Source organism: Lycium barbarum, chromosome 6 (genome assembly GCF_019175385.1).
Source record: "Lycium barbarum isolate Lr01 chromosome 6, ASM1917538v2, whole genome shotgun sequence".
NCBI classification, from domain to species: Eukaryota; Viridiplantae; Streptophyta; class Magnoliopsida; order Solanales; family Solanaceae; genus Lycium; species Lycium barbarum.
Genome location: NC_083342.1, coordinates 85,525,274 through 85,597,362, shown reverse-complemented (window position 1 = coordinate 85,597,362; position 72,089 = coordinate 85,525,274). Strand labels below are relative to the sequence as shown.

General features: G+C 35.7%; 5 protein-coding genes and 1 pseudogene across 5 annotated transcripts; 3 read left to right on the top strand and 3 right to left on the bottom strand.

Moving 5' to 3' along the window:
* Positions 1–24,585: 24,585 nt before the first annotated feature.
* LOC132644142 (secreted RxLR effector protein 161-like) lies at positions 24,586–25,272 on the top strand. Its single transcript, XM_060360720.1, has one exon. The coding sequence runs from the start codon at positions 24,586–24,588 to the stop codon at positions 25,270–25,272; it is 687 nt and encodes a 228-aa protein (XP_060216703.1).
* Positions 25,273–26,186: 914 nt separating this feature from the next.
* LOC132599774 (protein LIM1) lies at positions 26,187–27,325 on the bottom strand. The gene is made up of 2 exons (XM_060312992.1): positions 26,947–27,325; positions 26,187–26,431 (listed from the first exon to the last, which is right to left on the bottom strand). Exons 1-2 carry the CDS (start codon positions 27,254–27,256, stop codon positions 26,415–26,417), a joined length of 327 nt encoding a protein of 108 aa, XP_060168975.1. The 5' UTR covers positions 27,257–27,325; the 3' UTR covers positions 26,187–26,414.
* A 10,573-nt stretch (positions 27,326–37,898) lies between these two features.
* LOC132644141 (uncharacterized) lies at positions 37,899–39,080 on the top strand. Its single transcript, XM_060360719.1, has 3 exons — positions 37,899–38,038; positions 38,356–38,906; positions 39,010–39,080. Exons 1-3 carry the CDS (start codon positions 37,899–37,901, stop codon positions 39,078–39,080), a joined length of 762 nt encoding a protein of 253 aa, XP_060216702.1.
* A 188-nt stretch (positions 39,081–39,268) lies between these two features.
* Positions 39,269–40,239, top strand: LOC132644140 (uncharacterized). Its single transcript, XM_060360717.1, has 2 exons — positions 39,269–39,619; positions 39,799–40,239. Exons 1-2 carry the CDS (start codon positions 39,269–39,271, stop codon positions 40,237–40,239), a joined length of 792 nt encoding a protein of 263 aa, XP_060216700.1.
* A 903-nt stretch (positions 40,240–41,142) lies between these two features.
* On the bottom strand, positions 41,143–55,298 carry LOC132644139 (uncharacterized). Its single transcript, XM_060360716.1, has 17 exons — positions 55,206–55,298; positions 47,056–47,154; positions 45,738–45,960; positions 45,286–45,695; positions 44,950–45,105; positions 44,636–44,785; positions 44,455–44,550; positions 44,197–44,322; positions 43,728–43,874; positions 43,201–43,386; positions 42,847–43,101; positions 42,611–42,759; positions 42,387–42,522; positions 42,274–42,296; positions 41,893–42,162; positions 41,543–41,773; positions 41,143–41,365 (listed from the first exon to the last, which is right to left on the bottom strand). The coding sequence occupies exons 1-17, from the start codon at positions 55,296–55,298 to the stop codon at positions 41,143–41,145; spliced, it is 2,973 nt and encodes a 990-aa protein (XP_060216699.1).
* LOC132644528 (putative disease resistance RPP13-like protein 1) lies at positions 54,812–64,809 on the bottom strand (annotated as a pseudogene).
* Positions 64,810–72,089: the final 7,280 nt, after the last annotated feature.

Below are 72,089 nucleotides of genomic sequence, written 5' to 3'. Positions count from 1 at the left end.
ATCTACGACGGCTTGCTAGCATTCTGTTTTTTTTTTTCTAGTCCTTTGTACGACAAGCTCTCAAGTTTCTGGACCTACTCGAGGCATGGTTATTGAGTACCTTGTTGGGATTTGAGCATTGAGATTTTTCAAGTCACGAACAAGACGTTCTGATTCGGCATGCCGATATGTCCATTCTCGGCGTAGCCGACAATAATATTCTCGTGGATCTGAATATTTCACGCTGCAAAAATCATCATTACGCTCTATAAGAAGGTGGGGTTTTAAATCGTCTAGTTTGAAATCATTGTTATCAAGAAAACTTGTTTCACTGAAATAGCTACTGTGATTTGAACTATCATCACCACTGCTATTCGAATCATTTGGAAGGAATAAAGACCAATCTACATTTCTACTACTCGACATTGAATATATTGCAGTCTAATAACAAATGAAAAACTACTTATATAGTTGCAAACCCTCAAGTACCCTCGGGAGGTGGTCATTATGACCCTACCTACTTACTTTATTATAAAAAAATATTAATCTTCATCAGACATCTCACAGTCTGAGTCCCACTTGGATCTAAATCTTACGTAATCATGTTGACCATATTCTACCTTTAGGCAACGTATTTTCATCTGATTGTTCTCTTCGCAAAAACAGTTAAGATTAAAATTCAACTCTTGTGGAGTGTCGCGAGGCATTGACATAACACGTTTTTTTGGTTGTTTAAGCCCTAATGACCTCAAGTTTTGTTCCAGTGCTGCAGCCTCCCTGACGCGCCTATCTCACTCCTCTCTCATTTTATTATTGTATTATCGATTGAATCTGTTGTTCAGGTTATTTGAGTATTTAAAATCATCATCTAGTTCCCATATTTTACCCATTGCTTCGAATATGTCTGCTGGGGTAAAACATGTAATAGAACCAATATCAGCAAATCGGGTATAGAATGACATGATAACTCGTTTTAATGTGAATACTAGTAGTTCGTCAATCATGTTATATACTACTCCTTGATTTGACAACACTAACTTATATTGCCCAACGTTTAAATGCGCAAAATATGAGTTTTTAGAATGGCATGCTTGATTTGACAACACCATGTTGGATTATTTGACCATTTTTTATGACACACCATGCTGCATTATTTGACCGCTGGCACACTATGCTTGATTTGACAACATAATGCTGCATAATTTCAGGGCTTTTTATGACACACTATGCTTGATTTGACAACACAATGCTGCATTATTTGACCGCTACTAACTTATATTGCGCAACATTTAAATGCGCAATATATGAGCCATACATGACATGCTTGATTTGACAACACAATGTTGCATAATGTGACCGCTTTTTATGACACACTATGCTTGATTTGACAACACAATGATGCATTATTTGACCGCTACTAACTTATATTGCGCAACATTTAAATGCGCAATATATGAGCCATAGATGACATGCTTGATTTGACAATACCATGCTGCACTATTTGACCGTTTTTTATGACACACTATGCTTGATTTGATAACATAATGCTGCATTATTTGACTGCTACTAACTTATATTGCGCAACATTTAAATGCGCAATATATGAGCCATAAATGACATGCTTGATTTGACAACACCATGCTGCAACACAATGCTGTGTAATTTCAAGAATCCTATCCTATTGCGCATTGTTTTCATGCGCAAAAGTATTGCGCAGTTTTTTCATGCGCAAAAGTATTGTGAAGTTTTTTCATGTGCAATAGGGGTTAATCCCATGTTTTTTAAATGTTCACTTTTGCGCTCAAGTTTTTTCTATTTAATATGAAAGTTGGATGAGGTAAAAACTCATCCATTTCATAAGTCTTTTAAGTTTTTGAAAAAACTCAAACTTCAAAGAAAACATGTCTTCTCCTCCTTCAACCGTTAAGGTTTCTCTATTTTGGGATGGAGATATACTTGATGACAATAATATCGTTCGTTATATTATCAAACCACAAGCCTATGTAAATTTTCCAACAACCTTGAATTACGAAACATTAGTCACTTACATACACAGAAAAATGAAAACTGATAACACTCAGTATGGATTATCTGTAATAGGCAGATATCCACATACCGTTTCACAATGTTTAGTGCTTTATGGTGTGTGGAATATCAATGATGATGATTCTTTGAGGGATTATTTCAGGGAGCCTAAAGAATATAAGGCTTTAGTCGCCATTTATGTTCTTGAAATATATATTGAAAAGATACCTCAAGAAGTCCCTCAAGTCCAGCCTACTCATGATAACACTTATGGGGACATTAGTTCTTATGGACACATTTTGAGTGGTCAAGTTCCGCTGGAAACTCTAAGCCAACAATTTAATCAAACTTACACTGAAAATTGGTAAATATCCATTTTTAAATTATTATTTTGTGTAGTAGCACGTGTTTATTTTACTTATTGGTAAATGTCCATTTTTGGTATCTTTGTAGGGGTTAGACGCCTGATATGAGTAATATTGGGAAAAACTCTCAGTTCGGTGGAGTTGAAAATTATTCACAAAACTCACCAATGGTACCAAATGTTGATTTTGGGCAATCCACTCAGTTGAGTGGAGTTGATCTTTCCCAAACCATGTCAATTTAGATCAATATCGGTAGGTTCACCACCTTGATATTAAATAATCCATATATATTTGATGTTGGTATTTAAAATATGTTACTTTTCATGTAGGAAGAGGCCTTTCTTAGATAGTGATGATTGTCCAAATTATTGTGAGACATCATCAAGTGATAGCGAACCGAATAATGCAGAAGTAACCGATGATGATGATGATGACGATGACGAAGAGGACGATGTTCAATCTGGTAGGCAGCAAGCAAATTTAATAGAAATGATGCAAAGTCCGATGCCGGAAAACCCAACTCCTGAAAGCCCAATGCAGTGGCATTCTGACAATTTTCCATATCTAGATAATCTTCAGGGTCGTGTTGATGCCTTTGTATTCACCAAAGAAGATGATCAAAGTCGTCAAAAAATGTGGAAATGTTACACCTCGAAAAAAATTTGTGTCGTCATATGATAGATAGACTAATGCAGGGTGAGACGAATACGGTGTTTCTATAAGTAAGAAAGGTTATTTAACGATCCTAGTTAAGATTTCAAAGATGTTGGAAGTAAGAGGAGAAAGTTCCTTAAGAAGGGCAAAGTATATGTGGTGTTTTGGAAAAGTTCCGTAAAGTACCGACCTAATGTTGACTTAATGATGTCTTAAAGAAGAGTTGTAACTCTCCTTATATTGGTAATGAAGTGTTAAACAAGTGTCAAGAAGGTTCTATATAGATTGGAGATCGAACGAAACGACGGAAACCATTTCAGGGAAGTGGAGTTATACGACCACTTATACGGTCCGTATAAGGGGTCCGTATAACCCCCATCAGGAAGATGATTTCCCTTATGGTGAACCACGACCACTTATACGGACCGTACAATGTTATACGGACCGTATAAGTGTCCGTATAACACCCGACGGGCTGAGTTATTCTCAAGTGTATAAATGTGATCCTACTTCATTACTTTCATTTTAACACTTCTCCACTTCTCTCCAAGTCTCTAGAACATTCCATACATTTCATATACAAGAATCCAAAGGAGATCCAAGGCTCATATCATTAATCTAAGGGAATCAAGTATAAGGAAGCTCTTAAGGGTTGCTAGAGTCAAGAAAACTTTATGGATTGAAGCTAGGGTTTTTCTTCAAGTGAAGTATTTCCATCCAAGGGTTATTCCTACTCAATCAAAGGTAAGTTTTATGATCAATTTATGTTATTCGGACTATGGAGAGGTTGATAGACTTGGGTAGAGGAAGAAAGTAGAAAATGAAGTCTAAATGTAGCTTTTATGATGTTTATGAGTAGTAATCTCTATGTAGTCATGATTCTTAGTATGATATGAATATAAGCATGTTATGGAAGGTAATAATGGTGATGAAGAATCATTATATGAAAATGTGCTAAAATGGGTATGAAGTCGCTAATATGAGTTGAACATGGTGGTGAATATTGAAGGCTTAATGTAATGCGATTACTTGAATTGGATATTATGAGTGTATTATGGATGTTATTGTGGTTGTTGGGAGTTGTTTTGTGATATGGTGGAAGTTGACGAAATAGGGGAAATGCTGGCCAATTTTCATTAGACTATGAATTATTCTAGTTTGAATTTAAGAGTGTCATTAAGGCCTAACCATGGCATGAATCCTTCTAAAATGTAGATTTTTCAAGCTTCAGTGGTGAACGTTAGATAGTTGAGAAGACAAAGAGGTATGTAAGGCTAATCTTTCTTTCAATAAGGCATGGTTCCTTGGCTATATATATATATATATATATATACCCTTTTTGAGTTCCATAATGTCCTCCAAATGATTCTATCTCCGAAGCTACTAAAACTCATGATTCTCGATACTTTTATGATTCCATTGCATCATTTATACGATAGTTGATCCTCCAAGGATAGACGTAACAAAAACGAAAATGGCAGTGATGTTGATGATACTTATGGACCCTTATGTATACGTGTTTAAGTATGCGTGACTATCACATGACACCGAGCTTATATAGTCGGGTATGATACCTAATGCGCGCACACCACTGCAGTTGGGTACGGATGCCACTGAGCCTTGGTAGGGCGAGGTATGTATGATCATCGAGCCTTGTCATGGCCAGGTATGCGAAACACCGAACCTTCATGGTCGGGTATGGTATGGATACGAATATGAATACGAACACGAATGTATATGTATGTATGTACACGAGCACGCTTTTGAAATGGAAGGTCCCTATGAAAAACAAGTAAGTAAGTAATGATGATGATGGCTTTACTATCTCCCAATTCTCCCATCTTATGTTGTTTCTTATGTTGTCTTTTATGCTCCTATTATGATGTTGATTATGCTTTACATACTCAGTACAATATTCGAACTGCCGTGCTTTTGTTTGTGGACGCTGCGTCATGCCCGCAGGTGGCTAGGGAGACAGGCTTGATCTATAGCTTTCTTATTCAGGGACTGCTTAGAGGAGCTCCATTTCATCTGGAGCTACAGCTTTTGGTATTATTCCTTTGTGTACATACATGGGCACGGCGGGGTCCTGTCCCGCCTATATGATGTTACCTACTCTTCTTAGAGGTTCGTAGACAGTTGTTGTAACACTCCGTGAATTCGAGTTAGGTGTGAATGTGTATAATGGGTGTAAATGTGATATTTTAACTATATGAATCCTTTTGGGATGAATTTGGGTGAAAGATAGTCGTTATAGAATCAAACCAAGTAGTGAAGTTCGTAAGAGTTTTTAAAATCGCCTAAGTTTTGTTGACCTGTCTTGTAGGCCAATTTCATGAAAATCCGTTGCAAATTTGGGAAAACTTCCTCTAATAGAAGTTGTATATCTTTGAAATATCTTTCCAAATGTATATAGTGGAGCTTAAACGAACTTGTGAGTAAAAAGTTATGCCGTTTTACTAACGTGCGTTTCGCGGGATCATCCTGCGGTTCAATCCTGCGAATCTCAGGATGAACACCAGAAATCACGCCCCTCTGGCCCGTCGTGCGGTAGGGCTGCGTTTCACGGGTCAAACGTGAGATTCGCACGATGCGTCACGCTCCTTGCTCGACTATAAAAACCCCAGAACGTGAAATTTTCTTAAACCTTCATTCTACTTCTTCTTTGGCCGACTTTTTGAGAAGAAATAACCCTAGGGCTTCCCCAAAACATATAAGGTAAGTTCTTGATCAATTCCTATCATTACATCATTCTTACGTCAATTCACTACTCTTAAACACTAGTTCATCTTTTCAAACCCTAGATTCTTGAAAGCTAAAGAAAGAGAAGAAAAAAGGAACGTTGGAGACTTTGAGATTCCTTCAAAAAGGTATGATCCTTGATTTTTCTGATGTTATTGAAAGGGTTTAAACTAGTGTAGGTTTTCCTAGGAGATTATAATCCATGAAGGATTCATGAAGCTTTCAAGAACACGTTCTAGACATGAAAACCCTAGTTTTTCTATAAAGGGGTATATGAGTAGAATTAGATTAAAGCTCTAATCTTTCTTATCTAAAACCATTGTAGTGTGATTGTTGAACCTTGGGAACTCCGTTTTGCTAGATTTTAGCGGGATTTGAGGTATGCCTCTTTTGAAAAACCTTCTTTTATGTATCTCTATCTTTCAAAAACCTTACTATGGATGTATGTCTCTTTTAAAAATCCTTTTTGGACTATGAAGGTAATTTGTATGTCTCTTCTAAAAATCCTTTTTTTGACTATGAAAGTAATTTGTATGTCTCTCTTTTAAAAACCTTATTATGGATGTATGTCTGCTTCTCAAAAGTTCTATATTGAATAAAAAGGTGAATCTTTCATACAAAACCCTAATTCATGTTTTGATTAATGGTTAATGTGTGTGAGGGAACAAGCCCACATTAAACCTTGATTGTATTATCCTCTATATACGTATATGAAATCATAATCGTTTTCTTCTATAAGAAATGATCTGTGATGATGGTTAATTGTTGGTATTGATGATTTTACAAAGAAACTATGACGGAGGAATCTTGTTTAAAGAAGTGGAAACGTTTTCAAGATTATTTATGAAATTATGGATTTTCATAATGGCATAATGAACTTTAATGCTATTTGAAGGAGTGACTACTTTGAGACAAATTGTGAATCGGCTTCTAAGCTATGAATTTTGTTGTTGTGTTTGACCTAGCTACTCGGGAGGAAGGGTAACTACTATGGATCCTAGTGTGGTAATTGCCTAGCCATTCGGGAGGAAGAGTGGCCACTACCGGGTTCGCTACCCGGAGTGTGGTTTATGCCTAGCTATTCGGGAGAAAGGATAGCCACCGAGAATTACATATTCCGGTGTGGTGCGCTGTGTTTAGGGAACCTTTACGGTCATCCTTTCGATGTGATTGATTCTTGGGCCTGTATTGGCATGTGTGATATTCTTATTCTCTCATGGAACTGTTGTTGACAATCATGATCAATTTGAAAGGCATAATTGAAGTTGTAACTTGACAAAAGACTTTATAATTGGTTTTGATAATTCTTATTGAGATACCCAAGCTGAATAACTATTTTTATATGGATTAATGGCTTTTTAAACTGTTTAACAAATGATATTAAGAATCATAAAGTGGAATGACTGTTTTTATACTATCTTTTCAGAACTGATTTCTTTATGTATTATCATATTTTAATTTTATATTACTTGTTGTCCCCGAGGCACTCACTGAGTACGAAACTACTCAGGCATACCATTGTTGTTTTTGATGGTTTGTTAGGTAACGGAGAAGATTAGGTTCGTGATACTCTCGACGCTTAGGAGAACTTGCTGCTGCTGTTGATTTGGTGAGCCCACACCCTTGTTCGTGGGAAACTTCCTGTTTCATTTAGTATTCTAGATTTCCGGGCTGCGTCCCGAAGTTAGATGATTGTTGTGTCTGTTAGAAGCTCCATAAATAGTTGTCAGAATTGTGGGTAGATTGTCAAAGTCTCGTATGACTTAATGGGTGTTTGCCACGTTTATGACTATTTACTTATATTAGACTTCCGCTGATTTTATTTCATAATTGTGATCCTCATATATGCAGTTACTTATAACTTTGTTTAATTTAATAAGGAAAGATTATTAAAAAGGAACTTGATGTTTAATTATTTTATAAGGTGCTTTCGGTGTTGTTTCTAGCATCGGATGCCTGTTACGTCCAAGGTGGGTTTTGGGGTGTGATAGTTGTAAATGGTTAGATGTCTTGAAGCCTTGTCGGCTTATATTTTGTTTATCATTTTGATGGCCTCGTCGGCTTATGTATATTGATGTGGCATAGTTGTCAATGATGGTATAAATGTGTTGGTGCCCAATGAGTTTAGCGTTGTTGATGTATAACATCCATGAATAAGCTATGTGGTCCACCTAGATGTGAATATGAATGTACGATAAGAGGTACCCAGGTGGGTTAGCACTGGGTGCCCGTCATGGCCCTCAAGTCGAGTCGTGACAAAAGTTGTATCAGAGCAGTTCTGTCCTAGGGTGTGTCTACGAGCCGTGTCTAGTAGAGTCTTGTTTATGGGTGTGTTGCGCGCCACACTTATAAACAGGAGGATGCGGGCATTTTAGGAATGAATGACCTTCTTTCTTCATAAGATCGTGCGATAGAGCTATGATATAAGGACTTTTCTTTCCTTAACTGTGTGTTATGTATTTCAGAAATGCCTGTAAAGAGAAAGGCTATGGCAGCCCAAAAGGGCAAGACAGTGGCAGAAAAGTGGGCTGAAAGAGCACCGCCAACGAATATTGAGGAGGGTGAGTCCCAGAATGTGGCTCGATCTCAGTCCTCCCATTCAGTGCCTATTTCTGAGGAGCATGAGGGAGCCTCAGCCCCAGCTCCAGCCCCTCCAGCTCCTCCACCGGATGCTTCGAGCCAAGATGTAAAAGAGGCCATTCATTTGCTTACTCAGTTGGTTGCCGCCCAAACTCAGCGGCAAGGTACAGGGCAAGGTTATAGGGTTGTTAGTGCGAGGTCCCGTGATTTTATTAGCTTGAACCCTTCGGAATATTTCGGGTTAAAGCCGGAAGAGGACCCTCAGGATTTTATTGATGGGATGTTAAGGACACTTCGGTTAATGCATACTTCAGACGTTGAATCGGTGGAGTTAGCATCCTATAGATTGAGGGATGTCGCGGTTCATTGGTATACAATTTGGATGGCTTCACGGGGAGCCAATGCACTTCCCCCCAGTATGGCAAGAATTTGTGGATGCCTTCCTCCGACATTACTTGCCTCCAAAGGTTCGGCGGGCTAGAGCCGATAAATTCCTGAATCTTAGGCAAGGGAGTATGAGTGCTTTAGAGTATAGTCTCCGCTTCAATTCTTTGGCTAGGTATGCTTCGGCCATGGTAGCGGATATGGGTGACCGAGTGCACCGATTTGTGAGAGGCCTAGGGCCACATTTGATAGATAGGTGCTTGACTGCGTCCCTTCAGGACAATATGGATATCTCACGCATTCAAGCCCATGCCCAGAACTTGAAAGAAAGCCAACAATAGCAAAGAAGTGAGCGTGAGCATGATAGAAGGTATAACAAGAGAGCTAGATCTTCGGGTCCGACGAGTGAGTTTAGAGGCGAGACGAGACAGCAGTTTTCTAGGCATTCAGGCCATGCTATGACTAGTGCGCCTCCATGGTTTACAGGCCAAAGATTTGATAGATCTACTTATTCCGGGCCGAGTCAGAGTTTCAGGGCTTCAAGTTCCCAGTTCAGGGGTGATTCGGGTCAGGCGAGGCCACCCGTTCCGCGATGTTCCCAGTGTGGGAAGTTATATTGGGGCCAGTGTCGACTAGGTTCAGTGGGTTGCTATGCATGCGGTCGGCCAGGCCATATTATGCCTGATTGCCCCTCGGTTGGTAGTAGGGGTAGGACCCAGCCTTCAGGATCGGTATCCAGATCTTCATCATCTATACGCCCTATGGGGCCAGGTTCACATATGACAGTTAGCCATGGTAGAGGTAGGGGGAGAGCCCCCAGTTCTAGCGGTCCTCAGCACCATATATATGCTTTAGCTGGACGCCAAGATCTTGAGTCTTTTCTTGATGTTGTCACAGGTATAATATCGGTATTTTCTCATGATGTATATGCTTTGATAGATCCGGGCTCCACATTTTCATATGCTACTCCTTATATTGCGGGACGGTTTGGGGTCAAACCGGAGTCAATCAAACCCTTTGAGGTATCTACCCCCGTTGGTGAGCCAGTAATAGCTAGTCGAGTATATAGAAATTGTGTTGTTGTGATTTGTGACCATCGTACTATGGTTGAATTACATGAGTTAAAAATGGTGGATTTTGATGTTATCATGGGCATGGATTGGCTGGCTCCTTGCTATGCCAATGTTGATTGTAGAGTGAAAATGGTTCACCTCCAATTTCCGGGAGAACCAGTTTTATAATGGAAAAGGAATACCGCGTCACCAGAAGGTAGGTTTATTTCTTACATTAAGGCAAGGAAAATGATCACAAAAGGTTGTATTTACCATCTAGTTCAGGTTCAAGATGTAGAAGCTGAACCGCAAGCTCTTCAGTCTGCCCCCGTGGTGAATGAATTTCCGGATGTATTCCCGGAAGAGCTTCCAGGCCTCCCTCCAGAGCAGGAGATTGATTTTGCTATCGATGTGCTACCAGATATAAAGCCCATATCTATCCCTCCTTATAGAATGGCTCCCGCAGAGTTGAAAGAGTTGAAGGAGCAATTGAAAGACTTGCTCGAGAAAGGATTTATTAGGCTTAGTTCATCCCCGTGGGGACCATCCGTGTTTTTTGTACGAAAGAAAGATGGCTCCTTGAGAATGTGTATTGACTATCGGCAACTGAATAAAGTGACGATCAAGAACAAATATTATCTTCCAAGGATTGACGACTTATTTGATCAATTACAAGGTGCCAAATGGTTTTCAAAGATAGATTTGAGATCCAGGTAGATTTGAGATCCGGGTATCATCAAGTGAGAGTTAGGGAGAAAGATATCCCTAAGACAACCTTCAGGACAAGATATGGCCACTTTGAGTTCCGAGTGATGTCATTTGGGCTAACTAATGCACCGACAATATTTATGGATTTGATGAACAACGTGTTCAGGCCCTTCCTAGATTTATTTGTGATTGTATTCATTGACGATATATTGGTGTATTCTAGGTCCGAGGCAGAACACGCGGATCATTTGCATATCGTTCTTAGAGTTCTTCAAACTCGAGAATTATTTGTCAAATTTTCTAAGTGTGAGTTTTGGTTGAACTCAGTGACCGTTTTGGGGCATATCATTTCAGTCGATGGTGTTCGGGTAGATACCCAGAAGATTGAGGCCGTGAAGACTTGACCAAGGCCCACAACTCCTACGGAGGTTCGTAGTTTTCTGGGCTTAGCAGTTTATTACAGGAAGTTCGTAGAAGGCTTTTCTTCTATTTCTACACCACTCACGAAGTTAACCCAGAAATCAGCCAAATTTCAATAGACAGATACTTGTGAGCGTGGTTTCCAAGAGCTAAAGGATAGATTAACTTCTGCCCCAGTCCTGACACGTCCAGAAGGATCGGAAGGTTATGTTGTGTATTGTGACGCTTCAGGCATTGGGCTAGGCTGTGTGTTGATGCAACATGGTAAGGTGATTGCGTATGCTTCCAGACAGTTACGGAAACATGAGAAGAATTATCTTACCCATGATCTTGAATTTGAATTGGCTGCAGTGATTCATGCATTAAAGATGTGGAGATATTATTTGTACGGTGTCCATATGGATATTTATACAGATCATAAGAGCCTTCAGTATATCTTCAAGCAGAAAGAGTTGAATTTGCGGAAACGGCGGTGGTTGGAATTATTGAAAGACTATGATGTTGACATCCTGTATCATCCTAGAAAAGAAAATGTTGTGGCTGATGCTCTTAGCCGTAGATCCATGGGAAGTTTATGCGATTCCGAGGCAGGTTATGTGTTCCTGATGTTGCAGGATTACACCACCAAATATTGAGAGAAGCTCATTATTCCCGTTATTCTGTCCACCCAGGAGCAACGAAAATGTATCATGATCTTAAATCTGTATATTGGTGGAATGGGATGAAGAAAGATATAGCCGAATTTGTAGCTCAATGTCCCAACTGTCAGCAAGTGAAAATCGAACACCAAAAGCCGGGCGGATTGTTGCAAGCTATAAAAATTCCAACTTGGAAATGGGAAGTAATTAACATGGACTTCATTACAGGCTTACCCCGTTCCCGACATAAGTATGATTCTATATGGGTGATTGTGGATAGACTTACGAAGTCAGCTCATTTCTTACCGGTCAGGACTACATATGTAGCACAAGATTATGCAAAGCTTTATGTTAAAGAGATAGTGCGGCTTCACGGTGTTCCACTATCTATTATCTCCGATAGAGGGACTCAATTTACAGCAAATTTTTGGAAATCTTTCCAACAGGGTTTGGGGACTCATGTGAGCCTTAGCACGACATTTCACCCACAGACGGATGGACAAGTCGAACGTACCATTCAGACCCTTGAGGATATGCTACGGGCATATGTATTGGATTTGGGAGGTAGTTGGGAGGATCATTTACCGCTTATTGAGTTTGCTTATAATAATAGTTATCATTCTAACATCCAAATGGCACCATATGAGGCTTTATGTGGGTGAAAGGGTAGATCCCCAATTGGGTGGTTGGAGGTAGGAGAGACTAAATTGATAGAGCCAGACTTGGTCCAACAAGCTATAGAGAAAGTTAAGCTCATACAGGATCGATTATTAACAGCTCAGAGTCGTCAAAAGTCCTATGCAGATAATCGACGCAGGGACTTAGAGTTCCAAGCGAAAGATTGGGTATTCTTAAAGGTGTCGCCGATGAAGGGCGTAATGAGATTTGGCAAAAAGGGGAAGCTTATCCCCCGATACATTGAGCCTTATGAGATTGTGCGCAAAGTAGGCAAAGTGGCTTACAAATTAGATCTACCTCCTGAGTTGGAGTCAGTTCACCCAGTCTTTCATGTATCAATGCTTCGTAAGTGCATTGGAGATTCTTGTAGAATAGTACCATTAGATGATGTTCAAGTTACAAAGCAATTGTCTTATGAAGAAGTCCCCATTGGCATTTTAGATAAGCAAGTACGAAAGCTCAGAACCAAAGAGGCAGCTTCAGTTAAAGTTTTATGGAATAATAATAATAATAGAGAGGAAATGACTTGGGAAGTCGAAGAAGACATGAAATTCCGGTACCCACATTTATTTTCACCCTCAGAGGAGACTCAGGCTTAGACGCCATTATCCTCAGGTATGTAATGCTTTTCTTGATGTTTTCTTGGTCGTGTGTGACCACGGTATTTGTCGTTGTTGTTGTAGACCTATGAGGCGATGTATTTTGGGTTGCTGTGCAGGATGGTAGTGCCATATTATAGGGGAAACTCTGGCGAATTTTTTTATTTTATAAAATCCCCGAGTACCTAACATTCGAGGACGAATGTTCTTAAGGGGGGAAGAATGTTACACCTCGGAAAAATTTCGTGTCGTCATATGATAGATAGACTAATGTAGGGTGAGATAAATACGGTGTTTCTATAAGTAAGAAAGGTTATTTAACGATCCTAGTTAAGTTTTGAAAGATGTTAGAAGTAAGAGGAGAAAGTTCCTTAAGAAGTGCAAAGTATATGTGGTGTTTTGGAAAAGTTCCGTAAAGTACCGAGCTAATGTTGACTTAATTATGTGTTAAAGAAGAGTTGTAACTCTCCTTAGATTGGTAATGAAGTGTTAAACAAGTGTCAAGAAGGTTCCATAAGGATTGGAGATCGAACGAAACGACGGAAACCATTTCAAGGAAGTGGAGTATACGACCGCTTATACGATCTGTATAAAGTTATACGTTCCGTATAAGGGGTTCGTATAACCCCCAACAGGAAGATGATTTCCCTGATGGTGAACCACGACCACTTATACGGATCGTACAATGTTATACGGACCGTATAAGTGTCGGTATAACACCCGACGAGCTGAGTTATTCTCAAGTGTATAAATGTGATCCTACTTCATTATTTTCATTTTAACACTTCTCCACTTCTCTCCAAGTCTCTAGAACATTCCATACATTTCATATACAAGAATCCAAAGGAGATCCAAGGCTCATATCATTAATCTAAGGGAATAAAGTATAAGGAAGCTCTTAAGGGTTGCTAGAGTCAAGAAAACTTTATGGATTGAAGCTAGGGTTTTTCTTCAAGTGAAGTATTTCCATCCAAGGGTTATTCCTACTCAATCAAAGGTAAGTTTTATGATCAATTTATGTTATTCGGACTATGGAGAGGTTGATAGACTTGGGTAGAGGAAGAAAGTAGAAAATGAAGTCTAAATGTAACTTTTATGATGTTTATGAGTAGTAATCTATATGTAGTCATGATTCTTAGTATGATATGAATATAACCATGTTATGGAAAGTAATAATGGTGATGCAGAAGCATTATATGAAAATGTGCTAAAATGGGCATGAAGTCGCTAATATGAGTTGAACATGGTGGTGAATATTGAAGGCTTAATGTAATGCGATTACTTGAATTGGATATTATGAGTGTATTATGGATGTTATTGTGGTTGTTGGGATTTGTTTTGTGATATAGTGGAAGTTGACGAAATAGGGGAAATGCTGGCCAATTTTCATTAGACTATGAATTATTCTAGTTTGAATTTAAGAGTGTCATTAAGGCCTAACCATGGCATGAATCCTTCTAAATGTAGATTTTTCAAGCTTCAGCGGTGAACGTTAGATAGTTGAGAAGACAAAGAGGTATGTAAGGCTAACGTTTCTTTCAATAAGGCATGGTTCCTTGGCTATATATATATACCCTTTTTGAGTTCCATAATGTCCTCCAAATGATTTTATCTCCAAAGCTACTAAAGCTCATGATTCTCGATACTTTCATGATTCCATTGCATACTTTATACGATAGTTGTTCCTCCAAGGATAGACGTAACAAAAATGATAATGGCAGTGACGTTGATGATACTTATGGACCCTTATGTATACGTGTTTAAGTATGCATGACTATCATGTGACACCGAGCTTATATAGTCGGGTATGATACCTAATGCGCGCGCACCACTGTAGTTGGGTATGGATGCCACTGAGCCTTGGTAGGGCCAGGTATGTATGATCACCGAGCCTTGTCATGGCCGGGTATGCGAAACACCGAACCTTCATGGTCGGGTATGGTATGGATACGAATATGAATACGAATACGAATGTAAATGTATGTATGTATACGAGCACGCTTTAGAAATGGAAGGTCTCTATGAAAGACAAGTAAGTAAGTAATGATGATGATGTCTTTACTATCTCCCGATTCTCCCATCTTATGTTGTTTCTTATGTTGTCTCTTATGCTCCTATTATGATGTTGAATATGCTTTACATACTCAGTACAATATTCGCCCTGACGTGCTTTTATTTGTGGACACTGCGTCATGCCCGCAGGTGGCCAGGGAGACAGGCCTGTCTTATAAACGATGATTGCTACCTTGAAAAAGGGATGATGTTCGAATAAAAAAAGGCATTGCAAAGGGCAGTAAAAATTTATAGTTATAAGGAAATGAGGGAGTATAGGGTTGATGATTCAACCAGAAAAATATGGAGACTAGTTTGTGGACGACAGTATCAAGGTTATCAATCGATGCTTCGGGGAACTGTTAAGCTCGATGGTATGTGGGTTATCACAAAATTCCACAAACATCATACTTGTGATATGGGAGAGAATCGAGCAGATCATTTTAATTTAGATATAAATATGATTTCTCAAGTGCTACTTAAAGACATTGCCGAAATCCCTAGGTAAACTATTCGACCTAGTTCATTATAATTCTTACATTCAATTAAATTATCATTGCTAAATGTTATTTGTTCAAACTTGTATAGGATCCCCATCAAAGATTGCATTAGAAATGTTAAGATAGTATATCATAAAACAATAAGCAAGAGAAAGGGATATCTTGGGTGTAGGCGTGCGTTTGAGATGATTTATGGAAATTGGTAGGGATCTTTCCAGACATTGCCAAGGTATATGATAGCTCTACAAAAATTCAATGCTGGTACTGTTGTAGAATGGAGGCTTCTGCCTGGTAATATTTTCAACTTTGTGTTGGACATTTAAACCATGTATTGATGGTTTTGCTCACTGCCGACCAGTCATATCAATAGATGGCACACATGTATATGGTGTATACTACATTAAGCTACTGATTGCAATAGGAATGGATGCCAATGGGTCGATATTCTCTCTTTCTTTTGCAATTGCAGCTAACGAAAGCAACGAGACATGGGGGATGTTTTTGACACATTTGAGGTGGTATATTATTAAGGATCGTATGGGCATATGCGTGCTATCTGATCGAAATCAAGGCATATTGCACAATATGTCTACTTTGGAGGGGTGACAACCTCTTTTTGCTTACCATCGTTATTTTTTAAGGCACATTAAGGCAAATTTTCAAATGAAGTTTGGAAACGACACACTCAACAAATTGATTTAGGCAGCTGCGATGGAGCATAAACAAAAAAAATGGTTTGTGAGGATGGAGACGATCAAGGAAGTGAGTCCAGAAGCATATAATTAGTTGAAGGTAATCGAAGTTGAAAAATGGACATTACATACTGATCAAGGAAGGAGATGGGGGATGCTTACAACAAATAGCTCAGAGTCATTCAATGGTTTGCTAAAATCTGCTCGGGGACTGGCCGTTACTGCAATGGTGAGAATGACTTTCATGCAAGTTGTGGAGCGGTTTGTGACAAGAACAAAGCATGCCAAAGCCATAGTAGCAGAGGGTGGGAGATGGATGCCAAAATCTTCAAAAATGATGGAGCATAACAAGAAAAAATGTGAGTTGCACAAGATGACCGAGTATAATTGTGCTGAACATATATATGAAGTCAAGACAGGTTATTACGAAGGTCGGGGAGGAAACTTACATACTGTTTATGTGGGCACGAGAACATGTAGTTGTGGTAAGTGGAAAACATACCACATGCCGTGTTCTCATGCCGTCAAGTGTTTTGAGGCAATTGGAAAAATGGTATCAAGTTATGTGGCATCGGAATACAACGTCAAAAGTTACGCTAAAGCATATGCCGGCCACTTCTACCCACTTGGTGATCAAGCTTATTGGCCAAACGAGCCATTTTCAATGGTTGCTAACAAGGAGTATATATGTAAAATTAGGGTTAACGTACGAACTCGGATTCACAATCAAATGGATGTCAATGATAGGACATACTCTCGCAGGTGCTCTACGTGTAAGGATTTGGCATGATAAGCGTTTGTGTAGCCTCTGAGGCCATGGTGGTGCAAGTATGTCTCGTAGTAGAAGAGCCTCTCATACTTGAAGTATTATTTTAAACATTTTGTTATTGTAAAGAATGATGTATTATTTTGTTATTGTAATGAATTATTTTTGAATTATTTTGAATCTCTCGTAGTGGATGAATTATTATTGAATATAATATTTTTATTTGTACATTCGAAATAAAGTAATGCCTTGACTAAAAAATAAAACACTTAAATCAAAACCTTATAAAATAAAAGACTTAAACCTAAAGATAACAAGATCCAAACAAACAAAACTTACTTCGGGGCACTTTACAACCCCTAAAACGACAATCCAAACGTTTAGGTAAACTTGATGTAATGAGCTGACATTATTGTCCGCAAAAAAAGATATCAAGTTCTATATAAAATATTGATATTTTGGAGTTTTGAAACATGACTAATTTTTGGTTAAAGTATGAAAAAACGTGAATTTGAGAGCTTTAAAATTGTGCCAAAAAAATATAACCCATATTGCGCACTAATTTAGTGCGTAAAGGGTAGTTTGGTTACATTTTTTTTTTACTGGATTATTTTGATATCCGAACTCACTCTTTGGGCCACTTAAGTTGCGGACTCTATATTTCATGGTTAGGAGAATAAAGTGTTGCGCCCATTCTTTTCTTTCATAGCTGGAGCAGCCACGGCCATGTCCAACATCTGGAACGTGTTAGTTGTAGCGAAATTAGGTTCTCACCCCCTGTAACATTTTATAAGTTTTGGCTGGCGAATTACCATTTTCTTAGACAACAAAAGAATATTAGGTCTAGTTAGTGTCATTCCCTGTTACCCTTTTGAAAATTTCTCCACATATGGACCAATGCAAGTATATCTTCAATAGTAATAAATCGTGAATCTCATTTAAATAATCATTTAGTAACACATTTCCTACCAGACTTGCCTTTATTTACACAATAATTCAAAGAAGAAGAAAAAGAACATTTACTGACATTCTTTGATTTTATTGGGTGGGTGAGGGAGGCAGCTTGAGAATATGGAAGGCTGTAATGCTAATCAAATGTTACACCAATAAAATTCAGGCACTCTTTGTACTAGTGAGCTACAACTCCATTCTAGATAACTTTGCGTTCAAATCTCCGTATATGGACATTGAAAAAATGGTTTAACGACCGGTTATACTTATACTTGTGCTACTTTCAAAATGCAGTGAAGTGATTGTGCCTTTGTTCCTCCAATCACCCTTAAAAAAAAAAATTAACAATAAATATGCCTCAATTTCAAACTGCTTAGTATCGTTTATATAATTTCTCAATGCTCATTCTTCAATCCAAACGGAGTTGAGGCCCGAAAACCTTTTTAGGAAAGAAGGCTAACACCTGCTTAAGTCAAAATCATTAAGAATTAAGCCATGAAGTGGCTAGACTCTAATTTCATATCTTCTTGAATAGCTTTTGGCAGTTTGGGGATCTGACAGTACTACATACAAGTCCATATGATGTTACTTTATTTTTTTTCCTTTAAAGAGAACAATCTTTGTATTTGTTCTAATCCAAAGCGCCTAAATTTGAATATATATTGACACCAAAATTAGACCTTGAGCTTTGCCAAAGCAGATGGGGGTCGCCAGAGGTCAATTTCGCTAGTCAGGCTTGAGCAGTCAATTTTCAGATTGCTAATTAATATTTCGTTACTGTTTCAAAGCTATTTAACATTTAGCCGCTTTTTAAACAAAAAAGAACAAACATTTGGATGTGAGAATACGGTAAAGTACATATATATATATATATATATATATATATATATATATATATATATATATATATATTAAGGAGAAATCTTTACAAAACGTGACGATAGTTTTCTATTTACAAAACATAACATTACAAATCCTATACAAAACATACTTTTTTTAAAAAAATTATTTTTTTCGCTCAACAATTTATGTATGAAAGTTGTATGAAATATGTATATCTCGCTCAAGGCTTAAAAAGTTCGCCCAAAATTTAGTGTATGAAAACGGTATGAAAAATGTATGAAATGTGTATATCTCATTCAAGGCTTAAAAATCCGCTCAAAATTGTGTGTATGAAAATGGTATGAAATTTGTATCTCGCTCTAGGCTTAGAATTTCGCTCACATTTTCGTGTATAAAGTTCATGTTAGATTTCTGTAAAATTAATACAATTACAACAACATTGTGTACAACTTTGATACAACATTCCAGACTTAAAATAATCGCTCAAATTTTTGTGTATGAAATGTGTATATCTTGCTCAAGGCTTAAAAAGTTCGCTCAAAATTTTGTATGAAAAACGTATGAAATGTGTATATCTCGATCAAGGCTTAAGAATTGCGCTCAAAATCTTATGTATGAGAATGGTATGAACTGTGTATATCTCGCTCAAGACTTAGAATTTCATTCCCATTTTTTGTATATAAAGTTCATATTACGTTTCTGAAAAATTAATACAACTACAACAACATTGTAACAACTTTCACACAATATTCAAGGCTTAAAGTTTTCGCTCACAATTTTGTGTATGAAAACTATATTAAAAATTTCGCTCACACATACACATTTCATACAGCTTTCATACAGAAAAAATTTAGGTAAATTTTTAAACCTTTGAGCAAAATAATTGTTTTTTAAAAAAAAATTAATTTTTTTTAAAAAAATTATTTTCTGGAAAAAACCAAAAATATATGAAAATCTGTCATGTTTAGTAAAGTATCGTTACGTTTTGTGAATAAAAAAAAGTATCTATATAATTTATAATAAAGAGTCTTAAGTAGGTATCTTATGTCATTTACGTCTCTTTTGAAAACATTTAATGTGACCGACATATTATGATAATAAATTATTTACCTTGTCTTCCAAGTAAATAATAAATATAGAAAACAATATTTTTAGTTATGCATATCCGAAAGTTTTCTGGATGGGAGGAAACATTTTATTAGAAGTCCCTAGGGTTAAAATTTTTGTCTAATAGTCCTAGCCTACCTATAAATACGTATGTAACCTATCAGTCCAGTATTCAAAAAATTATGATAGGCATAGGTTAGAAGACTCTAGGTTTTTTACTATTAGTCGGCGGCTAGATCAAAGGCGATTCTTCACGACACTTGAATAACTATAGCGGAAGGTAAGTTCCTATTTTAATATTCCCCTGCGTTTGGCTCTGTGTATGTGTTTAAAATACTACAATGGCTCTTGAGTACTTGATATAAAAGAAATTAAGTTATTTAATCGCATAAAGTTTAGTGATTAAAAAATTATAACGACACCCATTTCGTCCAGTTATTTCATTAAAATGGTAACCCGGCCCCACAGGGAGGTAACTACTTTGATGCGATTAATTGGAATGAGATAGTAAACCTTTAGTTTGAAAATTTTCCTATGCCCACAAGTACGAATTGTTTTCTAGTTTTATTTTGGTTTACTAGTCTAATAAACTTAAGGAAATTCTATGCATGATGTTGCAAGCTCTGCCCACAGGAAGGTTTAGAATTTGCTTAGAATTGGTATATATGCGATTCACTTGATGGTTTGTACTTCATAGCTTACGTGTACATCCTTGTTTTGCAGTTTATACAACTTTTCCTATTGCTATCTTTAACGAGAATGCTCGAATTCCGATGTCGTCTGATGACAACTTTATTGAATGGAAGGAGAAAGTCCTTCTCACTTTAGGGTGCTGAAAGAACCACCTAAACTAACATAATCAAGTACGCCAGAGGCTAAGGTTTATTATGAGTTGTGGGAACGACCCAATTGCTTGAGCTTGATGCTCATAAAGCTGGCTCATATAAGCCAAAGCATTAGGTGTTCCATCCCTGAAAGCAATAAGGTCAAAACTTACATGAAGGCAATTGAAGAACAATTTGTAAGCTCTGACAAGGTGTTGGTTAGCACCCTTATGAAGAGGCTCTCAAGTATGACCTTTGATATAAGTCATATAATGCGTGAGCACATTATGGAGATGAGAGACATTGGTGCTAAACTCAACTCCCTTGAGGTTGATATGTCTGCACCATTTTTAGTGCATTTTATCCTCAACTCTCATCCTGCGGAATATGGTCCGTTCAAGATATCTTACAACACACATGGTCAGAATTCATTAATTGACCATTTATCTTTATGTGTGTTGTAAGATATTTTGAACCGACCATATTCCACAGGAAGAGAGTTAAGGATAAAATGAACTAGAAATGGTGCAGACATATCAACCTTAACGGACTTGAGTTTAGCAACAATGTCTCTCATCTCTATGACGTGCTCGCGCACTGTACGACTTCTATCAAAGGTCATACTTGAGAGCCTCTTCATAAGGGTGCTGGCCAGTGCCTTGTCAGAGCTTACAAATTGTTCTTCAATTGTCTTCATGTAAGCTTTGAGCTTATCGTTATCAATAATAAAACCTTTAATGCTTTGGCTTATATGAGCCTTTATGAGCATCAAGCGATTGGGTCGCTCCAACCGCTCTGAATAAGACTTAACCTTTGGCGTAACATGAGTTTAGATGGTTCTTCCACTTGAGTTACCATCCCATGTTACGGAGCTCGGCAATCAAGTATGCCAAAGGCTAAGGCTTATTATGAGCGGTGGGAGCGACCTAATCGCTTGAGCTTGATGCTCATATAAGCCAAAACATTAGGGGTTCCATCCCTGGTAGCGATAAGGTCAAAGTTTACATAAAGGCAATTGAAGAACAATTTTTATGCTCTGACAAGGCGCTGGCTAGCACTCTTATGAAGAGGCACTCAAGCATGACCTTTGATTGAAGTTGTATAGTGCGCAAGCACATTATGGAGATGAGAGACATTACCGCAAAACTCAACTCCCTTAAGGTTGATATGTTTGCACCATTTCTAGTGCATTTTATCCTCAACTCTCTTCCTGCGGAATATGGTCCGTTCAAGATATCTTACAACACACATAAAGATAAATGATAAATTAATGAACTCTTGACCATGTGTGTTCAAAAAGAGGAGAGGTTGAATCATGATATACCTGAAAGTGTTAATTTGGTGACTCATGATAAGAGAAATGCGAAGAAGGGCAAAAGTGTTCCCATGAAGAAGAAAGGCATTATTGATAAAGATGCTTGCCGTTTCTGCAGAAAGAAGGGACACTGGAAGAAAGATTGCCCGAAATACAAGAAATGGCTTGAGAAGAAAGGTAATTTACATTTGTATGTTATGAATCTAATTTTAATGAAGTTTTTGATAATACATGGTGGATCGATTATGGCTCCACAACTCATATTGCCAAAACCATGCAGGGTTTTCTAACTTTAAGGAAACCGATGGGACGTGAACAAAAGGTTTATTCTAGCAATAGGTTGCCATCATATGTGGAAGGCGTGGGACTTATAGGCTCATTTTGAAAGACAGTTTTCAATTAGATTTAGAAAAAACTTTTTATGTTCCATCGTATTCTAGAAATTTAATTTCTCTTTCAAGAGTATCACTTGCAGGTTATGATTTCAATTTTCATTTTTTGAAAGATAATAAAGTTATTGGTTTTGGAAATTTGGATGGACGATTGTTTGAATTTGAGATATACCCCACAAATGAATGTAATGTTGTAACTCTGCATGATAAAGAAATTGGCACTAAGAGATGTATTATCAATGAGAATTCATCAAGTCTTTGGCACAAGAGATTAGGACATATATCTATTGATAGAATCAAAAGGTTGGTTGATGACGAAGTTCTAGAAGCTCTTGATTTTTCTGACTTTGGGACTTGTGTGAATTGCATAAAGCGTAGTAGAACAACAAATTCACTAAAGATGCCAAAAGGAGTTCTCATTACTTGAGAACATACATACAAATATTTGTGGACTTTTTCCTACTCCTTGCTTGAATGGTGAGAGATATTTTATCTCATTTATTGATGACTATTCAAGATACAGGTATCTCTATTTTCTGTTTTACAAATCAGAAGCACCTGATGCTTTTAAAGTTTACAAAAAAGCAGTTCAAAAACAAACAGGAGCTCAGATCAGAATTGTAAGGTCTGACAGGGTGGAGAATATTATGGTCGGTACACAAATAAGGGAAAAGTTGAAGGCCCATTTGTTGAGTTCCTTGAAAGTGAAGTTATAATTGCTCAATATACCATACCAGGAACACCACAACAATATGGTGTGGCAGACCGAACGAACTGCACATTAATGGACATGGTGAGAAACATGATTAGCAGATCAAGTTTACCTTTATCCTTATGGAGTGAAGCCTTAAAAATCGTTGTGTGTATTTTAAATAAGATTCCATCCAAGCTGTCCCCAAGACGCCTTTTGAATTGTGGAAAGGATGAAAACCTAGTTTAATCCATTTACACATTTGGGGATGTCCAACTGAGGTGAGGGCTTATAACCCACAACTAAAAAAAATGTATAAAAGAACAATAAGCGGATTCTTTATAGGCTATGTGGTTAACTCTAAAGGATTTAGGTTCTATTGTCTTTCTCATTCTCCTAAAATTGTTGAAGCTAGAAATGCTAAATTTCTTGAGGAACATGAAGTGGGAGTGGTTCAACTCAAGTGCTGGAATTGAAAGAAATAAGGGAACCACCTGTGGTACCTTTATATACTGGGAACTTGATTGTTCGGACAAATTCTCATGAATTGTCTGAAAAGCAACAAGTTCAAGAGCCACCACCACATGAGGAGACGCATTGAGACCAACCCACTTTACCTGAACCCATTAAAGGAGTGTCTGAACCAGTGGGAGTAAGAAAATCCTCGAGAGTTCACAAACCAACAATTTCTAGTGACTATGTTGTATACTTTCAAGAGTCTGATCATGATATTAGACTAAAAGATGATCCATGATCCTTTTCACAAGCCATGAGTGGAGAGAACTCCACACTCTGGTATGATGTCATGAAAAAAGAGTTGGAATCTATGGCCAAGAATAAAATCTGGAATCTCGTTGAATTACCAGAATAAGTCTCTACTATAGGATCTAAATGGGTTTATAAAACCAAAAGAGACTCATCTGGTAATATTGAATGATATAAAGCCAGACTTGTAGCCAAGGGTTTTACTAAAAAAGAAGGCATTGACTATCATGAAACCTTCTCTCCAGTTTCAAAGAAGAATTCATTAAAATAATCAAGGTATTAGTAGCTCATTTTGATTTAAAGCTACATCAAAGGATGCGAAAGCGGCTTTCTTGAATGGAGATCTTGAAGATGAGGTATGCATACGTCAACCTAAAGGTTTTTGTGATAAGGATAAACGTCACCTTGTTTGCAAGTTGAATAAATACTTTTATGGACTAAAACAGACTTCCCGCCAATGGTATATAAAATTTCATGGTGTTGTCTTTTTATTTGGATTTATGGAGAACATCATTGATCAGCATATATACCTTAAGATAAGTGAGAGCAAATATATTTTCCTAATCCTACATGTGGATGATATTTTACTTGCTAGTAGTGATTTAGGATTGTTGCGTTAGACAAAATGGTTTCTTATTCAGAATTTTGAAATGAAGGATATGGGTGAAGCCTTCTACGTCATTGGCATAGAGATTCACAAAGATAGATCTCAAAGATAACTTGGACTATCTCAAAGGGTCTATATTGAAAGAATTCTGTAAAGATTTGGAATGAAGGATTGCTTACCTATAGCAACACCCATCATTAAAGGTGACAGATTCTTATTGAATCAATGTCCACAAAATGCGTTAGAACAAGACCAAATGAAAGGCATTCCCTATGCTTCACTTTTTGGGAGCCTTATATACGCACAGGTCTACACTAGATCTGATATTGCCTTTGTAGTAGGAATGCTTGGCAGATATCAAAGTAACTCTGGTCTTGATCATTGGATAGATGGTAAAAGGGCTTTGAGATATTTGCAAGGATTCAAGGATGTTAAGCTCACATACAAATATCCTGACTCATTGGAGGTCATTGGATATTTAGACTCTGAGTTGGGTGGATGCAAAGACTCTGGTAAATATTCTTCTGGATACATTTTGGTTCTTGATGGAGGTGATGTATCTTGGAGGAGTGTTAGGCAAACCATTGTTGCAACATCCACAATGATAGCTGAATTTATAGCATGTTATGAAGCTACATCACAAGCTTTGTGGTTGAAGAATTTCATTTCGGGCCTTAGAGTTGTCGATTTTGTTGCAAGGCCATTGAGAATTTTTTGTGATAATTCAGCCGTAGTATTCTTTTCAAAGAATAATAAAAGTGGTTGCCGAAGCAATCACATCGCCATAAAGTATTTGATGGTTACAGGCTATGTCAAGAATCAAGATGTGAGCTTTGAACATGTTAGTACTAATTTGATGATTGTTGATCCTATCACTAAGGGTTTACTAGCTAACATTTTCAATGATCATGTAACCCGTATGGGTCTTAGTAACTCATTTTAGTCTTGCTTTGTTCTCTAACACTTTGTCTAGACACTATCATTTCTTTGTTATACATGACAGTGCACATTTTGATTTTCATGTATTATGTTGTAATCAGTGGATCAATAAAGTTGGACTCTGAATGACTTATATTAAGTTTATTCATAAAGTTGGACACTTTTTGAAATATACTATACATCGTAATACATGAAAGAAAGTGTTTGTTAAGAGCATGACCACCATGATTCATTTAGTAATGTGTTTTAGTTGAAGTGATTGTTGCATAGCAATTTAGTCGAGTGAATAAAGTTTATGGCCATGATTATCACTCAAACAATTATCTGATTATATATGCTGGTCAAGTGGGAGAATGTGAGAATAACGTCTCTTTTGGAGACATTTAATGTGGCCCACATATTATGGTAATAAATTATTTACCTTGTCTTCCAAGTAAATAATAAATATAGCAGATAATATTTTTAGTTATGCATATCCGGAAGTTTTCTTGATGAGAGAAAACGTTTTATTAGGAGTCCTGAGGGTAATCATATTTTATGGAGAAATTTCTAGGGTTAAAGTTTTTGTCTAAGAGTCCCTAGCCTACCTATAAATACGTCTGTGACCCCATCATTCCAGTATTCAAAAATGCATAGGCTAGAAGACTATAGGGTTTTTTACTATTCTTTTCAGGGTTGCAAGTCGGCACTAGATCAAAGGCAATTCTCCACGACACTTGAACAACTATGACTGAAGGTAAGTTCCTATTTTAATATTCCGCTGCGTTTGGCTCTGTGTATGTGTTTAAAATACTACAATGGACTGTTAAAACTTGTCCACCATGAAGGCCTTTTATCTGCAGTTCTTGAGTGGAATATGTGTTTAAAGGTCCATAAGTCAAAAACTCAAAATAGAAGTGGCCAGGCCAGATTCTGCTCTGAGATCAAAAGTGAAACATTTTGCATTACATAGTACTTATATTGAATATTATAACAATATTAAGACAAGCTAAATAAACTATAACAATTAATTAAACACTTTGATTTAGTACATATTTCAATTGTTCATAAACTACTTGTTCAGAGTAGCAGTCCTAAGCCGAGCTCCCCTGCACATTTATTCTATACTTCTTCCTTGTCCACAACTACTTGAATCTAGGAGTAGTCTTACTTTCCAAATTCACCTGCAAAAAGAGAGAACAAAATTTTGGAACAAAATAGGCTTTGTTCAGGAAAAATGATAGTAAGGAGTAATAGTTGTTTATATGCTCTTTTTGAATTAATTATAGTGCGTTTGAATACGGGAAAAATTATTTTTCATTAAGATATCACTTTCTGGTATTTGGTTATCAGAAAATGTTGACAAGGAAAATACAATTTCCACCAAAAAGGGGAAACTTCCCTCAAATGCATACTTCATTTTCGTTACAAAATTTTTTACTTTGAATTTGATACCACTTCTTCCAACCACGAGACGTTGTCATCAACATTAATACACAAAATTTCCATCTAAGTAGTATCAAGTTTATTTGTTAGTAATATTTGTATCGATCTTTACTAGATTTGTTTTAATATTTCACTCTCCAACCAAACACCAAAAATTATTTTTCTAGAAGACATTTTGCATAATAAAAAAACGATTCTGTCATACCAAACACACTTGAAAGTGGAAAATATAGAGATAAAAGAGATGTTTTACATGGTTCAAAGTTGGCAGTGCACTTATCAGGAAGCTGCAAGGCCATGTTTCGATCAACACCAGAAATCGGAGGGCCATTGATAAGAACACACAGACATGGCTGCCCTAACGCCTTGATCGAAGCACAGCATGCCTCGGTTGGTGGCATCGGACTGAACGGAGCAACCGATGCCCTACAAGGTATCAGCTGAATCAATGCTGAAAAGAAAGTACTGCTACAAGAATGAGCACTGCTTTCTTTCATAACCGCACTGCAGGTAATTAATAAAACCAGCATTACTACAGTAGTACTAGTCATGTTTCTGCTCATCTTTTTGGTTTTGACCACACAATTAAGACGTAGGATTTCTTTTCTGATATTCGAGGTAGTACTGTAAATAGAGTGACGCTTGAATTAAATATATATAGGAAGTTAGTGTGCTTATGTTACTTGGCTAATTTCATTGATGAGCTAAGTGTTCTACCCATCATGGTTTTCTTGCCTGTAAATGCAACACTCATGACTGACCTTCCGTATTTGAACTGGTTTTGATATGTGTTAGTGATCTGTAAATGCAATGTTAGTTGAAAAATGAGAATGTTTCATTTGAAAATTATCAAATGCAGTTTAGTAAGGTCAAGAGTAACTAGAATAGCAGATGGCCTTCGGCATTTAAAATTGAAAACGGGATAAGCCAACTCAAGTGAATTGGTTTATAGGAAGTAGAATTTCAGTTAAATACAATAGAGTTTAGATGATTTTAATCCTGCATTGTCATGATTTGGAGGATTGAAGGAAGCATCAAGCAAAATTTAATGATTGTCAGTGTATGCGAAAATAATCCCTATATAAAATTAAACTTGATAGTGTTTTATCCTTTGTTTACTTTTTTTATTTTCGATATAAATATAATGAGTTAAGTATTTTATTTTGGAATCTTGGTATAATTTTATATCACATTCGATATGGAATATTAATCCAAGGATTCTAAAGCTATATCAAAATAAAGCAAGTAAAATAAAAAAGTTGCCTTCTGCCAATTTCTTTTCCAACTTTCTCAATTTCATACTTCCTCCTATATCATGTTCATCATATTACGCAAGCTCTCCACGAAGGATTGACAATGGCGTGGACTCACAACCTTGCTGCTTTGCAAGTCAATACTGACTCCACAGTAGCGTACGCAGGATTTTCGGCAAGCAGTGTCACATTTTATAATGAGAATAAATAAACAAAATATATATATATATATATATTACTACAACTCTCTCAATGAGTTTCGATTTTTCGTAAATGCACTCAAAATAACCTCATTAGAAATAATATTAAATAGTCGTACTTTTCATATATAGGGAATTAAACGACTAAACAATTCCTTACTTTGTTGATTTCGCAAATTGTTCTTAATCAATTACATTGCCCTGCGAGAAAGAAGGTAAAAGGAAAAGTAAAGGAAAACAAATAGTACAACGATTAACGATGGAAGCATCTACAACAGTTAACAGTACATGTATTTGTTTGAAACAAATGAGGAGAAAAAAAAAAATAAGAATGAAATGGAGCTGCAGAGATTTGAACTCGCGGCCTCAAGCTTAAACTTGAGGCACCTAACCAAATAAATTGCGCAGTTCGTTGTACCAAACGGTGTCATGACATTTATTTAATAGGTTTTTGGTTCTGTGTTTTGGTTATATATACACATATTTAGTAAAATTTTCACGAAGCAGTGTCGCGTGACACCCCTCGGCATAAGGTAAATCCGCCCCTGACTCCACAGAGGTTATATCAATGCTTACTCATGGGCACTCTATTTATAACCCAATTATTGATGAACGCAGGTGGCTAATCCAGAAGCTGAGGAATTCAGTAGTCATGCACACATACCGCGAGCAGAATAGGGTGACTGACCACTTGGTAAAAGAAGGAGCTAAAGGGAATTTTTTTCGGACAGAACTTGTTTTGTGGCAGTTCCGCCGGTGTATGCTAATGAAGCTGTCTGGACAGACATTTTGGGAACTTCTTTTATTAGAAGTATTTTGACCTGTAATCTAAACAATGTTCTGGCATCATATGCTCAAACTGAGCCTTCTGTGGAGACTATGTCTCCAAACTATGTATGATTTTGTGTTTATATATAGATTCTATTTAACCAAAAAAAAAATGTTCATCATATTAGACCTCATAGATATCTAAATGGGGATAATACGGCCCAATACCCTTCAGTCATCTAGTTTACAAAATTTAGCACAATTCTTACTTTATAACCCGGATAGTCCGTCATAGCCTTTTCATTACCCGTTGAATCTTATCCCCTTTTTTCAAATAGCTAAGTTATTGTTGGGGATTGAAGCAATAATTTTTTCAGATCTCGAAATGGAGATTCTGTGCATCCTTGTAAAAGTTATACTGCCACTCTTACTGAAGCTATTAGAAGAAAGCCGTTCACTATAGTGCTGCTAGATGAGATTGAAAAAGCTCATCCTCACATATTCAATATTCTCCTTTAGTTGTTTGAAAATGGCCACCTAACCGACTCTCAGGTCTGATTTAAAATATTTCACAAGATAGATTGTAAAACTTTTCTTGAAAAAATTTAATTGAAGAATTTATTTATCCTTGGATCTTGGCATTGCTAATTATGGAACTTGATTCACCAGGGGAAGAAGAGTGTCATCTAAGAATACCCTGATAGTTATGGCTTTTAATGTGGGTTTAGCAACCATTATAAAGGGTAGACAAAAATACTATTAGCTTCTTGCTTGCTGATGATGAGTAGGGCTGGCCGTTAGGTATTCGGTTCGGTATTTTCAAAGTTCGGGTTCGGTAGTTCGGTAATCGGTAATTGAAAGTATATATCAAATATCGAACTTTCAAACTTCGGTTCGGTAATCGATAAATCAAAGTTCGGTTCGGTACGGTATTCGGTAATACCATATTGAAATCGAAGTCCCACTGTATCATGTATTCTGTGCTTTCAAAGTGAAATTAGGTGATCTTTCACTGTGATTTATATGGCCTTTCTAATTTAAAGGCAAGTGTTCCTAAGCATTTATGCAACAAGTGACATAAGAACAAATTGGAACATAGAGAGTAACAAAAATCTCTCACATATAAATATTAAACTGCTACAAACTTAAAAGAAAATCATATCTTAATTTCTAAAAGGTCATAAAGATTAGACTTTCACTCCAGCATAGCAAGGTCGCATGACTAAAAACTTTGATCAATGTTCCTAATTAAAATTGGCATACATAACCAATTTCCAGGGGAAAAAAAAAAGAAGAAAAAACCCCCTTGACAGATCTCGCAATTGATATACTAAAAGATGGGTAATGTGCCAGCTTGTTAGGGATTTTAGATTTACACTGTGAAGTGTGTACTGGTGGGTAGGCCTAGCCTATGGGCTATGGCTATTGGGCTGGGCGTTCAATTTTATTAAATGAGCTTTTAGGCTTTATTAATTATTGGTTAAAATTTTGGTATTCAGTATTTACCAAATTACTGAACGGTATAGTTGTAATTACCGAATACCGAAATCGAAATACCGAATTTTATACCTTCAGTCCCAAAAACCGAACCGAAAACCGAATTACCGAAATAGCCAGTTCGGTTCGGTAATTTGGTTTTCGGTATTTTATGCCCAGCCCTAATGATGAGTCAGCCACCTCCTTGTTTGGATACATTGTATATACATAGTATACAGTGTTTATACATGGTAATATAAAATAGATACATAGTATATGGTGTTTATACATGATAATACCAATCATATACATTATAATATACTCTTTGTAATGTTTATATATAGTTATACAAAACAGATACAATATCTATACACTAATGATACAGTAGGCTAAAAGGCATGCCTGGGCGTATATATGAGTTATTTTCCCATTTAAATTCGCAACTAGCTCAAATAAACATTAGTTTTAAATATTAGCTCAATAAGATTTATCAATGTACCTAATATTACTACTATATATTACGGGGGAAATTTAATGAATTTTGTAGTACTTAGTTACATTGTAACTTGGTTGGCCCAATCAAATTGGTTTGCTCTTTTAAATTGTCCTTAAAGTTGATATTTATTACTTAATGTATCAAAGTATATGCAAATAAATTAAGATATTTTGAAATCCTTTTTTATAGCATATCTTTTACTATATATATAAGGGGCAATGTAATGAATTTTGTAGTACTTAGTTACATTGTAACTATTTGGTTGGCCCAATCAAATTGGTTTGCTCTTTCAAATTGTCCTTAAAGTTGATATTTATTACTTAATGTATCAAAGTATATGCCAATAAATTAAGATACTTTGAAACCCTTTTTTATAGCATATCTTTTTTCTATGTCTTATTTTTCCCCTACTTTATTTCATTTTTACTTAGGTTGACACAATCAATTTGGTCAATATAATAATTTTGAGCCCTTTAAAAATGCTAAAATTTTTTGTTAATAGTGATGATGTCATCTAATAAAAATAACTATGCACAAAGATAATCTAAAATGGTGATGATAATAACTTTGAAGAACTCATTTTGTACCGGAAGAGTACTCTATCGATCAAATTTATTTAGTAATTCTTAAATTACCATTAAATTTCTCTTGATCTTATTTAGTAAAAAAAAAAGTTATTCTGAAAATATAAAGTTAGATTTAATGATTTAACACAACTATACAATAGAAAATAAATTTTAAAACTTTTTAACAATTAACAGATTAAAATCTTGGAAAATAAAAAAAAAATCTTTAAATTTTATTCAATTTGCTTAATTAAGTGGGATAGAAAAGAGAAACGATGCTTTCCAAGTGATCAACTCCTCAATCCCGTAACTATTAAATATTAATAATCACATCTTTCTTTTCTTGCAAACAATTTAATTTGCCAGAATTCACGTAATCCTTAATTGGTTGAGTAAGGAAGTTTTCTTTTAAGAATAAAGCATCAATGAGTTAATGACTGTTACACCTTGGAAATTTCATGTCGTCGTGTAGTGAATGAACCAATGCGAGCTCAAGGGTAACAGGAAGTTCTTAAGACTATAAGACGGATATTTAGTGGTCTTAGAATGCATACGTTAAGATTTTGAAGTTATATGAATTGATGAAATAAGGATTGATAAGGACAAGTGGAGTATAAGTGGGGCTTAGGAAAGATTTCGTAAATTATTGCGTTAAGGATTGGTTGGTAAGGCCTTGAGGACGAGTTATAGGGATGTTTAGATTGCTAATGAAGTATTAAACAAGTGTCAAGAAGGTTCCATAAGGATTGGAAATCAAACGAGTCGACGAGAACGAACTTCGGAGAGCTGGGCATTATACGGCCAAACATACTGGCCGTATAAAACATACGGACCGTATGTTCTGCCCAGAATGAGGGCCTTCACTGGACCAAACATACGGTCCAGACATACGGTCAGTATAAAATATACGGACCGTATGTTCGTGTCGGGTCAGATGTTAAAACGATATAAGGACCCTCTCTCTCATTTAATTCATTTCATTTCCACTCTCCACACTTTAAGAACACTCTAGAATCCTCTCCACTCTTCACCCACAGGAACCCAAGAGAAATCTATGATCAGCTTCATCAAACCCACAAAATCAAGTGTATGAAACATATCAAAGTTCATCTAAGCCAAGAAATTCCAGTAAGAGTGGACTAGGGTTTTGGTGCAAGGAGAGAATTTCCACTCAAGGCTTATTCTTCCATTATCTAAGGTGAGTTTTATGATCATCCCATGTTGTTTAAGGTATTGAAAAGTTAAAACACTTGGATTGAAGAAGGATGTAGAAAATAGGTCATGAATGTGGGAATAGTGTCATTGTTGAGTAGTAGTTTGAAATGAATTATGAATATTGATATGTTGTGATTATAAGTATGCTATAAGTGACATTTAGAACATGGGATAAGTATTACAGGTGATAAAACATGATAGCGAACTATGACCATGATTATGGAGGGATCGAAGTGAAATTGTGAAATGTGGATAATGTAGACGAATGATGATTTTTGTGTTTAATATTGTGAATGTTGTGATGGATGTTGGGAGTTAATATGTAAAATGAGGAAAGTTGTATAAACAAAGGAAATGCTGCCCAATTTTCTCTAGAAATAGTAACACGTTCTTATAATCGATTAACTAATGTTGATGCGAATCCTCTTGAAGGTAGAAACGCGAGCATCGAAGGAGAACGATCAAGCGATAAAACAGTTAAACGAAAGAGGTATGTAAGTATAGTCCCTTATTTCTAAGGCATGAATCGTATGATATGATATTTCCTCCTTCTCTATGAATTTCCTACATTCCGGAAAAACTAAGAGTCTATGCTTATGAGTAGCCATATGAGTTAAGGTAAGAGATATGCCACGAGCATGATAATGATAATGATGAGTTTAAGTATAAAGAATCCTAGAGTAAAGTAAGATGTCCATGAAGCTAATGATTCTAAGTATGGTTCCATTGATGCTTTTCCTTGTGTACACTCACCTTAAAATGTTAGTTCCTTCAAGGTGAGATATGATGTTGATGATTTCTCCATAATATAATCGGGGGTTCACGACCTTATGTCACCCCGACATAGCCATAGTTGCCTTCAAGTTCTAATGTATGTTTTGATGATAAATGTATAATGATGCTAAGTCATGATATGTCTACGAGATGTACAATATTGTAAGTTTATGATATGCCTATGAGATGAGTAATAATGATGAGTATATGATTAATTGTATGACGATACGATTCCACCGTGCCTAATTGGCCGGGCATGTCACCGCTAAGGCGGGCTGCATACGATTCCACGTGCCTAAATGGTCGGGCATGTCACCGCTAAGGCGGGCTGCTTTGTTTACATTGAGCCTAGAAGGCCGGGCATGATCACCACTAGTGGGCGGCATATGATGGTTACCCGGACGCGAGTTAACGATGATGATTATGATGCGATGATATATGCGCTATGATGATACATGTACTATGGTTATATATATATATATATATATATATATATATATATGTGTGTGTGTGTGTGTGTGTGTGTGTGTGTGTGTGTGTGTGTGTGAAATGTATTCACCCATAAAACTCACGCAGGTTATATCTTCATCCTATGTCTTAGGATTCTTCTATTATGTTCATTTCATTCATGTCTTACATACTCAGTACAATGTTCGTACTGACGTCCGTTTTCTTTGGACGCTGTGTTCATGCCCACAGGTAGACAGGGAGGTGATCCGGACTCGTAGAAGTTATCAGCAGATTTATAGGAGCACTCCATTACTCCGGAGGTGCTATTTGGTTTATTCTTTTGTGTGTGTGTATATATATATATATATATATATATATATATATATATATATATATATATATATATATATATATATATATATATATATATATATATATATATATATGTATATGTATTCTGGGCACGACGAGATTTTGTCTCGTCCATATGTCTAGTACTCTAGTAGAGGCTCGTAGATACGTATGTAGTATGGTCTCACGATGTTATTATTGTATCTATATTATTATTTTGATAGCCGAAGGGCTTGTGTATATAAAAGTAATTATGTTTCCAAATGAAGAAAGGTTTACCTATGATTTGACTGTTATATTAATGAATATACGCTTAATGGGTATGATAAGTAATAGAATGAGTGGTGCTCGGTGGTTAGCCCCGGGTACCCGTCAGGGCCCTAGTCGGGTCGTGACAATGACAAACTAAATCAATTCTTAAACTTTGTTTCATAGAATTCAATTTATTTTGAAATTCATTTAAACCTAGACTTTAATCACCATATTTGTTTTAGCATAAACCATTGTCACATGAAATTATGAGTAGTTAATCAATGAATAGCAAAACATGCCATTTCTACCTCTAACTAGAAATTATATGCTCACAAATTCATAAAATATAAAAATGTCCTTTTCAATTTATGACTATAGTCAATTCGAAATCATTCTGCATTCTACGAATATACATTTAGTTTACCTCTTGAAAATAAACAAGCAAAGTATCGGATCCTCACTTACTTTAAGCTTCATTGACACTCAGGGCGTGTTCAGTACAGAGGAAAATATTTTCCAGAAATGCGTTCTTGAAAAATATTTTCTACTTATTTTCTCATGTTCGGTTGGATAGTGGAAACTAAGTGAATTTCCTACTTATTTTCTCATGTTCAGTTGGTTGGTAGAAAATATTTTTCGGAAAATACACACCCAAGTCCCACCACCCCCACCCCCACACCAACCCCCACCCCACTCCACCCATCCCCCAACCAAATCCCACCCCTACTCAACCATTACCCTCGAATGCACTTCATCTTCACCCACCCCTACCCCACACCACCACCCACCCCAAACCCAACCCCACACCACCGCTCCATCCAACCCTCCCACCCACTCCCGAATTTTATGTTCATATATTTTATTTTACTTTTATAATTTTTTTTTTTATAAAAAATGGGAAATTTTTATAAAAAATGAAAAAAACAAATCTTACCCACTCCCAGCTCCACCCCCCACCCCCCACCCCATACCAAATTTAAATACACAAACTTTTCTTTTTTATAAATTTTTTATAAAGGTCAAAATAAATGTAGTAGAAAATTCGGGAGGGGTAGGGGTGCGAGGGGGGGGGGATGTGCGTGCGTGGGTGGTGTAGAATTTTTTTTTAAAACTTTTCAAAACTTTATTTTAAAAGAATTTTTTTTTTTGGAGGAGGTGGTGGGATATTGGGGCATGGGTGGGGTGTCACGGGAGATGGATGGTACAAAAAACCAAAAAAAAAACAAAAAAAAAACATATAAACTTTTTGTAAGAAACAAAATAATCTTTTTGGAGCGGGGGTGGAGGGGGGGGGGGGATATGGTGTTGTAGAAAACTCAAAAAAAAAAAAAACTTTTTTTAAGAAAAAAAATATATGAGGGGAGGGGGGGGGGGGGGGTGAATGGTGGTGGGGATGGTAGAGTGGGCATGGTGCGTGGATTGGGGGGTGGGTTGGGTGGTGGTGGGGTGATTGAGGTAATGCCACTTGTGGCACTTGTTTTCCCTATTTTTAAGGAACTTATTTTCTAAAGAAAAAACTTTTCAAAAATTTTGACCAAACGAACATGAGAAAATTGGAAAACATTATCCCATCCGTACCGAATACACCCTAAGCCTCAACTTTGAACACCCATAGCTAGTCGTATTTTACACAACCCAGGACAGAATAAATCACTCAAGTCAATTTCACTGTTGGAGTTGAGACCCAAGCCCATAAAATCTATATATAATATAATAATATAAAGGTAAAATTTCTCAAATGACTACCTTATTGTAGCTTCCTACCATTTGTAGCTACCCTTTTTAATATTATCATTCGTAGCTAAAAATCAATTGTTTTGTGTATGTTTTCGGATGTATTTGTTGTCAGCAAATACATGAGCATACGGTAAAAAAAAAGGAACATGTTCCTTTATTTTAGCCTGTAACAGTGGTGGTATTAAATGAGAAATTAATATATTTTTTACCTTCTTTTCCACAAAATCAGCTGTAATATTCTCTTTCCTTACACGTATCTCCTCTTCCATGCATTCTTCAACATTCAAAACGTAAAAATTCAAATTTCAAATTAAATCTTCAACACATCTGAAAAAACGTTAACAAACAGAAACACGACAATCATCAGGTAATTCGTGCAAAAACACCGTTTTTGATTTCACAAATTTCTTATATTCAATTTGTATTTATGTGATTTCAATTTTTTTGTTGGATCATAATGGTAAAGTTGTTTTATTCTTCTGATTTTGTTTTTTTTTCCTTTTGATTTCTATCTTCATAACTGATATTCGAAAAATAATGATGTAATCTCATTGTAAGCGTGTCAACGAATGAATAATGCTCTTGAAAATTTTCTGTTGAAAGTATGTTAATGTACATGAATGGTTAGGAATAAAAAAAAAAAGACCCAGTTCATATCTTTTATTTATCTGAAGCTAAACTATGTATTTCTGAACTATTTTTCATATCAGTTGCAATTTATGCTAAAACTATGTATTTCTGAATTGTAATTCAATATGTGTATGTTATATTTCAATATGTTTTCTGTTTTACATGTTCCAAAACTTATCGAAAGCTTTCATGAATAACTTTCTGAAGATCCAGTTCATATTTTTTTTTTTCTGAATCTAAACTATGTATTTCTGAAGTGTAATTCAGAAATCTAAACTATGTATTTCTGGACAATGTAAACTGAACTGTCTAAACTATGTATTTCTGAACTATCTAGACTATGTATTTCTAAACTATGTATTTCTGAAGTAGCTAAAGTATGTATTTCTGGACTATTTTTCATATTAATTGCAATTTATGCTAAACTGTGTATTTCTGAAGTGTAATTCAATATGTGTATGTTGTATTTGAATTATTAGTGAGTAATTCTAATTTGTATAAATTGTTCAAATTTGAACGTGAATCTTATGTAGGGCATACATATTACAGGTTTTATGTTGACACAGTGATTCAAGGATTTTTTTTTCTTATAAAATGGCCAATATTTCATCGTTGATTAGACACTCTGGTATTTGGAACGACGAGAATAAATACGTCAATTACAAAATTCGATGCTGTGACTTTCAAGGAATATTCGACGTATGAGGAATTGTTACAAACAGTTGCAACTCAATTGAATTTGGACAAGAAAATGAAAAACATAAGCATAAAATACATGGTTGAAGGTATATTCCAATGGAAATTCACAATGACATGGGTGTTAGGGTGTATGTGGAACTGAAGAAAGAGAACAAAGCATTACCAATGCACCCATTATGTATCATTACAACTGATAGAAGCATGTATGTATATCGGATGAGAGTTGTGTTGAAGGTGATTATTTGCAAATCGGATACACGAATCAAACAGTTGGTTCCCGTGAATTTGCATCATCAAGTTGTGGAAAGGTTGATTTGTTATTCGAAAACAACAATGGTATGGTTATTGATGACAAGAACCAAAAAGTAGTTGCCATCGATCAAGTATACAAGGATAAAGATACATTAAAAGTTGTGATGGTGAATTATGCAATTACGAACAGGTTCAACTATCGGACAGAAAGGAGCAATGTAATAAGGTACTAAATGTGCATTTGTTTATGTATTTGCAACTGTGTGTTGTTATGTATTTGAACCGTGACAGTGTATATTTGTTAATTTGTACGAGTGGAAGTATTTCTCAGCATGTGTATGTTTATTATAAAGTAGAATCAAAACTGATTTGTGTGTATTTGTACTCATAAATAATGTATTTGGTCTGGGTTGCATTTGATTAACTTATTTACATATGGTAAAATTACTCATCTGTCCTTTGTGTTAATAATACAAGATTAAATACATTACTGATGTATTTTACATTAATGTGTTTTTTTTTATTTAGTTTTTTTTTTTGTAGCTACACTCTTGTGTGCGTATCAGGAGAGTGTGATTGGAAATTCAAGGCGTCAAGTGTCGGTAAGTCAGGAATGTTTAGAGTTAGGGAGTTTCAAGACAAACATACATGTCCATTAAAGGAAAAGGTTTATTTCCAATGCCAAGCTACAAGTCGGTTGATAAGTGGGATTGTCAAACCAAAAATATCAAATCATAAGAGGAAATATACGCCTAAAGACATTGCGGAGGACGTCAAATATGATTTTGGAATGGATGTGTCGTACATGGTTGCTTGGCGGGCCAAAGAAAGGGCGATGAACGATTTAATGGGTGAACCGGCTGAATCTTATAAAAGACTACCTGGATATCTATACATATTGGATAAGACTTACCCGGGTTCACATATTAGAATGCTTAAAACCCGCGAAAATGAATTTCTGTATGTTTTTATAGCACTATATGCATTTATCAAAGGCTTTGATTATTGTCAGCCAATTGTGGTGGTTGATGGAAGCCACTTAAAAACACCATACAATGGAACATTTGTCTCGGCAAGCACATTAGACGGTGCAGGTATGTCAAAAAAATACATATTAATTTATTACCTCAATATATATTTTATATGTTTTGGACAAATACAAAAATATTTTTTTTTTCTTCTTAACTGTATCTCCAGGCAACATACTTCCCTTAGCATATGGTGTGATTGATTCTGAGAATGACAGATCATGGACGTGGTTTTTTTAGCGTTTCAGAGAATCATATGGAATTAGAGAGAATATGTGCATCGTATCAGATAGGCATGAAAGTATAAACAAGGTTATTTGTCGAATTTATCCAGAAGTTGCACATTATGCATGTATTTGGCATTTGTGGGGTAATGTATGTAAAAATACAAGAAGAGCCATGATGTGCTGAGTCCTGTTTTTTATTCTATGGCAAAGGCATACACGCAGGATGATTTCGATGAGTTAATGGGAAAGGTTCAAAAGGTAGATATGCGCGTGGCAGAGTATTTGAAATCGGCTGGTAGAGACAAGTGGGCTAGATTGTATGCATCTGTTAACCGAGGGTGGACAATGACTTCTAACATAGCAGAGTGCATTAACCGACATCTTCAAGCAGCTAAAGAACTGCCTATATATGACTTTCTCGAAGAAGTTAGAAGGATGTCTGGGAGATGGAATTACAATAACCGGAGAAATGGAACATACACGTTCACTACACTCGGTAAAAAGTTTCAGGAGATGCTATCAATCAACGAGTATCTATGTCTACGAATGACGGTATGTTTCAGTTTAATGCGTGTTATAATTTATTTGACAATGTTATCCATGAACAGTTAGTGTTAATGTAAATTATATGAATCTTTGAAAATTGATATGTATTTGTTTAATGGTTTGTTCATTTATTTTAAAATTCTGATTGGTTCAATAACAAATACATGTAATATTTATTTTTTCAGGTAGAACCGTCAACCGAATTCGTGTACACAGTACATGATGGAGGACGACGATTCATTCTTAATTTGAATAGCAAAACTTGCAGTTGTCGTATGTTTCAACTAGATGAAATCCCCTGCCCGCATGCATGGGCTGTCATTAAAAAGAAAAATCTGGTTGCTGAGGATTATTGCTCTGATTTGTTCAAACCGGAGACCGTGTTGAAGACATATGATGTACCTGTGGATCCTCTACCCGACGAGCGTGAATGGAACATTCCCAAAAACATCTTGGAGGATGTGGTTTTGCCACCAAGATACAAGAGACCGCCTGGTAGGCCAAAGAAGAGGCGTGATAAGCCTTTAAGTGAATTGTTGTTTGGAAAGAGCAGACATGCTTGCAGTACTTGTGGACAACTTGGGAACAACAGACGTTCATGTAGTTTTGAGCCTCTGAGGAAGTGAATTTTTCTTGTGTTCCTATCCATTTAACTTTATTACCGAAGATAGATTAGTTATTTAAGTATTTGAACACTTGTGTCAAAAACTTCTATTGACACATGTTGTAGTATTATAGAAATTTTTGCAATGAAATGAATGTCCCATTCAAAATGATCTTTATTGAATTTTTTTTCCCGATACGTATGGTGTTTTTTTCAACTTCAAAAAATAATGCGTACTTGGTAAAATAACATACATATTATATCTGTAAAAATGATAAAGTTGTTTTTATTTTGGATTTTTTTGGGATTGGAGGCACGTAGTTGTGCGGGTAATGTCAACTAAACATTATGTATTTGTTGGCCTTCTGAAAATTGTATAAACTGTAATAGAACATACATGGTTTTTTGTGATCCTGGTGTCTGAAATTACACGGTAATGTTCATGTATGTTTAACACAAAAAAAGGCAACCCATGTTTAGGTATGAAAATAGTGTTGTCTATTCAACCTCATAACACAACATATGTGGTAAAAAAACATACGTATTGTTTCCGAAACTGATGAAGATGGTTTATCTGAAGTAATTTTTTTTTATTGAAATCATATAGTTGTGCTGGTCATGTCAAATACGCAAGATGTGTTTATTAAACTAAAACATATCTAAAACATACATATTTTGTGAACCTGGTGAATGAAATGTATTTGTGGATTCATGATGTCACATTTTACTGTATTTTTTCCAAACTTCAGATTTATTTGACAATATATGGAACTAAGTACAACAAACATATGGAACATAAAACCACTGAGATTTCTTTGGTTAAATGATAATTATCCAACATAAGTCAAAATACATATAAAAACATCAGATTGTTTGTTGTAATGAAAAAAAGGACAAAAAACATCGAATGCACGAATAGTATTTATCAAACATCAATTGCATCTACAGTGTCGTAATCGATTGCTGGCCTAATCGGTCTTGGTGGAACTTCATTATCACTCTCTGCATTGTCAGCAACCTTGCCTTTAGCGTAGTCCCATAAGAGTGCACCGTATCTCATACGCTGCATGTTTGCATCAATGACATCTGGAATCCTTTCACCCGATGTCAAATACTCAGCATACGCTGCCACAAAGACACCACAGTCCCTAAAAAAAAATAAAAAAACAGATAAGAACTTGTATTAGAAATTATATGTTTCAAGTTCTAAATAAGGTATCTCTTGTTCAAACAACTCATGTACTTTAGAAGAATAATAAATTGATATGATATATCCTGTATTTGATACACTATGCTATTTTTAAAAATATATGTCTACAACTTACGTGCTACCAACAGTTTGATGCGGCAGATTATCAACATAGACAACTTCAAGAATATCGATCTGTCCCTTATCCGCATATGTTGGGTCTTTCACCAAATCTATGCTTTTTTGATTTACATAGAATCCAGCCAGATGTAGGAAATGTGGCAGAAGTGTAGCAAGCTTTTTTATTTCATTCCTAACAACTGCGTTGTGCCCCGCTGATTGATACGAGTTGTAAACATATAAACGCCTGTAGATTTAAAAAAAAAAAAAGAGTTCAGCGGTAAAATAATGAATGAAACACTAATGATAAAATATTTAATTCATCATTAAAAATATCTGTCCTTGAATGAAAGGAATACCAATAACCAATGATTTTCTTCTTGTATATTCACCGGTATTAGCATGTTGTCAACCGTATGCCACGGGACATTGGCAATAAGCCTGTGGCCCTTAACATACTCAATCAATACTTGATCTTCATTTGCCACATTTTTCTGGGTTTCAAACATTGCGATATGCGTGGTGGACCACATCAATTCTCTGCTTGAATAGGCAGTCAACAGTGGTGAAGCTGAAACTGTTCCTTTTATCATACTTTCCTTTCTTCCGAAAGTAATAGAAAATGATGTCAATGTGCTGGAATTGTCAAAAATACATCAATTAGATCACATTCAAAAACATAAAAACATTTTAGTAAAAAAATGTGGATTTCAGAACCTCTCTGTATTTTACAAATACACAGCAGACCGAATGTCCTGAAAAATAGCTCTCTGTATTTTACAAATACACAGCAGCTAAAATACACAAAATGCACGTGTAAAAAACTAGTTGATAGGCATATCATTGCTGATAAAAATCACCTCGTCATTCCAAAGCTGACCATCCATCGATAACAGGTAAAACCAGTTCTTATCATTGACAGTTGTGATGCCAAAATTGTATTTGACTCCATTGTCAAAAACTGCCTTTTTTTTGTAATGGTCTTCGTAGTTCTTTCTGCGGAAACAAAACAACCAAATACATCAACTTATTCACAAAAATCATGCGGAATCAGTATATGTAATACTGGGAGAAAAACACATACTTGCTATTGTGCCTCACAAGCAGACCGTTTCGAAGCCAAGTACGGTATTCATCCACCATCTGGACATCAAGTGGACCAGTAATGGGATCTATCTGGAATGGATATTTTTTATCAAACACATGAACATGATCCTTGCCCCGAACTACTACCTGTGTATTTGGTCTTTAAACATTAACAGTTGCGTATTAAAAAAAAACAAGTAAATTAAAAATTAGATATATACTAAAATCTGTCACAAATGGTGAAGACTTGTATTTACTGGGGTGTGTAGCTCGTGTGACTGATGGATGTAACATGATTTCTTTTCCTGGGGTTTGGCTTGGTAAATACTCATCAGGCAACAGCCACTGAGACAACGGCTGCGCGTTACAAACTGCTGCCTGGGGTTCCTCTAAGACAGTTGAGCTGGTGTTTTCCTCGGTTTTTTCCGCATGAAATTGTTCGTTAGTCATTACTGATTCTGCTATATTTGCTAGCACCTGTGCGATCATCTACTCACAAAAAATACAAAAAGAAACATTATTCAATGACTTGTATGATACATTTTAAAACCAAAAAAATGGCTGAATCAGAATTCGTTGTTATCGAACCTCGGAATTATTTGAATCATCAGAACATTTTTGCTCTTCCACAGTATGTTTCCCCGAACGTTCAACCGAAGTCTTCGGTTCTCCTGAAATATCACCTCCTTCTGCAATCTCTTCGGTTGAAGCTTCCATCGTATCGCCGCTCTCATTGCCAATATCAACTTGAATATCCGGTGCAAGACCCTTTTCCTTAAAAAAAACACAGGCCAAAAGTCAATAAAATACATGAATCTAATAGATAAAAAACTATATAAAATACATGAATCTAATAGATAAAAAACTATATAAAATACATAAATACATGAGAAAGTATTTGTTGATGATGTCCAAAAGCAGTGAACAAATACATAAGGAAAACAGTGAACAGTCATGTTGTCAAACAAACAATACACACAAAAATACATGACACTATTGTTTTTCATATTAATATCAAATACATAATATTTTAAATGCCAGTAGATCCCAAATTTTCATCATACCTGAATTATATATTTTTTTAAAATAACATATGAAAATGAGTAAAAATATACCTCTGTTGGATCAGCCGAACGTTCAACCGAAGTCTTCGGTTCTCCTGAAAGATCACCTCCTTCCGTAATCTCTTCGGTTGAAGCTTTCAGCGTATCGCCGCTATCATTGCCAATACCGACTTGAATATCCGGTGCAAGACCCTTCTCCTTATAAAAAACACAGGCCAAGGTATATAAAATACTGAATCTAATAGATTAAAAACAATATTAAATACATAGAAACTATTTGTTGATGATGTCCAAAAGCAGTAAACAAATACATAAGGAAAACAGTGATCAGTCATGCTGTCAAACAAACAATACACAAAAAAATACATGACACTACTATTTTTCATATCAATATCAAATACATAATATTTTAAAGTCCAGTAGATCTCAAATTTTCATCATGCCTGCATTATCTTTTATTAAAAATAACATATAAAAATGATTAAAAAATGATAAATACAAAAAAAAATAAAAAATATACCTCTGTTGGATGCACATCACCCGTATCAGTCTCCATGTGAATATCGTCACCATGGTCCATGTAATCACCAGCTTGTTGATGTATGTTGCCATCATGTAAAGGATCTTGAGTCTCACTGTCATCATCCTTTAAAAAAAATGATGTATTTGTTAGATACATATGCTTCCTACTTCACACTGAAGGCAATCGTTTGAATATGTATTTATTGATTTTGTTTACCTTTTATGATTTTTGTTTCCCTTTGACATGTTTCAAAACCTTTTCGAAATTTTTATCAATAATTTTGCGAAGATCCTTGATCTCAGTAGAAACAACCTTGAGCTTAGTAAAAACAACCTTGAATTCAGCAAACACCTAAATGGTAAAAACAACAAATTCATTGTAAAAATCCTCATTTGTTGTAGTTTGATGAATATCAAAATAAAATTAAAAAACTTACTTCCTGCTTAAATTGATTAAGTTCCTGCCTCAAACTTGTGAGGTCAATTGATTTGCTGGTGGATACGTCGTCAACAGGAACGCTTGTCAACAGGAACGCGGTGGACACTTGGAGCAGCCTTTTCTTTTTCCTTTGATTGAACTGGCTTATCTATCACCGAAGCAGATTGTTTAGATGATTGCCAACTGTAGATTTTTTTGGGATCGTGGTTGGTGACTTCTGAACAAGCAATGCTGCAGTCGACATCTTCCTAGGCTTCTTGTGCGGTGGAGATTTTGAAGCATCGTTCTTTTGATTTTCTTGGCAGTAGCAACATGGGGAGGTGTTGTGGAAAAATCTGCATATTCATTTTCCTCCTCTTGGTGTGTTTGGGGTGGTGGTGCAAGTCTGTTGACCAGGTATGCACGCAGACCAAGCTTCTCAACCTCTAACATGGTCGGAACAATGTTGTTGAATTTACAACAATTGTCCTGCACATAATATATTGTGAACTGTCAGTTTAGAACCTCTCTGTATTTTACAAATACAGAGCAGACCGAATGTCCTGAAAAATACCTCTCTGTATTTTACAAATACACATCAGCTAAAATACACAAAATGCACGTGTAAAAAACTAGTTGATAGGCATATATTTAATGTAAGTATTTTACCTCACCGTCCTTAAACATGCCCAACATCAAGTAGTTAACAGATGGCTTTTGGTTCACTGTTCTCCAATTAAGCATTCTTGGGATTCGGCTTCCGGTTTTAACCATTAAATTGGGGTCAACATTAGAGCAGCACTCATATATCCACACTTGCATAGCAAAAGGGAAACCCCGTAGACAATAAAACTGTTTCGGCTTGTCCATCTTGTGGTGAATACTCTTAATCAAATCATCAAATGCTTCCTTACCCCATGTATATTCATTGTACTGTTCACTCTCCACCAAGTCAAAATGATGTCTTGGGACTGTGACGTTCCTCTTTTCACTTGAAAGTATGTAAGTATGAATGAAATACAGGATCGCAATCTTTACAGCATCTTCATCTGCGTTATCACCAACACCCCAATCCTTGTCTTCAAATCACTTATTTAAAGTCATCTTTAAAACACTATTACCAGAACCACCGAAATATTCATCCAACAATCTGTTAGGACCCTCGTCAAAAACAACTTCATCCCCGTAACACTTCAAACCAGTAATTAAAGCAAATTCAAAAAGACCGAATGTCAATTCCGTCCCATTAATATCGATAACAAACGCATCACTATTACTACGTTTCAACTCCCTAACCATAAAACACCTAAATAACTGACCCTGCACCTCGGTGTCAACTTGCATCTGCATATATTGTCCAAAAATAGTTTTGGAAAATAGCTTGAATTGTTTATCGGTCAGTTTGTCCTTCAACTCATCTTTAATGTTATGGTTCATATATGAAGCATAACGTATCGGTTGAGTGGGGGGACGTTTAACCAGGAATTTGGAGGCCTGAAAGTTTGAATATAATGGCAACACATGAGATACAAAAATACATACGAATGGTATCCCATATGAATTGTTCAGATCAATAAATACATGCAAACAAAAAACAGTTATTAAGATGTTTAGGTGACAAAAGTTGAACAAATACACCTTTTATCGGACACATACACATGCTTGCTTTTTAAACACATACATAACCTGTTATTAATTTGAAAAAATACACAAATGTGAGGAATTACAAATACATGATACATAGTTTGATATTTTGATAACAAAAATGGTTAGTGGAATACATGACACAGTTGTATGTATGTTTCATATACATAACTAATTCAAACAATACAAAAATACATACGAATGCTATCCCATATGAATTGTTCAGATCAATAAATACATGCAAACAAAAACACAGTTATTAAGATGTTTAGCTGACAAAAGTTGAACAAATACACTTTTTATCTGACACTTACACATGCCTGCTTTTTAAAACATACATAACTGTTATTAAATTGAAAAAATACCCAAATGTGAGGAATTACAAATACATGATACATAGTTTGATATTTTGATAACAAAAATGGTTAGTGAAATACATGACACAGTTGTATGTATGTTTCATATACAAAACTAATTCAAACAATACAAAAATACATACGAATGCTATCCCTTCTATTAATGAATTGTTCAGATCAATAAATACATGCAACTATACTTACAGATGCGGTAAAAAATACATGAATCATTAACCGAATTTGGGCATCATGTAAAATACAATTTTATTCACAAAAATATATATATAAAAAAAATGAAAAAATACCTGCTTGTTCATAGTTAATTGTTGTTCTCTGGTATCTGTCTCTACAACATTCTTCCCTTTGCTACTATAAGCAACATCGAATGTTTTTCTCCTCTTTGTGGCAGTATCAAAATCATTTTTTTTTTCAAATTAACAGTTGAAGGATTTCTGATTCTGGCAGGATCATGGATTTTCTTAGATCTCCTTTCAGCAACCAATTTCTCAGCAGAAGTTGCATCAACATCATGTTGTTGCTGAGAAATACCCAAATCAAAAGAAGGGGAATCTAAATTTTAAAGAGTATGTGGGATACCTCTTGTAAGTCTACCAGATATGCTTTGATCCGCCATTAATTGATGTTTTTCACTACTCAAAATGGGAAACCCTAAGCATTGAAAGTTAAAATTTTTGAAAAATGTCAAAAATATTGAATTAAATTGACCAAAATACACAAAATAATGAAAACTTACACAAATACACAGCCACCCACGAATCTCGACGCAATAAATTGTAGTGGAATCGTGCTTGAAGGTAATGGATAGATTATGGGGAGAAAATAACGGCTAAAATTAATGGAAAGGGAGAGAGAAACTAATGTATATTACGTGAGTTTAAAAAATGGGAAGTTGGGATAGTGTTGTCACGCCCCAAAACCCACCCTAGACGTGACCGACATCCGACGTCATGAACAACATCGGAAGAACCTAAACAACACAATAACAATACTTGAACCCGTCAGGTTCAACATTCGCCTCCAACAGTTTATAAAATAAAGGTAAACAAATCATGCATATAAGAATTAAATCAGCGGAAGTCTTTATACTTGTCAAACATGACAACGTGCCCAAGAGTTAATCAATAACTCAATAACTACCCACAAATGTATACTAGGGAGCTTCTAAGATAAAGGAATAATAGTCTGACTCATCGGGACGCAGCCCGGACAACTAATGTAATAAATAAGCAAATCAATAGGGTGTCCCATGAATGAATGTGTGGGCTCACCAAATTAGCCGCAATAGCAAGTCCTTCCTAAGCACCGGGAGTATCAAGAACCTGCTCTTCTCCGTTACCTAACATACCATAAAAAACAACAATGGTATGCCTGAGTACTTCATACTCAGTGAGTGCCTCAGGGACAATGAATAATACGAAAATAAAGTAAAATAATACATGAAGAAATCGGTCTTGAAAATCATATGAAACCAATGTAAGAACAATTATTCAGTCTATGTATCTCAATAGTAAGTATCAAAACCCATTTATAAAGCCTCTTGTCAAGTTACAACTTCAAATATGCCTTTTTAATCAATTAAGATAGTCATCAACAATTCCATAAGAGAATAAGAATGTCACACATGCCAATACAGGCCCAAAAGTCAAGCATATTGCGCATAGCGCACCACACCGGAACATATAATTCTCGGTGGCTATCCTTCCTCCCGAATAGCTAGGCATAAATCACACCGGACTATGTAGTACGTGGTGGCTATCCTTCCTCCCGAATAGCTAGGCATAAATCACACCCCGGGTAGCGAACCCAGCGGTGGCCACTCTTCCTCCCGAATGGCTAAACAATGACACACTAGGATCCATAGTGGCTACCCTTCCTCCCGAGTAGCTAGGCCAAACATCACAACAAAGTTCATAGCATAGAAGCCGATTCACAAATTGTCTCAAAGTAGTCACACCATAAAATAGCATTAAAGCTCATTATGCCATTACGAAAATTCATAATTTCATAGATAATCATGAAAACGTTTCCACTTCTTTAAACAAGATTACTTTGTCATAGTTCCTTTGTAAAATCATCAATACCAACAATTAACCATCATCACTAAGCATCTCTCATAGAGGAAAACAATCATAACACCTTATACATATATAGGGTTTGTTACAATCTAGGTTCAAGGGGGGCCCGTCCCCTCACGTACATTAACCATTAATCAAAGCATGTAATAGATTTCAAGAATGTAAAACCAATTTATCATATCATTCAAAACATGCTTTTATAAAGAATCAATCTTTCAAGAGAGTTTGCAAAAGAGACATATAAATTACCTTTATATTCAAAAAGGATTTTATTTTTAAAGAGACATACATCTAAAATAAGGTTTTTAAAAGGGAGACATACCTTAATTTGTTAAACAAGGTTTAACAAATCACTTTTCTAATGAAGAACACCCAAACCCTAGCTTGAATCACTTTGGGAAGAATTATGTTGCAAACCCTAGGTTTTGGTCACAAAAATCATGTTAAGAATCATGGGTTTGATGTTAGAATGATTTAGTAATGTTAAGGATGCCCTTACCTTTGATTTTAAGACTTGGGGGAATGATTTTCGTCCTTAGGGTTGTTTAGGAAGTGGAGGAATAAACAAAACAAGGGTCTTATTTATATTTTTCTGGTGAAAACGGGCCAAAGGACGCCCCCAAAGGACGGACCGTCCCTCGTGTTACGAACCATTCTTTGGACCGGCCCTTAGTGGAAATTTCCAGAGAGTTTCTGGAAATTTTTGAGACGTTACGGTTCATGTTACGGCCCGTAACACGTGTTACGGTCCGTAACGTCTCACCGTAACACAAGCAAAATTTCCAGCGAAGACAGGCTTCAGTAAAACGGGCATAACTTCTTGTACGTAACGTTGCTTGGGCTGGACGACCTACCGTTGGAAAGATATTTCAAAGAGATACAACTTTCATGAAGAAAGTTTTTCCAAATTCGCAACACATTGTCATGAAAATCGCCCAGAAGACAGACCTACCAAAACTTAGGCGAATTTAAGAGGTCTTAAGAACTTCACTAGTTGGTTGACTTCAAAACGACCATCTTCCACCCGAATTCAATAAGAATGGATTCATATAGATATAATATCATCTTAATACTAGATTTTTACACATTCACACCTAGTTCAAGTTTACGAGGTGTTACAAGTGTTTACCTTTTTTTACGGTGTATTTGAGAACTGATAAGTGCAAGTTACTGTTGTATCTAGAATGGGTAATTTAGAAAATTAATTAGCTATTATTATTAATTTTATTAAAAGGTAGTTATTAACATTAAATAGGTAGTAAAAGTAGCTATAACAAGTAAATTTTCCTAATATAAAGCTATGCATAAATAAGGTGATGTGGCACCTCTCTATGGCCAGCATTTGCATTTATCTTTTTTCTCCTTTTTTTGTCAATTTTTTTTTTTCAATTTCTCTACATAATCTACAAAATAATTAGATAACAAAAGCTTAATAAATTAAGAAATATCCGTTTTCAAACGTCAACCCACGACAACTTTGCAATAAAGCCCCAGAAACCCTCTGATTCAGCAGCCCATGAAAACAATATTTATTGATACATTAAATTAGTTTACAATAAAAGCCTATAGTCGTTTTAGCTAACTCACGTTTACAGCAGCTACAAAGGAAGAAGCAGCCGTTTTTTTAGCATCACTGCTAGGAAGACTTTTAATTTTAATGATATTAATGCGTATTAATTCTTAAAATTAATCACCGATACTCTATTTTTGGTCCTATATATATATATATATATATATATATATATCTTCTTATTCATTTTTTTGGTGGGACTATTCTCCATGTGTTAGTGCCGTTGGCGTTTATGTAAAGATTCATAAAAAAATGAATACTAAGGCATCGTATATGATCTTATTTTCTACGATTTTCATTCAGTAAATTAGTTTTTGGTATCCTATATTGTTTCTATGCAAGAACCTAACATATAGGATTTTAATTTGTTCACTTACAGTTCTCATTCGTAATGCATCAATTTCTGTGTTGTATTTTTTCTTGCAAGTTAAGGAGAAGATCAAATGGTAGACAAATAAAAGACTAGAAGATGACTATGGGGAGATTTGTGGATAAGGATAAAGGCATATAAATGTCATTTTTGGTAATGTTTGTTTCAACTAAATAGTTTAAAATTGCACTCTTTAAATTTAACTTTGCAGAAGAAAAAAATATTTGATGATCTCTTAAGTTTTTATTACCAGATTTCTAAATTTTTTTTCTCCTGTTCATTACCTTTACTTGTTGTTTGCTTATTCAAGTTAACATATACCGATTTAAATGAGTAGTTTTGTATTCAACCTCGATGTCTCCCACATATTCCTTTAGACAAAAGATATAGACTATCTAAATAATCATGAAAAAATGATAAAATCATGGGAAGATATTTGTTTGATTAATAAACATTGTTTCTTTTAAAATTTATAACATTAATATTTATTCATATTTTATATTTCATTAGGACTGCGCGGACAAGTACATTAGTTTCAAAATTAAACCCAAACAAAACCAAACGTATTAATTCCATCAATCACCAATTTAATTCATTTATCTTTTTAAGATTTCCTATTCGCCATTTATTTATTTTTTTATAACATATACTCCCTCCTTTTCAATTTGTTGTCTGATTTTGACTTGTCGCAGAGTTTAAAAAAATAAAGAATATTTTTTAATCTTGTGATTTTAAATTAAATATATGTAGATGTACCAAAATATCCTTTAATCTTGTGGTCTTAAATATGTCATGTGCCAAGTTGAAATTAAAGAGTTTTCAATAAAGGAAAAGACATTTTTTAAACGGACTAAAAAGAAAAGTAAGACAAACAAATTAAAACGGAAGAAATAAAAGACATCATTTGACCCCTGAACTTGGCACGAAAACTTAGTTTAGCAACTCAACTTAAGTTGTATTTATTTACCCCCTTAACAACTTTCAAGTTAATTAAATACCCCCCTTAGCGGCGTGGACCAGTTGAGATCTAGGTGTTGTTCACCACTCGCCTGGTGATTGGTCCACGTCATTAAATATTTTTTTAATTATTTTTATTTATTTAGTTTTTTTCTTTCTTCTTCATTCTTTCCCTATTTTATTATTTTATTAAACAATAATTAAAAAAAAATGGACCCATAGCCGCCATTCTCCTCCTCCTAAACTCCCCACCTCCACACCGCCGCCACCACCACCCCACCACCACCGCCGCCGCCACCACACCACCACCATAACCACCGCCTCCTTAAATCAAACCAACTGAAAAATCCCATCTTTGTTAAAAAAATTCTTTATTAATCATATTTCCACCATAACCACCACCGCCGCTGCCGCCAACCTTTCCCACCACCGAAGCAACAATAATTTCCAACAGACCATCTTCTTCCAATTTTGTTTCTACTTCTCATTCAAATCACCAAATTAAGAAAATTCACAAATTTTGGACTGAAATTCGAATTGATATCAACCAAAAAAAAAAAAAAAAGAGGCGGCAGTGGGTATCAATAAAAACCCATTTCTTCATTGTTGTTTAGAAAAATAGAGATGATAACAGAGGCTTCTCCCAATTTCAATATAGCATACTCACTTCCACTCTTTGCAAGCTTGCTTCGCCGCTTCTTCAAAATCTCAAATGATTTTTGAAAACTTTCAATGTCATTTTTCAAATCTGATTCGAAAACCTTAGAACACAATAATAATTCACCCAGCAACAGTTACACCGAGGTTAGCGTCGCATCTTTCAATTTCATATTCGCTTATAATAACTACTAGAAACCCATAATTTATTGTTGTTAAACTGCCCTTCAAATGGACTTATGCAACAACAATGAAGATATTGCACAAACTGCCCTTCAAATATGCTCAGCAATGGAACTGCCCATCAAGACAAAGAAAGGACAAAAAATAAAAATAAAAAAAATAAAAAAAAAAGGAAGAAAGAAGCTGAGGAAGATAGCAGCAACGATTTGAAGGATGGGGAAGAAGGAGAGGGAGGGCAGGGGGTGGGGTTAGAAGAAGAAGAAAGAGAAAAGAAAAAAAAAGGAAAAAAAAATATTAAAAAAGTATAATTAAGTATAATAAATTGTCATCCAATTAGAAGAGGACATATGTACAACTGGAATCATTTTTGTGTTTTTTTCCCCTTCCATGTGCTTTTGAGAATGTCATCACACTTTCTTGCCACATCACCCGCTAAGGGGGGTATTTAATTAACTTAAAAGTTGTTAAGGGGGTAAATAAATACAACTTGAGTTGCTAAACTAAGTTTTCGTGCCAAGTTCAGGGGTCAAATGATGTCTTTTCTCTTTTTTTTTACACATCAGAGATCTTAGCAGGATTATTTTGTTCTATCGAAATTGTAAATGACTATGTTCAACCATTTCCTTGGTAAATTCACTGAATTTAGCCAAGAAATTACGTATTGTATTTCTTCTAATCATGGATTTAAGTGAATTAATTTTTGAATGGTGGAGTTCCGCATGAAATATATACTGTACAAATTGAAAACCCATTATAATACTAAGATATATGATTAAATGTTATATAGAGGATAAAGAACCCGTTATTATCTCTTTTTGGAAATCCTTTTAATCATGATATCAACAAATTATTCACTGTAACGCCATTTTTCCAAGCGAATGAAACAACAAACCTAAAACCGTGCAGTTAGAGACTCAAAGATAAAGAAAAACTCCTGCAATAATAAATGGATCAACGAACTGAAACGAGCTAATAGACAACTAAGGAGAAATGTTCAAAAATAATTGGCAGGTTATCTAAAGAGTAAGTGTTGTTCCTAGTAGCATGAACTTCATTGTTAGATGAGTTCACCACCGATCCTTTCAGATGGGAACTAGCTAGAAAGGTGAGGACCGGCCTAAGATTTCTAGTTCCCAATCTTAGTTCATTTTATCGACGCATATTGGATACAATCATTAACCCGAAACACCTCTTCCTTGATCAACACACTGGCAAAAGGGAAACAACAAGAATACATGAATTGAGATGAAACTACATGAACTAAAAATCAAGTAAAGGTTGGTTCATATTTCGAAATACAATGCACATCCAGCTAACATATCTACCTGAGTTAATGGTAAAAGATTTGTAGTACATTAGCATTACTTTATGGCTACACAGTGAAAGTAAACGCTCCACGCTTCTTCACCGTACTTAAGAAAAAGAAGAATTTACAAACAAGCAATGACCTATTGTAATTTGAACAAATATCAGTTCTGATAGTTAATACCACTGGATCATTTAATTGATACTAATGACTAGTCCTTCTAATTGGTGTTCAAACTTATAGAATTTTGCTTGATATTTGGTTCTAAGACTAGATAAGTGGTACTGTCAATTTCCTCACAAAAGAGAAGCACTTCCCTTCACTTACAGTTTGCTGACAGACCACATTCGAGGTGATTGTCTATTCAATAAAGAATGTTAGCACGCTTTTTCTTTTTCCAGTTGAGCTAAGAACATATCGTTACCAAAATCCTGATCAAGAATAAAAAAAACTCCCTAATAGTTGAGGCCAAGTAATTCAAAATTCTAATGCCTCTTGTATTTTTGTACTAAATGGTAATAGCCCGCGCGAACATTTACTAAAATATACCAATGTGCAATTGTATTTGAATGTAGCTTTAAGAGTTATGATCACTTATGTGTAGGTGTAAAATTGCATTTGAATGTAGTTTTATGTTTGTAAAGCGTAATGTAAAGTTGGGTGAAATTGCTTAGCTAACGCACCTCATTTACACGGAATGTTGAATGAGTGTGAGGCGACCCTATTTTATATCCAAATATTTACATATGGACGGAAGCTTGCCAAAAGGCAAGACAATAACGCAGTGACCACGTAGTTGGTAGCCATCTTGTTCTCAGCACGTGTTGTTGTAGCTGCGTTGTTGCAGTGTTTGACAAAGTACCTGTAGTGATTTTTAGTATTGGCTTCTTTTCAAAATATGTGTGTGTAAATGCAGATAGTAGAGAGAGTTGCAGCGGTAGAGATGGGTCACTTTTTGACATAACTCTTTAAAGCATTTTCTGTCACATATATACTCGGTTTTTCTTCAATCTAGCTTAGCAAGTAAGAATTAGCCTGCTTCAAAAACTTCCAGTGTGGAGAAGAATGTGATACCAAAATATTTCTCATATCTGCATAAAATTAGGTAGGAGTTTTGTGCTGGAATTGATTGAGAATAATAGCGGAAAAAGTGACAAAAATTTGGCGGAAGAAGAGACACAAACCATATATTTCTGATACGCAGAAATGTGCAAGTAGGCCAAAACATCTCCATCCTTTTCGTCCGGTGTCATATTCCTATGAATATGCGCCGAAGAACCTTCGTCATCTTTCTTCCTTCGACATCATCTACCCTGAAACATTGATATACATAAAGGAATTCTAAAGAGAAGACTAAATGAGCAAGCTCCGAGCTACATTAATGAGCTGCATTAAGGCGCGTACTGTACAAAGATGTAAATATACATCCTTCTATCAAACCATGACAAACACTCTCATCTCCTCCGTTATTACAGAAACAAAATAGCCCTCTTATCTCACCAGCATCAGCCCATTCTGCTTCATGCATCCGTTCCAGTATCATTGTTCTGGCTTCTCAGCCACAAACTATTCATACCACAACTTGCACCCGACATCATTTACCCCAAAACATTGATATAACAAAGGAGTTCTAAAGAGAAGATAACTGAGCAAGCTTCGAGCTAAATTAATGAGCTGCATTAAGACGCGTGTTGTACAAAGCTGTAAATATAAAGGTCAAAGAGCATATAATAATACTAATCACTATGCAAAGAGCCAAGTAAGACAATAGTCACTGGAGTTGGCAGTAAGATAGCTTCCAAAGTAATGAGTGAAGAACAACAAAGAGTGGGACTTTGACGTTTTCAAGGTAGAAGAAGCAAAGGGACCTAATAGATCTCTAAGTTAAGGCCGTACACATGTAAAAAAATATAACTGTATATTTCTTTTTTACAGCAGCCACATTTTTGGGGTGTGACCGATCCAGAACTAATAAATGGAGATGGAAAGAGAGAGATTCACAATCTCCAAGTTGCCTTAGAAATTTTGAGTACCTGAAGAAAGAATTATCAGCACATCCTACATCAGGAACTGGTCTATATTGCGAAAAAGTGTTGGGAAAGATGAGTGTTAAACAACATCTTCACACACCTGGATATTTGAGTGTTCTGTTAAAAATATCCCATCATTGAGTGGAAAGATCAGCAAACTTTTCTAGCTAACCGTTTAGATCCTAAATACGAAATAGGGCCTCAGTTAAGAGAATGTTGCGGGCAGTGCATGAATGTTTATAGAGATGAATCCAAGTGATTGGTCGATGGCGAGTTAATTCTATAATTATCTGTAGTATCACAGAATCTAAAAAAATTCGGACAGCGTGAGATATGACTCATCTATGTGCAGGCTCAACACAGAATTACAGATACCAAACACGCTCAAAGAAACCTGCTATGTATATCACTTCAGCCATACCTATTTATCAAAAGCACAACTTCACATTTAATAATCCTACTTAATTGAAACTTAGCATGCTACAAAAACTCGAGTATTTATAATGTGATATTTGCCTCTAAACAGATGTCATGACCAGAAGCAACTCTAAGAATGAGCTATAGGCTAAAGCTATTAATCCTATGAATCACTTAGTTTAGAGGAAATATAAGATAGTAGCTTATAAATCACCTATATCTCTTTACAGTTGTTGTCAGCGGAATTTCAAACAATTACAACAATTCACCACACACTGACTTTCGGTTTTATGGCAGATTAGTTAGAACAATAGCAATGCAAATGATTATATATCAAACTTTACATATGAATGCAAGTGAAAAAAGATGAAAATCCATGGGCATTATTCAACCATTGTTTATCTCAGTGATTAGAGGTAAACAGTTAACTTTCTACAAACCAGCGCTCCTCTATTGAGCTAATTTGACTAACTCTTCTTTCAGCCAGAAGTAGATTAAAAAAAAAAGTTAAGAATAGAAATGCGTTTTACCTTATAACAAGGAGGAATGCTAGCAGATTTACAATAGCGTATGCCATTCATGCAGATGTCTCTCTAAATTTCTTCTTTTTTGCCACATAAGATCCAATCAAGTCATTGACATCCGGATTTTGAAGCACATTATGCTCCCTTAAGACACAAATCTGTTAGTCAGGGGAAATATGAACTATGAGAAGAAAAAAATACAACACGGCCATGAATACATGAAACAAATTTAGAGACAGCGCATAGTTGATATTGGTTTCTTGAAATAGCTTACTCTTCTGGAAGGCATTTTCCTTTTGCATTAGTTTTCACCATATCCATGTGAATGTGGAAATAAGCTAATACCTCTTCAGCTAAAATCTGCATTTTTCTATGAAAGCAATCTCAGCCAACAATACATCATATACTGGTTTAAGGTATAAGAGTATGAACTTTCCACGAACAGAACCTATTATATGAAGGCCCCAACTATGCCTTAGTATAAAATCACATCTTCATACATAAACCGCAAGTTTAAATCGTTGCAGCCTTTTTCCCTAAAACATTTCTCTGAAAGTAAAGCTAAAAAGAGGAAATAATAACTGAACTACTGATGTTTATGCCTAAATAATATACCAAGAGAAAAGGTGTTAAAACCAACACATATTTGTCAAAGTCCATCACTAAGAAATGAATAAAACAAAGGCAGGAAAAGAAAAGAATAACTCAGCACAACTCATACGTATAATAGATGCCAAAAAAACAAAGAGCAAATGCAAAATCTACAAGTAACATAAAAGCTAATGGCCAAGCTACAATTGGGTGATAAACTAAAGGCAAGTCTAGCAAAATGTAGAGGATTTGAGAGGTTGATGGATTGGGGTTTGAAGGGCAAATTAATGAGCTGATTCTTGAAAGAACCCCTAATTTGTAGATAGGAGCCACGTATAGTCTGCTTTTCATCATAAATTACTAAAATACCCTCAAGAGGATGACGATCCTAATATCTAACCCATGCTTCTATAATAGTAGAAATATAGGAACTAGAATTTTCTTCCACATGTACCTTGGATATTCTATTAGAGACTCCGCATTTCGAAGGACAATAAGATTGTACATATTTTCAAAGCACAAGGGTGAACATGTGCAACTCTATACCGCATCCTCCTTTCTCCAGAAAGATTCCATCCCCTCTTTAATGTCTGCCAGGAGACCAAGTGCTCCATGAACAAAGAGCGCTTCCTGCTCCGCCTGCAGCACTTGCTGCCTCTCCTCACAATTACAATTATATCCTGTCTCAGTAAGGTGAGAGTGGAATTTCTCCTTTATTTGTCCTTTCCATTCACTCGGATTTCTTCCTTACATGCTGCTCAACAAGATTTAATAAAGGAAAATAATTAATTAACAAACAAGCTAAGAGAAATAACGAAAAAGTAAAAACCTACTGAAAAGAAAAAAAAAGGAATAACTTACATTTATCAGAACACCACTCGTTTTAATCATTACAGTTATTCCCGATCAATCTCGATGTAGGAAATATGAGCAGTTTTTGGTCAGTAATGGACATTGTAAATAGATAGTCTAGAGGTGGAAGAGGGCATCCCTTTTACTGGAAGGGGTTGGAGATTACGACAATGATATATATGAAACTCAGAGATTGAACAACTCCTACAATGACAAGGGATCAACTACCAAATCAAGCTAACAGATAAGCAAAGGAGAAATCCTCAAAATTAACGGTCAAGTTATCTGGACAGTAAATTGAAATAAACAAGTTAAGCAAGTCCGTGTCATATTTTGAAGAGCTTATATGAATCAGTTAATAATAGACAAATTAAAAAGAGACAGACTCTTTCTTGATTATGCTGTCAATTCTAACACATAAACTACAAACTACTACCACCACAAATATAAAGATCTTGGTAACTGAAACATGAGTAAATTGTCTTCTGTTATCTAACCTTGAATTTATTCCGAGTAGGATACACTTCCTTCCCTTTTCCCTAGTTCTGAGGTGCCACTCGAGGTTGAGTAATGGAAATAATTTGAAGGAAACTTCATAATCTCCAAAGTTATCAGTGCAATCTCTGAAGATCCAAAACAAGAAACTGATGTCTTAACCATTGTGCTAAAGATCCAAATTCTGACAAAAGCTCAGTATTTGCTATCAAATGCAGTCGCATCAAACTTGAAATCAATGCTATGTAACATGGCTTAAATAATGGAAGCAGACATTCGAAGTCTTTTCCAGTTTCTTTAAATTTCAAGTTTGACGTAACTCTTTTCCAGGTCTTGGCTACCTGATTGAGAAAGTGAGGTTGCGTTCCTTAATTCCTTTGGACAAAAAACGTGGAACAAAGCCGAACAGCTTTCATAATGGCGAACAATTTTCCAGTCTGCAAAATTTGAGGGAGAACATAGGTTAGTAGACAAGACAGGAGAGCCTTAATAGTCAAGTAAGATGAAGAGTGAGATATATCACGAGAATATATGAATTGCTATTGAGATGGATCTCAGAAGGCAATAAACATCCTGCTGACATATATTAAGTCTCAGAAAATAGAATAACTTACATGTATGGGAGCACCACTGGTTTTAATCATTACAGGTACTCCCAATCAATATTTTTAGCCAATAATCCCCCTTCTAGAATTCTTAACGTGGTTTGAGCAATAGACACACTGCTCAACAAGATTTAAAGAAGGAAAAGAATTAACAAAAAAGCAAAGGGATAGTAAACAAAAATAAAAAGCTTCTGAGGGAAAAGAATAACTTACATCTGTCGGAGCCCATTTGTTTTAATCATCACAGATATTTCCCATTGATTCTTATGGTGGGAATTTGAGCAATATTTGGCCAGTATTCCCCCTTCTCGAATTCTAGACGTGGTTTAAGCAATAGATGCTCCACACTGCTCAACAAGATTTAAAAAGGAAAAGAATCAACAAACAAGCAAAGGGAAGTAGACAAAAACAAAAGGCTACTGGGGAAAAAGAATACCTTACATTTGTGAGAGCACCATTCGTTGTAATCATTACTGGTATTCCTAATCGATCTGTATGGTGGGAATATGAGCAATATTTGTCCAGTATTCTCCCTTCTCAAATTCTAGGAGTGGTTTGAGCAATGGGCAGTTGGAAATAATTAGTTTAGAGAGGGAAGAGGGCATCCCTTTTACTGGAAGGGATTGGAGATTAGGGCAATCCCTGATGGTCAGTTCAGAGAGGGAGGAGGGCAGCGCTAATTCTGGAAGGGATTGGAGATTGGGGCAATCAATAATATACAGCGCAGAGAGGGAGGAGGGCAGCGCTGATTCTGGAATACATTGGAGATTAGGCCAATCCCAGATGTATAGACGTTGAAGAGAAGTGAGGCACCGAAGACCTTCGGTCGGTAGTGAATGGAGCTCATGATGACCAAATAACATTATCTCAGAAAGAGAAGAGGGAAGCCCTTCTTTCAGCCGTGACTGAATTTGAGTTAAATTAACAGTAGATCTAGAGATTCAAGAGAGGTGAGGCTTTTGAGAACGTGGCTGCTTAATCTTTTCAGATTGAATACTTCAAGTCTTCGAATAGAGCAAGGCAACTCCCAATTCTCATCAGCAAGAATCTCTTCGTCACTACCATCATGGTAGATCAGTAACTCTCTGAGAGAGGGGAGTCTCTGTAAACGCCACTCCTTTCGGTTATTCACCAGTTTCTTGCAATTGAGGATCTCAAGGACTTCTAAATTGAAGGGCAATCCTCCTTCAGGAAAGGACTCTATTTCTGTACAAATCCACAGTTTCAGTTCCTTAAGAGATGGAAGGAGTTCCTGCATACGTTCTGGCAGCCACTTCAGCTTCTTGCATTCGAAAATATGCAATGACTGCATCTGAGACCTGCACGCCACTGAAAGTCTTTCAAGATTCTCACAATCCCTAATATAAAGACTTTCAGTCCCAGTAGGAATCAAAAGCCTAGTAAGGCTGTGGCAAATCTCTACCCTCAAATCACGTGCTCTTGGGACCAACTCATGTGATATAGAATCACATCCATCTAGTGACAATCTCAGAAGAAACATGTTATTTCTTCTAGAATTCATCTCACTAACTGACGCCTCCAATTTCAGTTTCCCGCAATGAGATATCTTTATTGTCTTCAAGGTATTCGGCAGAATGCTAATAGGTAAGGAGGTAAGAGACTGACAATCGGTAATTACTAATTTAACAATCTGCTTCATTCCCAGAAACTGGGATGTAAACAGTTCAGCGTCATCAAAAAGAACTCCAACCTTAGGAGAACCAACAACTTCAAACTTTCTTAAGCTTGAAAGCTGGATAGGTGTCTCCAAATTGAGTTCAGGACATACTGAAATTCTCAATCCTGTCAGAGCACAAAGATTTTCAGGCAACTTTCCAATCAACTTGGGACAATCTTCAATCGAAAGGTCATGAAGTCTAGGGAACTCTCCATTTCCTAGTACATGCCACTGCGTCAACTCCAGCATCTCTGCAAATTCAAGCTTCTCAAGAGAGTTAAATGGCTTTTCGGATGACGAACTGCCATAGAATTCTTCCGTCATCTCTGTTATTCGATCCATCCCTCTAATGGAGAGGAATTTCAATGAAGGAAGTTGTCCTAGTGATGGCAACGAATAACAGTCCTTGCAGTTGCTAAGAGACAATTCCACCAGCTTAAGAAACGAATGATCAGCAAGCCAGTTTGGAAACTTTGTCCCTCTATATCTGGTGATTTGGAGTTCTTTTATGTTTGTGTGTGGATGTAGCTCCTCAAGTATGTCTCTTTCAGTTTGGGAATTTTCAGCAATACTTTCACTCCATTCCAACGATAACATCTCAACATGTTCCTTTTCCCTCATGTTCGCATTTTTAGCTTCGCATCTATCAACAACATTTTGCAACTCTAAAATTGATAGAGATCCATACAAGTTACGTAGTTCACCCAAATCTTCCTTTCCCGAACCACTGCAACCACCTAGAAGAAACTTGGCTCCCAATAACACATGGAGGTTTTTCAACTTGCTCAGATGTAGTGGCATCTTTAAACGAGAAGTGTCACTAATGTCAAGGTGATGCAAGTTGATTAACTTTTCCATCTGTGGCGGTAACTCCTCAAGATAACAACAACATGACAGGAGAAGTGTCTCTAAGTTATATAGTACACAAGTTGAATCTGGCAACTTTTTAATCTCTGTCCGAGAAAGGTCCAAAAATCTTACAAGTTTTAATTTGATAAACAACGCATCCGGCAACTCCTTAATCCGGTAACGAGACAACGATAATGCCCTTAAGGATGTTAGTCTTGGCAATATGTTATGCAACACCCTCTTGCTTAGAGGGAATGAATCACCAGAAAAGCTTATGGGAAGCAATGTCCTCAGCTGCTCCAATTGGTAAAGGGGTTTCAATTTCTCAAAGTCACCATATCCCATTGAATATGATAGGTGTCGACCTTTTTCCAACATATGAGACCCTTCGTTATCTTCCAACCTGATACAAAGTTTTGAAGATGCAATTTGGGCCAAATCATTGACAAGGTCATGCATTAGAAATTTCTCTGTGCTCTCTTGAGAAGATTCTGGGATCCTTTCAAACAATGATCTTGATCTCAACTCGAGAAAGTATTGGTTGCCTAAATCTTCAATTGTTTCATCTTTTTGCAACCCCTGTACTAGACCATTAGCATTCCACAGTCCAATGACTTGTTCTTTCTGAAATGGATAACCTTTGGGAAATATTGCACAATAGGAAAAACATCGCTTTAAATGTGCGGGAAGATCATTGTAGCTCAACTTCAACGCTGGTAATATGTCATTGTCTCGCAGCTCCCATATTTCACTTCTCAAAATACGTTTCCACCGTTCAACCTCTGATATGGAGCGTAACATGCCAGCGAGCGTCTTCAGAGCTAAGGGCAGTCCTTTGCACTTATCTGCAATTTGTTTTCCGACCTCCTCAAGTCCTGGATGCTCCTTACAATCCATGTTTTCAAATGCATGTCTTTTGAATAAAGACCAAGAGACTTCACTAGACAAAATGTCCATGCTAATTTTCTCATTATCCATCATCAAGGCAACACTTTCCTTCCGTGTCGTCACAATGATCTTACTTTCTATATCTCCTTGTACAAAAAGATTTCTCAAGTCATCCCACTCATTATAGTTATCATTCCACACATCATCAAGGACAACAAGAAACCTTTTTCCCTTTAGGCTTTCCTTCAATTTGACTTGTAGCTGATTAAGATTGTCATCAACCATTAAACCAATTTCTTGAAGTAACCCTTTTGTTATTCCGAAAGCATCATATGACTCAGACACACAAACCCAAGCTTTCAAATCAAAATGTTTTTTCACCTTCTCATCATTGTAAACTGCTTTGGCAAGAGTTGTCTTGCCCACGCCCCCCATACCAACAATAGGGACTACAGCCAGATTTTTTCCATTTGCATCTTTAGACAATAAACGGCCAACCAATTCCTCTTTTTCATTCTGCCTACCAAATATATCAGACTCATCAACCAGAGAGGTTGAAGGTCTTCTTGTTTCTGGTTTAGTCGAAACAAAATGCTCCTTTAAGCCAAGGCGACCAATCTGCTTTTCCAACACCTCCAATGTTTCGATGGTCCCTTCCAACTTCTTCTTTATGTTAAGAAAAAATTCATCACTTAGGCCCAAGTTAAGGTCACTTACCTGCAAGTTGCTTATTCCTTCAGCAATATTTTGTTGCTGACCTTCCACCTTAAGCCTCAAAGCTTCATAATTGATTTCTTCTATTAATTTTTCAGCGCCTTCCACAGCATACTGAAGCTTATTAAACCACCGGCTCACGTATGGATTTGATGCTTGCTTATTCTCTGCATCATCTAGCACAATCTGAAGACAAAGCAAAGTGTCCTCCAGTTTCTCAAAGAGCTGAACATCATGCTTATGCTTCTGAAACATCTTGAGCAGATCACTGTGAGGAGCAAGCCTATCAAAGAGGACATTCAAAGCTGAAGAGACAACTGCTAAGACAATATCTAAGCCAATAGACATTTCTGAAATCCGCAAAGAAAAACAGGAAACCACAAAATGAATATAAGAATTTGGAGAAGATGACTAGTGTTTCTATCTTAGACTGGTCTCTACCAAGAACTTTATTTTACCTGTTGAATGATAAGAGTAATTTGCAAAGAAGAATGATCAGTCATTTCTCTCTCTTATCTCTTTTGCTAGTGGTCTTACTTGTAATGGGTACAACTATGTTTTCTAGTATTAGTAATTAGCTACCGTCTACAACTGACAGCCATAGCAAGAAAAAAAACCAAAACTGTCCTTTTTTCTCTTTTCCAAAAGTATGACTTTTCATTCAACAAGTAGACAAAGACAAAAAACATAACAAAAAAGACAAAGACTTCATAATAGAGTCTGATTTCTTGACTATTCATCACTTCTTAGTTGAAAAATAAAAGAGCTTACAAGGTAAATTTCTCCACAGCTCATTAATTTATGTCTTAAGTCATCTGTCGCCACCTACACTTGTTCATAGAATTCAATTAGACGCAACGACTTAGCTCTGTTACGATTGAACACCTACACTCAAATTTATACCTATTAAACACTTTTTGTTGATGTGGAAAAGTGTGTAATACACACAGGGAGGCGCGTGAAAGGCATTATTTGGCCTTTTTTTTTTTAATATGTTCTCCTTCGTTTAACCGCCGATGCCACCGCCGACCATCTTTCTCTTTCCCCTTCTTTCTCCAGCCATTCACCTCATTTTTCCTCCAAATCTGCCACCTTAGCTCGTTCAACAGAAAAAATAGAGGAGAAGACACCCGTATGCAATGATTGATATACTGAGCTTCTCAATAATAAATATTAGATAAGTTTAGCAAGAACTTTAAAGCTAGAGATCGCAAACGATGACCACCACCGTCGCCACCTCGTCCTTTTTTTTTTCCTTCAATTTTGAAAAGTCTATCACCATTACAATTTCCTTTCTTTTTCAAATCTGAGTTGGCCATTCTTGTTAAATTATGAATTTTCTTTGAAAGAGAACATTTTGGTATAAAAGAAGCAATGGAAAAGTTTTATTACGTGTGAGATATGCTATGTAATATCTGTGTGAGGGGTTCATTAAGTACAAGTGCACTGTGGGCCTCTTCTCTACTTTAAGACTAAGAGAAGAGAGAAATATAAAAGTGACATGGTCCCAACAGATTTGTGTTAAATAAAAATATATTAAATTGGGAGGGTTCACTTACTCTTTAATGCTCGTTCATTCCAAAGAGAAAAGGAAATGACTTTTCTTCTTCAGCTCAATGTTTCATCTTCTTCCTTCTCAATTAAATAATGGAAATTTTGTTCCAACTAATTTTTTCAAAAATTAAAACTACACGTTTAGCCATGGTAAATTAAACATTAAAATTTCTTTGAAGATTAGTGTTCAATTTTGGTTGTCATCCTTGCTGATACTAAAAGAAAAAGTTGACATCTGATGCTAAAAAAGAATAAAAAATTAGTTTCAGATCTTGATTTTTTCTATCTAAATCTAGCTCAATTACTTGAATCTTCTCCTGTCACTTCCATTTTATCCTGGTGGTATATATGTACCAAAATAAGGTTCAGCTCTTCATTTTCTTATTTGAAAATTTGGCAACAGAATGTGATTGTACAAATACAATTTATTTGAAGAGAAAAATAAAGAAGAAATAAGTTCATAGATTTATACATTTAGAAGAGAGTTTCTTGTAACTTTACTTCACTTTTGGGTATCTCTTTGAGAGTGCACTGATCAGCAATGATATATTTTTCTTTGGGTGAAATTTACTTTATTTGATTTAGATGTGATATGCAAAGATCCCAAATAAAAGGATGGAAAATGGTGAAAAGTTCCCACCATTTCTATTGTACGTATTATGCATTGTTTTCTTTTCATTTGATTTTTGTGATTTGTAAAAGTAGAGAAGGGGCCCACAAATAGCACCAATAATGTTTCATGACCACAAGAAAAAAAGAAAAAAATAGCACCAAGTAAGGATGAAAGGGTTAATAGAAATGAGACCCGCACACTATTATTTTTTAATAAAAAATCACCCTCACATGCCAAGTCATATTTGTGCCTCACCAACCATAAAAATTTTCGAAGCAATGGGGGTGGCGGTGGACGGCGGGTACTGTAGCATAACAGGGGTTTCGTGGGTGGGGTCTAGAGAATATTTTTGTTTTTCTCTTTTTTGCATAAAAATAATTTTTCTTTTTCTTTCACTAATAAAATATTTTTTAATCTTTATTGAGGACCCACATGCCACGTGTTGACAGTTAATTTGTCACTTTGCCGCGTCAAAAAGTATCTAAGTGGTTCAAATTCGGAGTGGTATAGGTGTTCAATTGAAAAAGGTCTAAATTGAGGTGGCTAAATGGAATCTGTGAATAAGTTTAGGTAGCGACGAATGACTTAAGCCTTAATTTTTAACTTATATAGAAGCATGAGTTTGGAGGTGGTATCGTCATCCACCTCCTACTCATGTAAAAAAAAAAAAAAAAAGTGGGTCTCATATTAAAAAATCAAGCAATATAAAAAATTAAAAACAAACGTGGATCCCATATTAAAAAATCAAGCAATATCCATGTAATTCCCAAAGTATCCTCATTAAGTCAATAATGGTGGATTCATTGCCACATGCGTATCAATCCATTAGTGGGAGCAAATGAAATCATTGTAGAGCAAAAAACGTGGACCCCATATTATTGTTTTTCTTCAAGAGGTTAAGTAGTCAAACCATACAATTTCCTTTCTTTTCTTATAGTAGCCTGAGATCTAATCTAGATATTTAACTGTTGTATTTGCTATTCCGCCATCTCATTTATCTGTTATGTTTACTAAAATAAATATACTTAAAATATTTATATTTTAAAATAAGATAAAATTTAATTACTTTTTCATTTTTATTCTTACTCTAATAAATGTGAAAAGAGATTAATGTCGTAAAATAAAAAATAATATTAAATGGAGATCAAATAATAAATAAGGTAAATTAGTCAAATTATAATTCTAATTGACGTTTCCTTAAAAAAACGTGCAAAAGACAACACAACAATTAAAATGAGCTAAACCAAGAATATTCACCAAAAATTAAAAAATAGTAGTTCTTCATTTAAATAAAAAATCAAATTTCTACTTTGTTTCGTTTTAAACATGTAAAATTAATTTAATAATTTGAACTAATGTAAATTTGATTTAATTTTAGAATTATCCAAATCAAAATTTGATAAAAAAAAAATAATAAGTATTGTTTAGGTCCAATCTACATACATTAACAATAGAATATTTTACACCTTTAAATTAATCGAATTAAAATTCAAGTTATCAACTGATGCTTAAATATTGCTATTGTTTTGTCTCAAAGAGAGAAAAAATAGTTTCCTTTTAAACAAGTCTTCTCTTTTAAAAATTATTAATAAATTTTTGCAAACTTTGTATTCGTAGCAAACATGAATATAATAAAGTTTTGGATACGAAGCACAAACTACAGTGTTATATTAATCGTGTTTTGAACATACAACTTATTAGTAATATAAGTAAAAAGATTCAAGCGAATTTTTATTTAAAAAGCTGACAAAATAATTGCAATTTAAGAAATTATATAGCCAATTAACATTAATAAGAACAAATTTAGAAATAAAATAAAAATACATGGGTCAAAAAATTAATTTGATATGTAACTATATAACATAAACTTTAGTAGAATTTAATTTAAATTTTAAAGAAAATACATTTATGATGTGAGACTACACGATAATTTTTTCACTAAATTGATATAAATGATAAAAGTAGTTATTAACAATATATCATTGTAATTATGAAAGAAGAACAGAAGCAAATGTTGTATCATGCTAACAACTTTTCTGCTATCTGTCGAGATAAATTACGCATTTGAATTATGCACTGAACTTTCTAATTTTTATTTGTGAATGGTAAATAAGAAATGACTGATCTTCAGGAGAATAATGTCTAATGACTCACAGTTGTTGTATGAAATACAATTCAATCTAAGAAGCAAATATATATCTTTGCAAACCTAATAAATTTATAGCATTAAGCGATAGTAAAAGGCAGAAGGGGAGCCTTGGCGTAACTGGTAAAGTTGCTGCCATGTGACCAGGAGGTCACAGGTTCGAGCCGTGAAAACAACCTCTTGCAGAAATGCAAGGTAAGGCTGCGTACAATAGACCCTTGTGGTCCGGCCCTTCCCCGGACCCCGCGCATAGCGGGAACTTAGTGCACCGGACTGCCTTTTTTTTAAGCGATAGTAAAAAGTAGATAGAATGTTAGATTCTTTGTGCTTTACAACTTAAAAAATGAATGTTCTCATAATTAAAAAATAATAAGTTATGTTACTTTATCAAATTATACTACTAAAGTTTTGGTTAGGACCGGTAGAATGTAAAGATTTCAACGAAACAAAAACTTTGAGATGAAATGAAACCAAATAATTTCCTGTACATACTTCTTCGAACAAAAATGTAGTCATACTAATATTATGTTTGTCGTTAGCCCATATTAGGCCCATTGGGCCTGTGCGAAGCACGGGCATCAACATCTAGTATAGTGCTAAAAGGAACTACCATTATGATGAATATGTTTACTCTACATTCTTGATTTACAAAACAAAAAAATCATTCTTGAAAAGATTATTGCTGAAGTTTATATTTAACAGTACTGGATTCCTTGTTTGAATGATACTTTACATTATTGCCTCGTGATTTTTAAGTTAGTATCGCCAAACACCAAAGGGGTTAAAGCACGTAATTACTTATTTATAAAATTAGGTTAGTGTACGCGCTTTCCGCGTACCACCAAAGAAACACTACTGGAAAAAAAATCAAGATACGACAATGATACTCAAAATCAAGATGATTTCAGGAATTTAGAGAATTAATGTTTCCATATTCAAATACCCACTACTAAGAATTTTATTTTACCCGTTGAATGATAAGAGTAATTTGCAAACAAGAATGATCAGATTTCTCTCTCTTTCTTTTGCAGTGATCTTACTTGTAATTGGTACAACTATGTTTTCTCGTACTCCCTCAGCCTCAAAAAAATTGTCTTACTTTTCTTATTAGTTTGTTCCAAAAATATTGACGCATTTCTATATTTAAAAATATTTTAACTTTATGAGATGATTTACAGCTACACAAACATCTAAGGCTTGTTTTGGACCACGCATTTCAAAAGTCTTCCTTTATTTCTTAAACTTTGTGCTAAGTCAAACTAAGACAATCTTTATGGGATGGAGAGAGTATTAGTAATTAGCTACAGTCTATAACTAACAGCCATAGAAAAAAGAAGAAGCAAAGCTGTCCTTTTTTCTCTTTTCCAAAAGTATGACATTACATCCGTAAGAAGGCAAAGACTTAGTGCTCGTTTGGTACAAGGGATAAGAATAAATAATCCCCAGATTATATTTAAGATGAATTTATCCCACGTTTAGTTGGGATAAAATGATAGTGTAACTAATCCCGGGATTAGTTATCCCGGAATTGTAGTGTTATTTTATCCCTGTGGAAGGGTGGAATAACCAATCGGGATAAGTTATCCTGGGATAACTTGTTTCCAACCAAGTGACCTCTTAGGGGTTTCTTGACTATTCATTACTCTCCGATTCAAAAAGAGTGTCCATTTAAACTTTATTTTTTTGTTTAACAAGAGTGTCCACTTACCAAATCAAGAAAGAATTAACCTTATTTTTTCATATTTTCCCTTATTAAATGTTAAATGACCAAATTCAAATACCTATTTAATTACGGGTAGTTTAGTCAAATTATCAATTTTTGCCTAGAAATTAGTATTTTCTTAAGAGGTGTGCAAACGGCTAAGTGAACACTCTTTTTTAACCGTAGGAAGTACTGTCTCAATTGAATAATTGAAGCAAGAGAGGAAGGGTACTTAGGGGTGTAGAAAGAGGGCCCCGAGTGGGGAACCGAAAAATGATAAATTTCTACACAACTCATTATAGTGCTAACAAGGACTACCATATCATGAATATGTTACTCTACATTTCTTGATTTTTTTTTAAAATCATTATTGAAAAGATTATTGCTTAAGTTTGAATTTCACAGAATTGGATTCCTTGTTTGAATGATACTTTATATTCTGGTAAATCTTCACACTTTCTTTCTGTTGGAAAGAAACACGCAAATAACCAAATTGCACGACAAGGTAACAACTGAAGAAATACACAAATCAAAACTTCTCATACTATTTGCACACGAGGAACAAACTAATTTCAAGCAGAAACGGAAATCCGGACAGCAACTATATCAACAATAAAATAGTAAAGCAAGCAAAAATAAATCAAATGCAAGAGACACCAAATTTACGTGGAAAAATCCCTTCAATGTGAAGAGGAAACAACCACGGGTCCGAAGCTCCACTATATCAAATGAGAGAGTTACAGAGTGCTCTCCAAATGTCTACAACATCAATGCCAAACACGGAGAAACAATAACAACAAGAACAACCATCAAACAAGAGAAGATTGGAAGAAAATCATCCAAAAATACAACTACTGTTCACTGACGAAATTCTGGAGCTACAGGTGTACAAATCCACCTCTGTCAGTTTCCAATCAAATATTAAGATAAGAGGAACACGTGTCCAAAAATTAGCTCAATCGAACAAGGAACGAAGCGGGAATCGACAAAACAAGTTGGATGCACAAGCTAATTTTTAAGCAGAAAAATCTACACACTCTTTCTCTATTTTTGAGTGAAAAGGATGCTCTCTCTCAATGTTTCTTGCCCCCAAATTAGACCTAATAGATCTTTTAATGTATGGGCCAAAAACAAAAGTGGGTTGGACCAATTTGGATATTTATTATCCACATAGGAAAGGAAAAATCCCAAAACCCAATAATTCTCCCCCTCCCGACTATGTGGAGGAGACCACCATCCCGGCGATCATGCAACACTCTTCAAACTTCCCTCTTGGCAAAGGTTTAGTCATCATGTATGAACCATTATCATTAGTGTGAATCTTCTCAAGTTCAAGCAACTTAGAATCCAACACATCTCTAATACAATGGTATCTCACATCAATATGTTTCGATCTACCATGACAGGTAGAGTTCTTGCCGAGATGAATAGCACTTTGATTGTCACAATAAAGTACATACCTTTTATGAGCAAAGCCAAGTTCCTCCATAAATCTCTTCATCCAGAGCAACTCTTTACAAGCTTCAACGGCAGCAATAAGCTCAACTACTTTAGTAGATAGAGCAACACATTTTTGCAACCAAGATTGCCAAGACACAGCTCTCCCTGCAAAAGTAACCATGTAGGCTGAAGTAGACTTGCGAGTATCAACATCATCGGACATATATGAATCAGTGTAACCACAAAGAATAGGATTCCCTGTCCCAAAGCACAAACTCATACTAGAAGTGCCATAAAGATATCTCATAATCCACTTCACAGCATTCCAATGCTCTCTTCCTAGATTAGAAAGAAAACGACTGACAATGCCAACAACATGAGCAATATCTGGTCTTGTACAATCATTGTGTTACACCTCGGAAAAGTCCCCGTACATGTACAAGGAATAGAACGACAAGGGTATGAGTGTGGGGTGTTTTACTAAGCAAGGGGTGATGATTCGTGAATTTTTTGGAAATGAAAAGGTTATGGAATTTTATTCAGCACAGTGGTCGTGAAGTGGTATACGGCCCGTAAAGTGATTTACGGACCGTAAACCACCATCGTCCTCCAGCCTTTCAAGTTTCAACTTTCTGTTAAGTGGTGAAATGCTTAAATACGACTTGGAATACGGCTCGTAAACTGGTTTCGGATCGTAAACTGCAATATTCTTCAGCCAACTTCTCTATTTTGGACATGCTTAAATACGACTTGGAATACGACCCGTAAACTGGTTTACGGACCGTAAACCTCTATCGTAAACTGCAATATTCTTCAGCCAACTTCTCTGTTTTGGACATGCTTAAATACGACCAGGGAGGACGGCTCGTAAACCAGTTTACGGCTCGTAAACTGTGGTTTACGACCACTGTTCACCCCGACTGGAATTCATTAAAGACCAGATTTTGAATTAATAAAGGGGACCAAGGCTTCATTTTATTTCATTATGCATCTACACCATTCAAGAACACTCTAGAAGCTCTCCAAATATTCATCCACAAAATTCAAGAGATCAAAGGGGAACCAAGATCATCAACATCTAATTCATGAAAGCAAGTGCATGAGACTCTATTGGAAGTCATCTTCTTCAAGAAATCTCAAAAGGGTTGAAATAGGGTTTTGGTATAAAAAGAGTATTGTTGCTCAAGGCTTGTTCCACCATCATCCAAGGTATGTTTCATGACTATACCATATGGT

Coding starts and splice junctions, on each gene's coding strand:
- LOC132644142 (XM_060360720.1), top strand. CDS start 24,586: ATGAAAGGCATTCCCTATGCTTCACTTTTTGGGAGCCTTATATACGCA.
- LOC132599774 (XM_060312992.1), bottom strand. CDS start 27,256: ATGAGCAGAAACATGACTAGTACTACTGTAGTAATGCTGGTTTTATTA.
- LOC132644141 (XM_060360719.1), top strand. CDS start 37,899: ATGGTTATTGATGACAAGAACCAAAAAGTAGTTGCCATCGATCAAGTA. Junction 38,039..38,355: donor GAAAGGAGCAATGTAATAAG/GTACTAAATGTG, acceptor TTTTTTTTGTAG/CTACACTCTTGTGTGCGTAT. Junction 38,907..39,009: donor AAGCACATTAGACGGTGCAG/GTATGTCAAAAA, acceptor CTGTATCTCCAG/GCAACATACTTCCCTTAGCA.
- LOC132644140 (XM_060360717.1), top strand. CDS start 39,269: ATGGCAAAGGCATACACGCAGGATGATTTCGATGAGTTAATGGGAAAG. Junction 39,620..39,798: donor ATCTATGTCTACGAATGACG/GTATGTTTCAGT, acceptor TTATTTTTTCAG/GTAGAACCGTCAACCGAATT.
- LOC132644139 (XM_060360716.1), bottom strand. CDS start 55,298: ATGATACTGGAACGGATGCATGAAGCAGAATGGGCTGATGCTGGTGAG. Junction 45,961..47,055: donor GAATCAGAAATCCTTCAACT/GTTAATTTGAAA, acceptor CAATATATGCAG/ATGCAAGTTGACACCGAGGT. Junction 45,106..45,285: donor GCATGTTTAAGGACGGTGAG/GTAAAATACTTA, acceptor TATTATGTGCAG/GACAATTGTTGTAAATTCAA.